Raw genomic sequence first — 72089 nt, forward strand, 5'->3', positions numbered from 1 at the left:
ACAGGTAAAGATCAAAGTGAAGATGAAGATTTGGAATCACCCAGTGAAGAAGAAAGCAAGGAAGATGTACAAGATGGCTAATCTTACAAAGAAATAATTTGGCACATACCGGAGGATGTGCAGGTCTAGAGGGGGTGGATGTCGTGCTGTAACACGTACATAGTGGGAACGCATGCTACAAGATCTATCTTGTAACTTTTTAGATACATAATTATCTTTCCTATAATGTACATATGCAAATTTAAGTATAATAATAAGCCTTCTATCTCATCCTATTATTTTTCTCAAGGGTAACCTATTATCCTTACTTTACCATCAGAAAATACTATGGAAAAAGCTCAATAGCTCCGCCTCTTTAACTTGGGGCAAAAACCATTCATTCTTTATTTCTACTATCTCATTATCATCTCACATCCTAGCTAGATCCTATATCTAAGGTAAACTCCAATATATATATATTCTATGTATTTTTTATACTTTTCTTTTATTTCTTTTTAAATAGCTACTAGGAGGGAATCAAATCCTAGTGAGACATTAGGTGGCATGATTTCAAAGATACACTTATTTTAATGCATTATTGCAAGCATGATTACAAAACTTTGTCAAAGAGCAATGTCATGCTTTCATATGGCATGAGGTGTCCTTTGGAATTAAATGAAAGTCTAGGCTAAGGGGACCACGGGAAGACTTTTGCTGCCAGAAATGGACCCTATTTTGATGAATTTTTTACACACGGTTCCAATCCGAATTGGAAAATGTTTTTAAAATAAAAATCGTAGCTAATGAGCTGAAGTTTCTGTCCATATTTTTACTTTTTTATTTGGAGCCATGGTTGAGGAGATATGATCAAAATACTGGACCCCAGTCTGCCCACATCATGCAGGGACAGCTCATTTCCAACTTTTCCAATTCCTATTCACATTGGCTCCTCTCTTCTTGTGTAAACCCTTGGGGGTTCCCTTCACCTATAAAAGGGGACCTCTTCTTCTTTGAAAATAAAACTCAAGCAATATATAAGCCATTGATGAGAGGAATTCTTGAGGAAGTGAGTAGTAATGCCTAATTGTACTTAACCCCATTAACATAAGCCCAAGCCTACACTTTCTCTTAGAGGAAGACTAGCCATTCTTGTACGCTATCCTTGGAAGATCAACTCTAATCAAAGAAGGTGTTGTACTTGGCGTATCAATCAAAGTGGAGTGCTCCCCTCTTCTTCTCTCTCCATCAATAATGGTGCCGAAGGGTTTGTCAAGTAAGATGTGTTTTACATTGATGTTTTCTTGATTTCTTGTTGTTTTCTTTTTCATCTCTAATCCGACAGATATATATATATATATGTGTATCTAATCTCATCTCCTTAACCAAACCTATCTCTCTCATTCTTAGTAATTCATCCTCTCTGTAAATTCTAGGTTCTCTTTTCTACAGGTACATCTCTCCCCGCAGTACACTTACTACCTACGGGCAAGAATAGGGCTTGGGAGGGAAACTTCTCATCTCTTTGCTTCTCTCATATCTACATGTCTCACATACTATCCTAGATGAATAACCCACATGATGATCATTTCTATCGCTTTCACTCTGTACGATCTATTAGAATTAACGTATGGATTAGCCGAGAAATACACTTTCAACAACGTATAGTGTTTCTCTTTGGCCCAGAAAGGCTTAATGAAATACTTCTATCACCGGATCCCATCATCTACCTCTCATAGACTATAACTTTTATTTTGACGTAAGCGTAGTTATCTTGCTATGAACCAAGAGGATTTGTACACATAATTAATCCCAATCACTAGACAAAATATATATATTATGGTAAGCATAAAACTACCATTCCAAAGAACAATTCGTAGGCTATTTGGTCAGTCAAGATTGAATGCATTTACTCATCTATTAACCCTTTCATATTACCCATGATACGATATGACCATAGCCTTGATGTTTTCATTTTCGTATTGTTTTGACATTCTCTTTTGTGTTCTTTCTTTGTGTGTGTGAGTGCAAGAGAGAAAGAGTGAGTCTTCTTTGATTGCACTTCTTTCCAAATCCTAGTCTTCATGGCATCTATGGTTTAACTCCTTCATATAGTTTTTGTTGAGTTCTCTCACAAACTCTCACAGCCATAAGCCCGGTGCTTTCCTGGCAAGACCGCAAATTTCTTGACAACGTGTAGTGGGAGCTGTTCAAGATTGGCGACGTGGTACGATTAGCCTCTATGGAAAGACAGGTGCCAAGAAGCTTTATAATATGGACACAAGGAAACGGTTGGAGGAGCTTTATGAAGATGAGGATGAGTCTAGTGATGAATACTATTCCACAGTGTCTGATGAGGACAGTGATAGCACCACCAGCAGTGATGAGGATGCTGATGTTGCATTTCTTTTGATGGATAAAGAAATCCAAGAGTCTGGTTTAGTTGCCTTTGCGAATGAGGTTGAAGATGAAAGTGAAGGGCCTTATGAAGTGATTGAAGGGCTGATGCAAACCAAGGTTGAATTGTCAAAGAAGCAGGAATTGATGACACAAATGATTAGTGGAGACCTCTCAACTATGGAGAAGGAGATATATTTGCACATGCTGGCTAGTTTTCCTCATCTGTTCATTACTTCATATGAAGAGATCAGAGGGTTCAAGGGAGAAGAGATGCATATAGAGCTGAAGGAAGGTGTTAAGCTAGTGCCACGAAGGCTAAGAAGGATGGGTCAAGAGCAGATGGCAGCCTTGCGGAAAGAGGTGGACAAGTTATTGAAGGCAGGGTTCATAGTCCCTGTGGAGACCATAGAATGGGTGAGTCCAGTAGTAGTCAGTCCAAAGAAGGATGGAAAGTAGAGGATTTGTGTAGATTTTACGCCCTTAAATGCAGCCACTAAGAAAAACCCATATCCTCTTCCATTCATTGATCAGATCTTGGATTCAGTGGTGGTGGCAGGTTATGAGAGGTACAGTGTGTGTGATGGTTTTTTAGGCTATTTTCAATTGAAGATTGCTCTTAAAGACCGCACAAAGACAACTTTTATTACGCCATGGGGTTGCTATTGCTATACGGTATTGCCATTTGGTTGTCAGATGGACCATCTTTCTATCAAGAGAGAGCAAATTGGGTATTGGCACCATTCATTGGTAGTTGTGTGAAAGCTTTTATGGACGACTTCTATGTCTATAGAGCAGTAGGGATGAACACCATGAGAAGCTGCAGATGGCTTTGGCTCGATATGATGAATGTGGAGGACAACTAAATCCCAAGAAATGTCATCTAGCACAACGAAGGGTGAAGTTATTGGGCCATATGGTGTCAGAAAATGGCATTCACGCTGATCTAGACAAGGTTAAGTCTATTATTATTCTTCCATCACCTACGAGTACGAAGCAATTGGCAACCTTTATACACAAGGTGAAGTACATGGCACGGTTTATTCCATTGTCTTCGCGCGCAGCTTCTTTATCCATTACAGCAAGTGGCAAAGCATGATACATTGCAATGGGATGACAAGTGTGAAGAAGTGTTTCAAGAGGTGAAAGAGGTGTTAGGGGGGTTGTCAGCCATGCAGGCTCCTGATTGGGAGAAAGTGTTTTATGTAAATCCATAAGTAGGGGATGATGCCATTGGAGCCATGCTATTGAAAAAGGGGAACCGCAGCCATTATATAAGGCGAGTGTATTGTGCAAGCCGAGTGAAGTTGGTAGCATAGAGAAAATTCGTAGAAGTAGAGCTAGTGATGGCCAGTGTAATATTTGCTCGTCGACGATTTCGTCACTACTTGCTACCACGACCTTTAATTTGTTTTCTTGACGAGTTAAGCCTTTTTGCCACAGTTAATTAATGGCACTAACATATCAAATGTGGTCAAGAAGTGGGTAATTGAGTTGCAAGAGTTTGAGTTCTCTTTTCTAGTGGAAGACAGTACAAGGGCTAGCTACCCTAGCTGATTTGTTGACGTACAAGGAGAATCCCCTTCTTGTTAAGGAAGAGGTGGTGAGAAAGGTAGTTGAAAAAGTGCCACATATCAGCAATGCTCATGTTTTGTTCTTTGATGGTTCATACAGAAAGAGCCATGATGCGGCTTCAAGGGGTATAGCACTTTATGATCGAGAGGGGAAGCTAGTATGCAAGAGAGGGTTCAAGTCGAACGCGCATAGTAACAATGAGGCTGAATATGCTACATTGGAAGATAGATTACACATTTCTTTGAAGGATGGGACTAAAAGGTTGAGCATAAAAGGTGATGCCTTGTTAGTTGTGAAGCAAGTGCTGGGTGTGTGGAAGAGCAAGAACACCTCATTGAAGGAAATGCGTTTCAGAATTAAAGGCCTGTTAAAAGATTTTGAAGCATGGAGCATCAGACACATTGAACGTGCTCTAAATGGTGAGGCACATGAAGCAGCTCAAAGCATGATTGGGGAGCTATTTGTGTTGAGGACCAATTTACCTCTTTATAATGGCCGGGAAAGTTTGGCTCAAGAAGAGGAGTTTTTGCTAACAGCAATCATTCCAAAAGAGATTTAGAAGTCTAAGAAGTATGGTTTTGTGCGTAGAGCATACAGGTACAAATTGATTGGTGATGTCTTATACATGAAAGGGGCTTATCTCGAGTTGAGACGTGTACCTTGGCGGGAGGTGGCTTTACAGAGTGTTGGAAGAGAATCATGAAGGCGCATGTGGCGGACATTTTTCTCTAAAGATCACCTTGCATAAGATCTTGCAAGAGGTGTATGTATGGCCTAGTTTGCACAAGGACATTCACCATTGGTGTAGGTCTTGCAATAGGTGTCAAGCATTTGGGAAGAGAGTGTTGAAGCCAGAGCTACGAAAAACCATTATGGCATTTGATGTGTTTGAAAAGTGGGGGATTGATGCAATAGGCTCGTTACCTATCACAAGCAGGGGCAAAAGCTATAATTTGACTGCAGTGAACTATCTCTCTAGATGGGCAGAGGCTATAGCAGTAAAATAGATCATTCCAAAGGATGTGGCAAAATTTATGTATGATGAAATATGTTGCAGGTTTGGGGTGCCACTGGACCACTCCTTATTATCCCCAATGTCATGGCCTAAATGAAAAATCCAATGGTGAGTTGGTACAAATTCTTTCAAAAGTGACAGAGCACCAAGGAAAGAATTGGGATTTGGAATTGCCTAGTGCATTATGGGCTTACCGTACTTCGGTGAAGACAGGTACAGGGTTTACTCCATTTCATTTGGTATATGGAAAGGAAGCACTATTGCCTGTGGAAGTAGAGTTGCCTGCAGTCAAGATGTTAGAAAAGTTTCCTGGGCCGCCTAGTGATGCATTCAAAGAGAGGCTCTTATATTTACAAGAGGTTCAACTCGATAGGATGAGTGCATTGAAGCATTATGGGCAGATGCAAGATAAGGCTTTGGCAAAGATAAATGAAAATGTCAAAAGTAAGGGTATCAAGAAACATGACTTGGTTTTTCCCTACAACAGTAAGCTGGAGAACACCTTTCAAAAGAAGTTTCAAATTAAGTGGGAAGGCACTTTCAAGTTAGTGGAGTGTTTTTCGAATGGTATATATCAGTTGGCTAACCTGGATGGGATTCTACATAATTCAAGGGTAAATGGATTGAGTCTTAAATTGTATCATGCCAGGTTAATGATGGTGGAGCAGGATGAGCTTTCCGTGGAGCAAGTAATGTATATGAGGGATGAGGAGACCTGTGACGCGGTGAGTCTCATATCTCTTTTTGTTGTTGCTGATCATGAATGATCTAGCAGCCTAGGGGATGGGCAAATTATGCTAGGAGTTTTTTGGAACAAGTGATTTCACATATGTATATACACATGCATGGTGCATAAATAAAGGATTGCCCATTCTCCAGAGCTAGATGGTTACGTGGAGCCCACATGTGTACAGGTAGGACAACATGTACATAGTGCATCGATTTTCATCGTCACCAATATCAATGTGTTTTCTCTATAATAATGACGAGTTGGTAGCACGTAAAATTTCTTGAGGAAGCTATCCGCGGGCCGATGACATGAGACCTCACAATAATATTATACATACCAGTGCGTGTGTCGTCTTGGTGGCGGCAATCACAATTGGGCGGCTGTGTCTGAACCCAGGAGGGATGGCCATGGTGGTCAAAACATTGATGGCGTTGTCAGGAGTTTTTTGGAAGAAGTGATTGCACATATGTATATACACATGCATGGTGCATAAAATAAAGGATTGCCCATTCTCAAGAGCCGGGTGGTTAAGTGGGGCCCACATGTGTACAGGTAGGACAGCATGTACATAGTGCATCGATTTTCATCGTCACTAGTATCAGTGTTTTTTTTCTATAATCATGAGGAGTTGGTAGCGTGCAAAACTTCTCGAGGGCCGATGACATCAGGTAAGAAGGTGCGTCAGATGGCATCCAGTGGCGTTAGGAGGTCGAATGGGGTCAATACTTGCACGTGGGTAAGCCAGGACACAGCGTGGGTGTTTTCTTGTGATGATTATGCAAAAAGGTCATCATGAGAACTATATTTGGGGGCCACTTCACGTGGTTACGGAATGCATTATTGGAAAAAGTTGAGTGGCAGGTGTGCGGATGGATGCAGCAAGGTGACAATTATGCACTACGAGGCCACTTTTTGGCATGTTCGGGGTCCGTTTGAGGTCAACTAAAAGGCCAAAGGTGCCCAAGAAATAACTCTAAGTGTGGGAACTGAAAAACCTAAGAGAAGACGTGGAGAGAAGGGGAATAACAGTTGCAAGTGAGCTGTTTTTGGACCCTGTTTTGGCGATAAACTACTCATCCGAGGTCGGATTTGAGCACTTTGACATTGTAGACTAGGGTTTTGGGCCGTTCTGGACGCGATGGCGCTTTCCATTTTTCCAAATTACTTACTATTTTTTTGTTGTTTTGGCTGTGTAAGTTTCTCCTATGAACGAAGCTTCTGCTCCAATTTGTGATTGTATCTGGCATATTTTACCCATATTGTGTGAGCTATTTGCCCCATTGGTGTTGGCCCAAGCTCAATTGTATCCAAACATCAGAAATTCTCCCCTTTTGAGCTGATGTTTTTGGGTGTGTGTGTGTGTGTGTGTCTCTGTGTGGAGTGGGAAAATGGGTAGTCTCTCTCCTCTCACTCCATCGGTGTGTTCCCTGTCTCGGCCGGGTGGGTTGTGTAAGCCGAGTGGTGCCCCATAGTGTGTATGTGTATCATCCCAAGAGTGTGTATCGCTTCATTACAGAGGCATTGTGCGTGTTTCCATCCCGCTCACAGCATGTTCGTGAAGTTGGCATTGAGGGCACAATATTGTGCGGAAGCGGTGTTTCCTCTCCCTCGCCTTCTCATTCCGGAACCAGTAATAAATGTTTCAGCCCTCTATGCGGCCATGTGCATGCAAGCGGAGAGTGATGCGGCTGATCTCAACCATTGTGGGAGTGCACACACCTACTATGAGAAACAGCGCCAGCTGCTCCACCGTTGGACTCCATTGCATATGTACCGGCGCTCTTTAGTCATACATCAGTCGCATTCTTTTAGAGACCATATCTGGGTATGTAGACCGGCTAGAAGACCCGATCATTATATCGCCACGCACCACTTGCAGTGCCTAATCCTGCACAGATATGTCATGTTATTGTCCCGTCACCGTATTGCAATCCTCTAGTCCTCGCGAATACTTACATGATCTTAGAAGTTCTAATGTTGGGTGCAATCCTCTTACACTGCACTCCTGATGTGTGTAGCGTGATCGACAAGATTTCTGTACCATGGTCGATACTCAATATTCAAGGATATCAAGCCCTTGCGCACACACACACACAGAGAGATAGATAGATAGATAGATAGAGAGAGAGAGAGAGAGAGAGAGAAAGAAAGACACGAATCAATTCTCTTGATTGCAAGCTATCAATGACTTTCTGTCACTAGGGGAGATAGTACTGAGAGAGAGGACGGAGTCGAGGTGAAGGTGGGGAGAGAGAGAGAGAGAGAGAGAGAGAGAGAGAGAGAGAGAGAGAGAGAGAGAGAGAGAGAGAGAGAGAGAGAGAGAGAGAGAGAGAGAGAGAGAGAGAGAGAGAGAGAGAGAGAGAGAGAGAGAGAGAGAGAGATTAATTGAGGGGTTCTTCAATCCTCCCATAGGCTTTCCCTGCTTGGAAGCAAAGAAAGTCCAAGATAGCAATAATACGATCTAGCTGCAAACATGGTAGAATGTGTGAATATATGCAGCAAGATAAAATCACATAACATCCAATTTGTGAGGATGCGGTAAATGACAATGAAGGCAACCACATCTCGTTGCACATACGATCGCATGGTAAACATACTCGTTCTAAGAAGAAGAGAATCCACTATCTTTATGCGAGCTTGTGTGTGTGTGCATGCACGCACATGTATGTGTGTATGAGAGAGAGAGAGAGAGAGAGAGAGAGAGAGAGAAAGAGACGAATCAATTCTCTTGAGTGCAAGCTATCAATGACTTTTTGTCACTAGGGGAGCTAGTAGTGAGAGAGAGGACAGAGTGGAGGTGAAGGTGGGGAAAGAGAGAGAGAGAGAGAGAGAGAGAGAGAGAGAGAGAGAGAGAGAGGGGAATAACGGGGCTGATGGAAACCTCTTAGTGTATTGTCATATATATTGGTGCTGCATATAGTGATATGAACTTCCTAGCGTAGTGTATTCACGCCTGTTAACGTACTGTATTCATGCGGTGCATGCAAAGAAAAACATATTGGTAGCAAATTGAGGCAACACATAGGGTCCTGTGTGTGTGTGTGTCTGAGAGAGAGAGAGACAGAGAGAGAGAGAGAGAGAGAGAGAGAGAGAGAGAGAGACTTACTTGGATTGGAGATTATAGACCTCACTTGGAAACACGCTGATCTTTTAACATCGACAATTGCTCGTTGGAGTATAGGTGTGTTTGCATTTGAGGGTGGAAATTAAGCCTCATGGGTACGCGTCAAAGAGAGAGAGAGAGAGAGAGAGAGAGAGAGAGAGAGAGAGAGAGAGAGAGAGAGAGAGAGAGAGAGAGATCATCAGACTGCTCCTACCCGCATGCACATCCATAATAGGTCACCTCAACAAATGAAGACCACGACGATTGGCTCTTTTACCATTTTTTAATATTTGCTTTATGAATTATGTGATTCAGCATTGAGGTGCGGCCTCCATTCGTTGTTGGATTGTTTGCGGAAAGTTTCCCTCCATTATATAAGTTAGATATATAGCCTTCTTGTGTTTTAGGGTTTTTCCCAAACCTCGTTAAGAATAACGCCTTTCAAATTTTCATTTTTGGAATCATGCAAAATTTGAATGCTGCCATATCTACAAATGTGGCTAGAGAACCACAAACTTTAAATTCTTTAAATAATGCTTAAAACTACATCACAAAACAAAACAATTTGCCCCTTAATGATTTTGTTCTTGTTTTAATTGATGATGTTTACGATTTTCTTTTAAAATAGTAGTAACTTAGACAAAATAAAATAACAAAAGGGTGAGCCAAAATGGCAACCCATGTAATACAAAGAGCTCCGACCTAGTGAATACCACCCATTTCTTGTCATGTTCTCTGTGTGCATCGTCTCCTCTTTTCTCCTGTCTTGCATATTGTATGCGCAAAGCACTTTTCTACACGGTATCATCAATTACAATCATGAATTGAGAACCCACTCATGCTTTTTATTCCCACGCATGGGACCCAACTTACAATAGTATTGTGCGTTTTGCTTACTCGTCCGGTACAATCAGGCAAAGATGGCACAATCTAGGAGGTCGTATAACTTGGACAAATGAAATGACAAGAAATATCAGCACTGGAGGATGACAATGGAGATCATCTTGGAGAATCACGACCCTCTCAAAGTTGCTAATGGCACATCGCAGTGCCCACCTCAAGCCAACCCAGAAGGAGATTGCTAATTAAAAAGCCCTTGACCTAAGTGCAAGGGTAGAATTACTCCTTTATATGGAGGGCACAAGAAAGCAGGTAGATACTAAATTTACAGATGATCAAGACATTCTCCAATCAATAGGTTCTTTGCTTCTTCTACTATATCAGACCCTTATTTCAGGAGTGCTCCATGACTGTCCAAGAGATTCTCTTATTGGCTGCACTACCATCATCATGGCACCACAAACTGTGCTATGCATCTCCTCATCCCAACACTTGTCCTTGCAATCCTTCAGAAAAACACAATCCACACCATTGTAACATCCTCAAATAGCCTCACCATGGCCATGTTTGATCGCACATCTCAAAAACAAACTTACCAATCCATACTGGCTCACAAAGCAAAGTCTTTTGTCAGTCAAATTGTTTTCAATCATTTACTAGCAACAATTATGGTAGGAAACCAGGTTTTTGGCTGAACAAGCCATATTGCAAGGTATGTGATGTCCATGGCCACAAGACAATTGATTGCTGGCAAAAGAACAAGAGAACTCAAAGGAATGGAAGCCATGCAAAATATGCTTAGAACTGACTTTGGATCTAATTCACCCCATGATAATAGCCCAAGCGACTACACACCTGAAGCTTCATATGACATCACAGTGCTGCCAATCTTGCTTTTGTATAGGTTCCATACAAGATTCTTATATGAATAGAGATACAATGCTAAAGCAACTACCCCCATCATTAGTGTTTGTAGAAAATTCAAAAGCTGCTATCGTACATTGTATGGGCGTGCACGTGTGCACACATAGACACACACACATACACATGTCCAGGTGTAAGAGACGATTAAGATGGGCGAGGAAAGACCCACAACCGCTCACTTTGCATTCATTTGTTATCTCCATAAGTAAGTAGAAATTCCCAAAAGATTCATAGAGATGTGATGATGCGTCATAATCACCTGGTAAAACTTTGCCGATTACAGCCTTACAACTCTCCCCCTTAAGCAAAATGCTTTGTAGAGGGTTATTAGTGACATGACATGCAGAAGAGACCTTCATGAAACAATAGTATTGACTACAACATGCTTGAAATATCAAGAGCATTAGTGCATTTGTGACATATTGGTACTCCTCTCTAGTACTTCAATTTGAATAGCTAGTCGCTGCTTACACATTGTAATTTAACACTCTTTTTGATGAAATGGGAAAATTCCACATCTTTGGGATTGACTTCAATGCCTATGGATTCCTATTTCCCATTTGATTTGGGAATATCTCATTTATTTTCGGACTTGTCTTGAGGACTTGTGTTACATTCGACAAAAAGATAGATTCTCAAGAAAACAGTGGTGTTGAGAAACACCTTTTTTTGTCCCATCCAAAATTTTATTTTCATGTTGGTGTTAATTGATACTTTATAATTAAAACATACATAGACACGGATAGCAAGGAAAACAATATATGAAAATGAAATGCTATTGAGTTTCTCCTATTAAGCTATCTTGTGCTTTCTCCACAACATTGGATGGGATTTTAATTGCTTCTGCAAGTCTTCCACCCCTTGGAATCCATGACCACACAACTGCATCAACACACTCCCAACGTTGTGGGTCAGCAAGATTGCAACACCAATTCTTTTTCCAACAATCCTCATATTGTTGTCGGATTGTGGGATTTTTTTCCTCATGTTTTGGTGCCCAATATTGAATGAAAACTTTCTTGTAGTTAAGAGATGAGTTGTCTACATCAACATCTGACTCTGCAACTCCTAGCCATATCAGATATGTTGGATCTGCGGGTATCACAAGAACAAAATCCCCTTTCCTTACATCAATTTGAGGCCTAAAACCTTCATGTGGCCTTGCACTTTGAGGACCAACATAGTGATCAATCAATTCTTCATATCCTTGAAACTCATCTGTGTCTTCCTCTATCTGTTGCATTCGATGACTCCCTGTAGTCTTTGGCCAAAATGATGTATATTCACCAATTTGTTTATTGGTTGGTTGTTCAATCTCACTAATTACTTTTTGCCAATAAATAATAATTAGCTCCATGTATTTTATAGAATCGTGCTCCTTTCCCTTTAGTAGAGTCCATCTTTTCCAGAATCCAAGATATGTCTTAATCCCTTGAATAACAAGCGGACTATCCCTCACATAGTCTGCTATAGGAACCACATCTGGACAACCTACTGGCAATTTTGGTTTCCCTTTCTTTTTTCCACAACTCAATTGTTGACTCCCTCGGCATCCAATCAGGTGATTTGGGGTGAATTTTGTACTGCATTACTGGGATTTCACCTTGCATAAAGAAACAAAATTGAAGTGGCTAAGAGTGTGCAACAAGAGCATCTTGTCCATCACACATGTACCCTTTAACAAAGGATTTGAAGTCAGGAACTTGCGTCATCAAAAATGGTGTTGAAAACTTTCACATTTTTGAAAATGTTCCATCAAATGTGGAAAAGTGTAGGCCATTCCTGTTCGTAATCTCTCTGAGAACCTCCTAAACATTGCATCTATGTCCTCAAGTGTATGACCCACCATTAAGAATCCCAAATGCACGGTTTTGAAAACACCTTTTGCTACTAGCAAGGATAAGTATGCAAATAAATATCGATTCTTATTCTCTCCTGCACAATTATTTAGCTGTAACAAAAGATTCTCAGGTAATTTTTGAAACACGAGAGTGGACATGGTATCCACAACACATTGAGAGGAGGCTGATTGCAAGTTAGAAATCTCTCCATTACATCCTTCAATAGACAACGGTGGTGTTAGTACTACTGATGCATTCCTCTCACGCTCTTTTATCATTCTATTTTGGTGGTCTAGAGCTGTCCTTGAATTCAATGCATTGAACAATGTTACATTGCTGCGTGGCATACCATCATGGCATAAATCACCTAGCCCATGGTTCTTTGTTCTTTCCAAATTCTGTAAGCATAATGCATGGGAACCATTTGTAGCATTCGGATCTGACGGCCATGGAGCATTTAGCAAGAAATGACCATACATCCCATGCCCATGCCCATGTGTTATCATACTTGTTAATGACACTTTCAATTGATATGCATTCTCATAGTCTTTTGAGTTCACTCACAATCTAGGTTTTGATGTCTTCTTTTGGTCCATTTTATCATGTATAATGCATAAGTACTTATCCTTTTGCATTTGCGAGAACTTACGCCAGGTGTAGTACACATTTCTACAGCTTTGTTGTTGCATCGTGTGAATTTTATGTTCATCCTTCAAACGTGAAATCAACTCATCATCCTTTGTTGTCTCTAGTTGAGACTACACACGACACATTTCGAGAACCCGCTTGTTTTTTACAAGGTCACATTAGCAAACTCTGTATTCCAAACCCTATTGAATGTAGTGCTAGACATTGGCTTGAGACTCATACTCTTGAGTGTTTTATTGACATCATGTAAGATGTCTATTTGCTTGTACGTGTTTGGTATTGCAAGCAAGGTTTCTCTGGTACCATCTTCCATAGTTATACTCTTATGTGGAATTTCCTATGAGTTTTCATCTACAAAAGAGCGCATCAATGCCCTTCCCATTTCTATATGGTCTCTTCCTTTGGCTGCAGTACATCCAGCATCAGTTCTCAACCCAGGCTCTGCCGAGAAAAAATTGCATGTTTGGTCGTCGGTACAGAGTATGCTACAAGCGTGGATATAAACTTCAGAAAATACATCAGAATATCCTTTACAATTACTGGCGCTTATCTCTAGGCTGATTTCGACGCTTATTTCTAAGCTATTTTTGATGCAAAGTATACCAATGCTTATACCGACGACACAAATCCGACGTCTTTTTTGAGGCCTATTTCAATGCTTTTTAATTTTTAAAACTAACTTTATCTCATTGGTATCTACACCGATTTTTGTGCGACGTGTTGTAGTGCTTCTTGGTCTCATCTGTTGGACACAACTCAGCATAGGGCATCGTCAATGTTGCAATGCTCTGTGCTTAAGGAAGAGCTATGATCTTGGTTACATGCTACTCAAATAGGTTACACATTCCAATCGGCCCAATGTTCCACTACATTGAGTCAATTGGATAGGATGTATTTTATGCATGATGATTGGTTTTTAACCTTATCTTAGAGGATATATGACTATGGAATTCCAACATGTTCTCTCAAACCATTTCCCATGGTGTTTCAAATGTTGGAGCAGCCTATGGATATATTCAAAACCCTAATGACAAAGGTCCTTTTGAGGTTCAATAGCTCATTTTTAAGGAATTCTATGCTCAAAGGTTATGTGGCTCTACTACTACTCTTGAGGTCAACATTACCAAGGATGAGGGTGAGGGTGCCTTGCTTCACTTTCCCAATAATAAGAGCCTAAGTTGGGATGTACTTGCTAGTGAATTATTTTCCAAGTACGTAGACGTTTTGCAGCCACCACTTACAACCCTTTGTCAACATATGTGTCTTCTTGCACCCTTCCAAATTTTTAAAAGATTGGGCTTATTGAATTGCTACCAAAGGTTCCTTTCCCATGTAAGTTTAAAATAAGGTGGCTTTCTTTTCGTGATATTGTTTGTTGCATGAGTTTCATAGGGGCAAAGTGATTTGATAAGGTGTTAGTATATATTATGGGATGAGATCGATGCATTGGCTTGAGGTCAAACACTTTCACTTGCATATAATGCATGCACGCGAAAATGGTAAAAAGTTTTTTTTTCACATATATGTGATGTTATGGTTTATGATCGATCAAAGTGGCACGGGTGTTTTGCATCGTGTTTATGTTGATGGAATGATGTCATATGATGTATAGAACCTCATGATCAATGTGGATGCCTCATGTGCATATATGTTGCTTTCCACCCTTCTAGGTCAAAACTAGATCTATGTGCTAGGGCGGGTGAGGTGTGGTCATAGTAAAAAACTTTCAAGAAAAAACTCGACAAATAGCATGTTCTCAAGATGCTCCAAGGGATGTGCTTGTGGTTTGACTAGACTTCAACTAGAGCACAAGGATTCAGACTAATCAACAAGTATGAGGTTTCATGCTTTTAAGGTTTCCTCATTTTATGTATGATTTAAATTGTAGGAGATATTCTAGAAATTTGCACAAGATAATTCTTGCTTCAAGAATTCTTCTTGTCCAATCAAGGTATCAGTGAATGATGATGCACCACAGGTTGCTTCTTTGCCGATTCTTGCCACAATTTTTGACATGCATGGCATGTCCATTATCTGTAAAGCACGGATTCTTTCTCTCTCATTCAATTTCGACACTCCAATAAACCGATTTGTGCCTTACCTCGGTTGTTAATTTTTGTTCTCTTCTCGCTGTGCTATCTCAAGACGGAGTAAAGCATGATTTCTGGGAGCACGGCTCCATGCATTGGAGGCATACTCATTTCCAAGCTATTGCACCCTACTAGGGAATAGGCAATATAGGTACATGAAGCATGGTGGAAAAAACATTGACATCCAGTGCTAGGGAAGAGTAATGTCAGGACACCGGCAAGGCCGGACTAGACAAGGGCAGGGCCGGGATAGGCGGTGTGGAACGGGGAGTCCAACTAGGGCAAAGGGCCAGGGGCTTGCCTATATAAAGGGTGGTTGGGCGGTGGACTCTCAAAACCCTAGTTTTCCTTGTCTTACACGTCAACTATAAAGATCCCCAAGTGTGGGAAACTAGAGATGCAATTGTTTGGTCTTGGAGACCCAGCAAAGATGGACCATTTTCTAGAATTAAGATTACAAAAAGGGATGCTCAAAAATCCAAAGGAGGCCTCATGCATGTACAACATTCAACCACACTCAGATCAAAATGTAGATGTGGTATCAAACGTGGAGTAAATTTATTTGGAGCTTCTATTGTGACTGTACAAGTCAATTTTCTAAACAAGATCTTTATTTGTATCTTCATTTGTTTTATGTAATTTGAATATCTATAAGAGTTTATGTGTAGTGGATCCTCTTGACTGTTGGTGTTTGTCAACACCACAATCCATTACGATTTGCACTATATTTACCAACCATAAATCAACACCTTTTTCTCGTATTTTCCCACTTTAAACTAGATAATTCTCAAATTACATGAATGTAGTTAATTTGGAAATTCTCATAATGTGATATTCTTACCAAACTACCTAATATGGTTTTAGCTCAATTCTCTTGTTGCAACTCTCGGTTATCCTATCCCCGCTTCTCCTAATTCTTTGTTACTCTCATATAGGCTCAATTCAACTGCTTGATTTCTTGCAATGGCCGATTTCCTACACATCCATATCTCACGAAGATTCTCCCAAGGGGATCTGTGCATGTGGGGTGGGAGAGGGGAATCCAGGCTTGGAGTCGAATAGGGCTTTGATACCACTTGTGAGGGCTATCGCCAATGCTTATGCATGCGGGGGGGGGGGAGATCTAGCCTTAAAGGGAAAAACACCACACTTGTGTAGGAGAGTGTGTGTGTCAACTTTAAGTGGTGGTCGGCTCGTATCTTACTGAACCGGCTCGATCAGTTCTATTGAGCATAGCCTTTTGTAAATATGCCAAAATTGACACAGTCATGCAAAGGGCTACCTACAGAGCTATTAATGTAGAGCTGCAAATCCGCATTTGCCTTGGACGTAGCCCGTTTTGACCACACTGTAGGTATTGTAAATGGTGCCACACATGGCTTGCAATGGACTATGCAGAGGTGTCGTGCCTACAATTCGAAATTGAGCCGATGGTCGCCGCCTTGAAACCTCCACGTGGCATTGAGGAGCGTACGACAACCTTTGCATGACTAGAAAATGTATCCATAACCGACATTTTATTCAAAAAAAAGGCTTGGTAGCACAGTTATCTATTACGGAATACTGTGTCTCGTGTGACCAACCTTAGAAATGAGCGAATGCATGCCAACTGGATATGAATATCCCGCTCTTGGCGCAATCGACATTAATTCCAAATTACATGTGCGGTTATCTCCCATGCCTGCTATTTTGTGTGTATGTTTCCTTCTAGTGACGGGCGACATGGTAGCTCCGGGCTGCTTCACCCACTCATAGACAACGAGCCTCCCAGCCAATTCTGTATTGTTGTGTCATTTGCACACACATTCGGGTGCATGCGTGGGACACATGTCTTAGCATGCACATATTTGTGTGTGTGTGTGTGTGTGTGTGTGTGTGTGTGTGTGACAGAGAGAGAGAGAGAGAGGTTTTGATTTCGGTGTCATCCCTATGCGGTCTCTCTCTCTCTCTCACACACACACACGCACACACACACGGGGGAGGGGGGAATCTGCATAGCAACATCTTCTTTGCTTACATTGGTGAGACTGAACCAATAGGACAACGGGTATTGTGTGTGTGTGTGTGTGTGTGTGTGTGTGTGTGTGTGTGTGTGTGTGTGTGAGAGAGAGAGAGAGAGAGAGAGAGAGAGAGAGAGAGAGAGAGAGGTGGTCTTTATACAATATGGCTGGAACGATGTCATTAACGTAGTAGGAATAGTGTACATGAAATGATTCTAGAGACGGATAACTTGCTCATCCCACTGATGAAAAATCTGAGCATACCATGGTATACCTTTCTTATCTTTTGCCTCATTGCAACACCAGCCTCATCATATAAATGACAATTGGACACAATCACATTTGACAACGCTAGTCGCGGAACGGACTCTATGATCCCACCTCCTGCATCCAATATTTTTGCATTTATCTTCTTAGACTTTCTCTTAGTAGACACTCCCGTCGTCGATGTTAGTTGTGCTGCCAGCTTTCCCCTCATCGCCATTGACATCACGTTCGGTGGCCAATATATTGCCGCCTGCTGTTGTCCCTTTGCCATCAATTTCTCCGTCTGTCTTTCTTTGCCACCATTCATTGGCGTCGTTGTAACCTTCGTTGTCGTAGACCACTCACTGCCGGTGATGCTGAGCTCGCCATTGGCGAATTTTCTGTTTTCTTTCTCTTTGTGGACTTTCTGTGCACATGAGCATGAGCTGCTTCAATGGTTTCTAGTTCTCCAGGCAGAGCCGTAGCTGATCTGTATCAAGGCAAATTAAGGTGGACGACATCCTCCTCTACAATTTGCGCATGCTCAACATTAATATCTCCATGGTTGATTTGGTGATGGCATCGCTGAAGAAAGTCGATAAGCTTGTACTTGGCACCGTTGCATGGTGGATTGAAAAGCATGGGCTTTTGCAAAGTGGCAAGAGTAGAGCCAAATTCTGCCTCCAGACCCTACACATATACAGGATAATTAGGGAGTTAGCCTACCAGCTATCTAATACCTACTTCTCTCCATGACATGTACTTACGTCTATTTGTTTTTCAGCGAATGCGACTTTGCAAACAAATGCACGACGTTGCGGGCCCATTTCCACCTGTCTTTCGTGAAGAAGGGCATTGAAGATCATTGCTCCTTTCAATTTAGTAAAATTTATGACAGCAAACCCTTTATGGGCTCCTTTCCTGCAGTTTTGTACTTCTGATAATTAGGACTTCTGTCAAAGGAAAATGTTTATCATTTTAGAATTTAGCAAAAAAATCACTCGACTTACTTGCTCAACGGTATGTGGACATAATTGATTTCTACATGGCTGCTCTTGGAATGGAATTTCGCAGCAAGTAGACACTGGCCTCCCTCTTGCATCAAATTGTTCTCGGCACAAAATGAATCTAAGAACTTAAGCAGGTCTTGTTGCCTGCATTAATCAGAGGTAGAAAATTTCTTTCTAAAAGCTCGACAGGGATATATTGAGAAAAACAATCATAAACAAATGCCTGTTGAGTGCGTGTGAAGGGGTTAATGTACTACACACCTCACAGATGTTGGAATCTTGCGGATGACCACAGTCGTCGGCAGCGGTTTTATGGCACTGCTGTCATTTAATGTTGCCGGCAAAGACTGACACATGTAGCACAATTAATTAGACGGCATCATTGATCATGTGTTAATTGAAAACGCACCAGAATAGAGTATAATTAACTAGCTAGGCCTGCTCATGGAGAATTTGATTAGCTCTAGTTATCTGCATACCCACCGTTAGGAAAACATGCTTAGGTAAGGTCACAGGTCATAAGCTGGAGGCGCTAGCAAGCAATATCATTAACGCACTTAATGAGTTTAGGTCATAGGTCATAAGCTGCGTACCTGCATTATCGCATGCAGCGGCGGCTACGGGGCTAGCAAGGAGTACACTGACATCCTCACATTATTGTCATTTCCATCCACTACTGGCACTTGCAGGAAGACTTCGCAGCCGCTTGCACCAGTGCGGCCCCAGCGCGTGCAATTTGCACCAGTCATGGCCATAACGCTGCCTCACGATTCTGTGCCTGAATTCAAATGTCTATGAGACCGGGTTGAGCAAGAGGTGGGAGGGCGGTGAGTGAGCGCGCGCGCGAGAGAGAGAGAGAGGGAGAGAGAGAGAGAGAGAGAGAGAGAGATCAGAGAGAGTTTCGTATGTTTGTGTACGCTAGAGACGAAGAAGAGGTAGCAGAAGAACATAACGCATGCAGACGCAAGAATATGATGCTTGTCCAGCCCTTCTTATAATATACGTCCCATGGATGAGAGTGAAAATCAATGGTGCTCTTGTGGCGGGTTTTATACTATACTTGTGAATAAGAGAGAAAAGCTCAGTAGAACATGAGTTGGACACACATTAAATATTGAAGTACATATATATCACGCAGCTATTTACTACAATCAATGTACTTCTATATATTGCATCTAGGGCCGACATGTCGATGCATGATGTCTATAGCTAAGAAAATTTAGCACACATCTGCTAGAGAGAAAGAGAGAGAGAGAGAGAGAGAGAGAGAGAAAGAGAGAGAGAGGGACGGAGATTTTAGGGAAGGACGTTGGTTTGGGGATGAGTTTGATGATGCCCTGTTTGAGTGCAGGATCCATGTTTTGGGAGTCGAAACCCTAGCGGACTGGCGACCTATCACCATGATGGGGATACTCTATAAAATACTCGCAAAAGCCATTGCTTTCAGGATTGGTCCCGAACTCAGAAAACACATTCACCTAGCTCAAACAGGTTTCATTGGAGGGAGGTCAATATTTAATAACATTTTGACGGTTCAGCTGGGCATAGAGCATGCCTTATCTTCACAACAAGACATGGTAATGTTTCAGATAGATTTTGCCAAGGCGTTTGACACAGTGCAGTGGGACTTTGTGCAACAAACCATGCAAGGTATGGGGTTTGGCCCTCGGATCAGCTGGTGTATCTCTCTGCTTGGTGAACATGCTTGCTCCAGATTGAGCATTAATGGTAGAATCTCGGAAAAAATATACATTTCCAAATCGGTAAGACAAGGATGTCCCGTTAGCCCCCTTTTCTTTGCTGTGGCCTCCCACTCTCTGTATGCATACCTGGATCAATTCGTACAACAGGGCTATTTGCAAACCCTAAAATTAGGAGGTAAAGATATCCCGGGCAAAGGGTTTGCAGATGACATCTTTCTATTTTTGAAGGCCCACAACATCAATATTCACAGATGTATGAAAAATCTAGATATGTATGCTCTTGCGGCTGGTCTTACACTGAACCTATGTAAGTCTTCTTTGATCGACATATCTGCAAGGGAATTTGACTCTCTGATTTGGTCTGGGAAAGGAATTCCTAAGGGTCATGTTTTTAGACACCTTGGCTACCTAATTGGGGTCATGGTCTCTCAGAAACACTTGCAACAGTGGGTTTTGGAGAGAGTGTTTTGCTTCTTGGCACTGTGATGAATGGCCTTTACATGTCAGGCTCAGAATCGTTCAGAGTATTCTCATGCCTTATTTGCTAATTTACTTGCCGTTGATCAACTGGTCTGATAAAATGCTTCAGAAATGCATCTCGGTCTTGGCTAAGTTTTTGTGGAACTCCTCTCGATCTTCCAATTCTTTGGTTACTTGGAGCAAAATTGCAGTACCATACTCTCAGGGAGGCTTAAACATCTTGAATCTACAGGTCCATGCTCAGGCCAGGAGGGCCTCCCTTATCAAGCATATGCTGGCTTCTGATAACGACTAGGATTTATGCTTGTGGAAGCTGGTTGACAAATCAGTTGTTTACTTCCGTGGAATCTGGAATATGACAGCCTGGGATACAGTTTTCTCAGATGCTCCTCTTAAAACAGGATATAACGTGTCAAGTATGTTAATATCTTCTTGGAAGATGATATGCTCTGCTTTGGTCCGGCAAGGTAGGGTTAGGTATACAGGGAACTCGTTGGGGGGGGGGGAGCTTGTTCTGGAGCTTTGCTTTTAAAACCCCACCAGCCAGGTTGTTGGGTAAGGTTGCACTGTCTATGCACAAAAAAGGTCTCAATCAAATTCAGCAGATGGTTGATTCTAACCTCGACTTCAAACTCTTTTCGGTTGCCAGACGCCAATATAGACTAGGGTTTGGCTTCAGAATACCTTGGCATCAGCTTTGTGCTCAGATTCACACCTTGCCTCTTAGAGATGCTCTCAATCTGGAAGAATGACATCGGGATTGGAAAATTCCTAATCAGGCAGTTAATTGGTGGACCGCTAACACCTCTGTCTTTTATGCTTTGTTGTTACCAAAACCAAATATTTTTGTAAGATGTAATTCACAATGGTCCCTTCATCAGGATGCATATTGGTAGCAAAAAACTTTTGCAGATGTATGGTTGATTCCTAACCAGTTTAAATTTAGGCTTTTTTTGTGGAGAGCTCTCACAGGTGTATTGGCCACTGCCATGAATCTAAAGAAAAAGGGTATTACCTGTGGAAAATGCATCAGATGCTCTTGTCCTGAAACCATTAGACATATATTACGGTCATGCAAGCCTGTTATGGAATGGTGGAAGTGGGCAAAATGGATGTGGTATGATGCTTGGGGGATCTCCATATCTAGGTATCAGATGACCTTTTTCAAGCTCCAAATCCCAGAAGATCGAGCACTTGAGTTTGCACTACAGTCCTTCAGAGTATGGTTCTTATGGTTTGTATAGAATATGAGAAATCAATGTACATTTGATCCGGGCCAGAGTGTCAATCATACAGTTCCCTTGTTTGTCATTAGAGATAGGATGATGGAAGATGCTCTCTCTTTAACAGATCAAGCCTTCAGAGACAAAGTGGTATGGATCATACAACAGCTGTCAATATGAAAGTAGATTGTAAATTATTGTAATATAAAGAGCAAGTTTTCCCAAAAAAAAGAGAGAGAGAGAGAGAGAGAGAGAGGGAGAGAGGTACTATACAGTACTACCCATCTGCAGTACCAATGCAACATGTTTAAGCTCTACATTGCAAGGCTCTTTCCACCTAGTACCTTATGTTTCCTACAACTATCACCATGGGCATTCAATCGCAAAAGAACTCCAGCTCATCAGCCAAGAATATTCCTATGCAAAGCTCCCACAATATCATTGATCCCTATTGGTTACACCGGTTCTTACATAATTGTTATTTTTTCCTTCAATGTCAAGATCATAAAGACCTCAAAATATGCACCTATTGAACCGGTTTTCCCACAATCATGTACTTTGTCCACAATCGGCTACTCTTGTTAGTGGTTCCAATCTGCTACTGCACTACTCTTGACAGCTGCATCCCTTATACCCAAAATTTATCTAACTACTAATTTGTAGAACCTAATCAAGCCCATCATTCTCATCCTTATCCTCATCTCATCCATCTTGACATAATGTGTCATTATCTAACCCTGCAACATAGAGAGATTCAAAGCATGATGCTCTATTCTACTATATTGCCCCGTTGAGTGCTCGATAAAATGGAAATACTTTTAATAATCATAAGATCATGAGCGATTGATGGCTACTGTGGAAATTCAGAGTACAACCTAATTTAGTGTCGAGAAATGCGGGTAGTGCCTCCTTGGATCCCTGTTGGGAACGTCAATAGCAATAGCTCTGCTCAAAAAATCCCTCATCAACAGTTAGAATCTCCCTACTTGAATAGTCATATGCATGCATCCCGTTGAAGATAGTTGCAATGCCTTTCAATCAACATCAAGTCATTTTTCCCACCCATCGCCAGCCTGTTCCTATCCCACATGTTGTCTTCCATTAGCTATCTACCTTTTGTGGAGAAATACTTGTAGCCTCACCAACTTCTCATTCACAGATTCTAATTGTGAAAAAACATTCAATGTCTGTGTGTGTGTGTGTATGAGAGAGAGAGAGGTGACATCCTTCTCTATGCCTACTTCCATTTTAAAGTTGAGAGAGAGAGAGAGAGAGGATAGTGATGGTTACGGCCAGCAAACACTCATGAGCTGAAGATTTAGGAGGATTTGAATCTCTGCCATCCCTACATCCGCTTGCATTCCAACCCACGTGCTACTGCACCACATCGGGACAGCTTGACCTCCCTTCCCAGTCATTGAGAGGATGTATAAGTATGGTGTCCGGCAAGTGCGTCTCATGCAAACTCTTACTGATTTGTAATTGCTCCTGATTTGTAGTTGCTTTTAAAAAATGCAAAATCCATCAATATTTGGTTACCTTGACATGAGACCTCACAATAATATTATACATACCAGTGTGTGTGTCGTCTTGGTGGCGGTCATCACAACTGGGCGGCTGTGTCTAAACCCAGGAGGGATGGCCATGGTCGTCAAAACATTGATGGCGTTGTCAGGAGTTTTTTGGAAGAAGTGATTGCACATATGTATATACACATGCATGGTGCATAAAATAAAGGATTGCCCATTCTCAAGAGCCGGGTGGTTACGTGGGGCCCACATGTGCACAGGTAGGACAGCATGTACATAGTGCATCGATTTTCATCGTCACAAGTATCAGTGTGTTTTTTCTATAATAATGAGAAGTTGGTAGCACGCAAAACTTCTCGAGGGCCGATGACATCAGGTAAGAAGGTGCGTCAGATGGCATCCAGTGGCGTCAGGAGGTCAAATGGGTCAATACTTGCACGTGGGTAAGCCAGGACACAACGTGGGTGTTTTCTTGTGATGATTATGCAAAAAGGTCATTATGAGAACTGTATCTGGGGGCCACTTCACATGGTTGTGGAATGCATTATTGGAAAAATTTGAGTGCCAGGTGTGCGGATGGATGCAACAGGGTGACAACTATGCATTGCGAGGCCACTTTTTGGCCTGTTCGGGGTCCATTTGAGGTCAACTAAAAGGCCAAAGGTGCCCAAGTAATAAAGCTAAGTGTGGGAAATGAAAAACCTGAGAGAAGACCATAAAAAATGTGGAGAGAAGAGGAAGAGCAGTCGCAACTGAGTTTTTGTTGTTTTTAGAGCCTGTTTTGGCGATAAACTGCTCATCCGAGGTCGGATTTGAGCACTTTCACATTGTAGACTGGGGTTTTGGGATGTTCCAAACACGATGGCCCTGTCCATTTTTCCAAATTCCTCACTCTTTTTCTGTTTTTTTGGTTGTGTAAGTTTCTCCTATGAGCGAAGCTTCTGCTCCAATTTGTGATTGTATCTGGAATATTTTACCCATATTGTGTGAGCTATTTGCCCCATTAGTGTTTTCCCAAGCTCAATTGTATCTAAACATTAAAAATTCTTCTCTTTTCAGCTGAGTTTTTTTGGGGTGTGTGTGTGTGTGTGTCTCTGTGTGGAGTGGGGAAATGGGTAGTCTCTCTCCTCTCACTCCATCGGTGTGTTCCCTATCTCGGCCAGGTGGGTTGTGTAAGCCGAGTGGTGTCCCCTAGTGTATGTGTGTATCATCCCAAGAGTGTGTATTGAGTCATTATAGAGGCGTTGTGTGTGTTTTCATCCCGCTCATATTCTTTTGGCGCCCCCACGGAGGATCTTCCTCGAGTACCTTCAACTTCGGAAGTACATATTGGAGATTACAGGTTACAGGTTACAGGGACAGGGACAGGGACAGGTACAGGTGATTCACACAAGTACAAGTAGGTGGAGTAGAGTGATACATTGGCAAGTGGGAGTCACTTGCAGTTGACGTGGGTATGCATCATTTAGCGCCTGTTTGAGCACATTGTATGGTATTGTACGTTACTTGTGGAACTGTCATTGTACGCCTTTGTGGATCCATACTTGGTTTTATTTGGCAATCCTAGCCATTTCTTACACTTCGTCCGGAAGATGGTCCTTTCTGAGACTTGACGATATGAGATTTGCATAAGCTTTCGTGAGAGGGTCGATAGCGTGAGGTTTTATTGATCTGGGGGATTCTCAAATGTGAGATCCTTTTGGTGATACAAGTAGCTGGAGCGCCCATTTCGTGACCTCGCCATAGGCTAGGTACTACTGATTCCTACTTGATGCTCGGGTTCTATTGTTGGTAGGTTATGCATACATATACAGTCTATATTTTGGGTTCTTACTGCTCTACTTCTGGGGAAGCTCTGCCAAAATTTTTCCAAGTTGTGATGGCTGGTTTTTTGGTCTTTTGAGCAATTTATGATGTTATGCTGCTGAAATTCTGGCACAATTAGAGGATAAGTTAGATGCGCCTTCTTGCTACATGGTTGGATTTAATGGATGATCAAAACCGACCTCAATTCACTCTTTTTCATTTAACACAAAGAATCCAAATAAATGTTCATGTGTCTAAGAAGGTTTTTTTCTAGCAGCGCATAGTCTTTATGTTCGAGCCAAGAAGATTAGAGAGATGCTGGAATGTCCTTTGCCTGTTGTAATTCTGATGATTAACCAAGAAAACTCATTTGATGTGTATGTGTTTGTCCTTATCTAAAGTTGAGCTCCATTGAAGTTTCTAGGGATTGAGTCAGTCAAAAGTTTTGGGTTCTTGCACGTGTATTCGAAGGGGTTCTCAAAGCATCATAACGTGGGTAGCCATGGCTTTCTCTTATCCATAATTTCATGGAAGAAGTGATGAAGATGTGGAAGACTTTTTGGAAAAGATGGAGGTTGCCTGCATTAGCAACCAAATTCATGATCTGGCGCAGATATTACGTCTTCTTCAGATTTGTTTGAAGAGTGATGCACGAGTTTTCCCCAAAGAATTTGAAGAGGAGTTGTGTGTGGCTGATCCACCTGAATAATTGAGTTGGGACAATCTAAGGCATGGATTGCAAGTGGAGTTTGTAAAGACAGAAGATCCTGACAAAGTGTGGCAAGAAGTACAAGGTTTGGTGCTAAAGGAAGGTGAGCCAGTAGATGGGTACATACGTAAGTTTTCAATGGCATGGGAGAGGATGTGCAAGGCCTTAGCACCAATAGTAACCCCACCTGACATGATGAAGAAGGACAGGTTCTTGGCTGGTCTTTGGGAGAATATACGTTGGAGAGTGGAGCTAAAGAATCCTAGAACATATGAAGATGCATTGGAGGTGGTTGGGACCAAAGAGTGGACGCTAAGGAAAATGAGCCAGCAAGGAATAGAGTCTTTGCCCATGGGGTCTGAATTTCAGCCTATGGACTCTTTACAAGGTCGCATGCCAGGGGTTCATCATGAACGAGTGGTTTTTGTTACTCCTCAGGTTATGCCAGCAGTGGTCAGTACAACGGTGCAAGACGATGGGCTCAGGCAAGACCTGAGGCAAGTGGTAGATTGAATGAATAATCTCAGCCTAAACATGCTATGTCAAGTGTGAAATAATCGAGGTCGAGGGAGGTTTGTAAATTAGCCAGGAGGTGAAGAAAGACCTAGGAATGGTGTTGGAAAAATCAATGGTAGGTTCTAGAGGCAAACGCCCACATGTTATAATTGCGGAGAGTTAGGCCACATCAGCCCGCAACGTGATAAGCCACCAAGGATAGGGGGAGACATGCATCCATTGCCAAGACAGTTGCTCACTAGGTTAGATGATTATGGCATAGAAATTAAGGGAGAAGATGGAACTAGTGGATTAACCCAGGAGGAAAAGGGAAAGACAAAAGTGATAAGTGTAGTCACCTTGGAGAAGGCATCAAAGCTAGAGGATACATTAGTGATGCCTATTGGGAAGAGGACCACAGAGGACAAGGAAGAAAGAAGTGCCCCAAGTCCTAGTAAGAAGAAGGGAAAGAGCCATGAAGGCGAGGATGTCAAGGCAAAGAGGAAAAGGAGGACTTGTCGCAAGTTTCATGTTTCAATTTTTCCACTAGGGGATGGGCAATTAAGCTATGACTTGAAGGAGGATCTGACAAGCAAGAAGGCAGATGTTACTTCTGGGTAGCTTATAGAGATGGTTCCTAAGCTAAAGCAACAGTGGAAGAGGATGGTTAACCCAATGGAGAAAGAACCAAAGAGAGGTTTAGTAAAGGCATTGGCAATAGAAGATCTACCAGACAATTGCCCAATAGTAGATGTGTGGCACAAAAGAAAAAAACATGGGACAAGGTTTAGTAAAGGCGTTGGCAATAAGTACTTATCCTTTTGCATTTGCGAGAACTTACACCAGGTGTAGTACACATTTCTACAGCTTTGTTGTTGCATCGTGTGAATTTTATGTTCATCCTTCAAACGTGAAATCAACTCATCATCCTTTTTTGTCTCTAGTTGAGACTACACACGACACATTTCGAGAACCCGCTTGTTTTTTACAAGGTCACATTAGTAGACTCTATATTCCAAATCCTATTGAATGTAGTGCTAGACATTGGCTTGAGACTCATACTCTTGAGTGTTTTATTGACATCACGTAAGATGTCTATTTTCTTGTACATGTTTGGTATTGCAAGCAAGGTTTCTCTGGTACCATCTTCCATAGTTATACTTTTATGTGGCATTTTCTATGAGTTTTCATCTACAGAAGAGCGCATCAATTGCCTTCCCATTTCTATATGGTCTCTTCCTTTTCTTATGACACCATCATTACCATGCACTGAGCATCGAACCCCATTTTCAAACTTTTCACGGTAACGATAAAATGAAGTTTTTTGAATGCCATGAATTTAGTACCCAGCTCTACTACAGACCTCATTGCCATTAAAAGAAAATACATAGTAAGTCTTTGCAGTTGTTTTGTTCTCACGCCAAGCAGTCAACATTGTACCATACACATAGTTGGTTCTATTTTGCAAACTTTGTCCCCAAAATTCATTGCACATAGCCATGACCTTATCTCTATTGGCATATTGACAACACCTCATAAAACAACAATCTATGGTTGAAACAAGTTGGACAGATGATAGGGCTGCTTGATTGGATCTCTTAGAAGGTTTCAGAGACATTCTTGGCTTCCTATTCATAAAGCAATATTTTTGTTTTTTTGAAATAGGCTCTACCAAATGAGCTGATTCAATGCATGTATCTTGTAATGCGTCACATGCGTCACTCATATTGTAACAACATTTTTCCATCCATAGTTGTCACTCTCTTGATAGTCCAACAAAAGATATTGATGCTCCATACATCAGGTTGTGCAGAAATAGTAGCCTTAAAAGCATAGGATGTTTCAACACCAATACCGATGTTATCTTCACCTAGCTCACCAAAGTTCATAGAATCAGATGGACACACATACATGACAACCCCTTCAGCTACTACATGTGTTTTTCTTTCATCCCAAAGTTCAACCCTTTTATCCTTCCAAACCTCCCTATAGCTCATTCCATCAGACCGTGCCTCGAATGCTCCCACTCCTTTGTGAGTCTCAGACATAGAAACCCCTTCGTAGTGTATCTCATCCATATTTTGTAGCAACCCAATACTCCATTTCACAATTCTGTGAAAAGCATCTCCCACTGTCAATGCATTCATTGTTGGAAATGGAATAAGTTCTTTCTTTTGAAAACACAAATCAACTGACACCGATATATTTCTTTCACCAATAAGCATGTTGAGAAATGTGTGTTTCGATTTGTCTCACAAACACTCCCAAGGGCAACCTTTTGTGTGGCTACAAACATGCATACTCTATCACCTTGATTCAAATCCATACCTGCAAGAAGAATCTTTGTTAAGAAAACCATCACAAAGTCATTTCATTGCCAATATATATGTTGGTGTTTCATTATGATTATATACATAGAGGGCAATATGTGTGGTTGTTTCATGAGGGGTATACAGAATCCTATGGACTTAGGGCCATAGGATGCTATATGTAGGTGGTTCATACTGAGTATGTATAAATCATATGGCCTTTAGTCCATATCATGTTTTATACAGGTGTTTTGTGTTGAGTAAATATACATCATATGGCCTTAGGTACATAGGGCACTATATGTAGTTGTCTCACAATGGGTATATAACATCATGTGGCCTTAGCCCTGTTGAGCTATATATGGTATCCCGGAGAGAGAGAGTGCAGGTAGACAAGAAGAGAGAGAGATGACACCATCATATGAAAACCCCAAAGTGTGTCCAATGACTACACGAGATGAGTTTATATAGAGGGGACCAGGGTGCTATATATAGAGATACTATATATAGCTCAACACCCCCACTCAAATGAAGGTCCCTAACTGTGGATGAAAAAACCCTTGGAGGATCAAGGGAAAAACCCACAGCTCTATATATACCCACCATTATATTAAAATATTTTAAATTTACATTTACAACGTTCAAAGGAGCTACATCACTCCTGTTTTACAATGTGCCCTTTCAAGGGTTTTCTTATAATCCAAGATATAGACAATTGAGCTGCTGCAAATTCTTTCTTAGAGCAACTTCAATATCCTTGATCCCCGTACATACTGCTTGATGTGATTTAAATTCTGTAAACAACATCAACTCAAGAAACATATCGAAATATGAAGGTTAGAAATAATCACATCACATTGTCCTTAGAGACGGTTCGCGACGCCGCTCTAGAGACGATAGAGAAACAAATAATGATGCAACGGGTACATATAACAATAATGTAGACATGTACGCACATCACACAAGCCAATACAAAAATGGTATGCAACACTAGTGATGTATAATCACAACTGCCAAATCCTTGACGACGACAAGGGTACAATAAGACGATAACAACCATAGCACCAATGACGATGATGGTGCAACAAGATGATAACAACAATAGTACTAATCAAGAGTAAGATAACATGCTCCCAGGTACGTATAAACTTTGTCACATTTCTCATCATTGATGCCGAGAACATCTGCACTTGAAATATGACCAAATAAACATAATACCAATGGTCAATACTAGGCAGCGAGCTCTCTGACGAAATAAAACATAATACCAATGGTAGGTACAAAGCACCGAGCTCTGAAGTACACATACATAATACCAATGATGAGTACGAGGCACCGAGCTCTCAAGTACACATACAAAGTCTCTATCGCATCCATCATCTATCACATCATCGAGGAAAGTATTAGTAAAATCATGATGTAATCGATTGACCAAATATAAGTGAAAAACTCCACCAGTGATGATGCAACAACCATATAATCAAGATAAGCTTACTCATGAATAAACCAACATGACATTCCTCGTCACCATTGAAGTCAAAGCCATGGAATCTAGGTGTTATTCTTGTGACAGTAGAGACCAGCTTACTCAAAATAACACGTGTAAATCTAATTGGGATCTTAGAATGGCTCTTATCTAGCCTTGTACGCGAGGTCTTGTGGGCCACTAATAATGGGATTGTCAACTCAAGACAACTAGATGTAAATCTCTTAAGTCTGCATGGGCACCCATCATAGCCGCAAGTCAAAGCCACAACAGAACTGTAGGCGATGGTAATCAAGTGCTTCTCGATGGCCATTAGCCCCGATGCATTGTATTTTCTTAAAATAGCATCAAAGTAAACGATAGGATTCTATTTCAAATATAACAAACATGGCAGGGCTTTTAAAAATGACAAACATGGCAAAAACGTCACCCGAATTTGGCTTTGACACATGCGCCAACTCAGTTGACTGAGAAAGTCTTGCTTTTTTTTTATGCATCCACACATGGCACCTGCACATGGTTTGCTGACCCAAAAGAATATGCCCACTAATATGTCCCGTGATAGCGAGGGCTTTGGTTTTAGCAACACCTTTAAACAGATCGCTAGCATATTTAAAGCATGCTTAGCAAAGCACAAACAAAAGCAACACTAGGGCGCACTCTTTCTGCTTGCTGCTACAAACTTGTGCTGCCATGCGTTTCAGGAGGGTCGGATCTGCTTCAGTCCTACAATGAACCTGCTTCAGGTGTCCATGAAATAGCATCAAGCATAGCTGGCTACACCTTGCTTGGAATAGGCATTAGCGTTGCCTCGGTCCTGCAACGAACCCAACTTCAATTCACTTGTCCATGAGAAAACCTCTGGATGGAGATTGTTTGGACAAACGCAAGCAGGTGAGAAGCAGAGAATTATATTTTGAACGTATCTATCTGTTGAGAATTATATAGCTAGATCAAATTAAAAAGAGAATTATATTCTGAACGTTGCATGACCAGCGCCATCGCTATTTACAAGATGGCCTGCAAGCTTTTTCATAGTCTAGGTCTAAGACTCGATGATTGAGAAAGATTGAGTCTCGATGATGACTGACGACGACTCGATGCGAAATTTTTGAGGATGCACGAAAAGTAGATAGCACCAAATCAGGCTCTAAAAATAACGTTATATAATCTTAAAATAGCATGCCAGCTAGAATTGGCTGGAGTTCCTTGTTCGTCACACCCCCGGTCGGCCATAGCCGTGATTGCAGAGACAGGATGGTTCGTTGTGATTGTAAAGGCAGCACTATCTACAGCTTTGTTTCCTGAGCTGGCGAGCAGACAGGAGGTGCTAATGCCTTAAGACATTAAGAGCAAGCTTCTCATCATGCATCTACGGCTTGTGGGTAGCCTCCCTTCATGCTTTCGGCCCTTGCACTACAACGGGCCCCAGAGCGACCCTCTGATCTCCTTCCAATGCAGCGCTCTCTAAAAGCTGCGTCAGAGCAACCTCCTCTCTCCGCATGTTAATCATATTCTGAATTTCTTTTCGTGCACACACGCGTCCTTCTTGCAGCCGCTTGCAGACACATCACCTACTTATGTTTCTCCTTATCGCTCATAATTTTCGAGCCCAAAACAGAGAAATTGTAATCTAGTTATTCCCGTCTACAAAGAACGCAAGAACAAAGCAACTATAATAAAATTCAAGAAAAAAACAATCAAGAAGAAGTCTCTGAAACTTATCTCCGTGGTTGAAGCACACGGAAGAGCTCTCCATAGCCATAGCTTGATAGAGAATGCATGTGTTGGAGCTATATATGGCTCACTCTACTCAACTTGGTCTCACCTATATATTTGTATCTTTTCCTCAATATGAATCAGTCTTTGGGAGCGTATATGGTGTGTCTCTTGTCTCGTCTCTCTCTCTCTTTCTCTCTACATCCCAACATGGTATCAGAGTAGTAACGATCATGCGCCGATTCAATTCATGGTGACAAAACAGTATGTGTATGCGATTTGCATGTAAGATTCAAAAATTGCTACAAATTTTATTTTTGAGCATTGATTCTTGTTAATTGTGGTTGTTTTGTGTTAAGAAGAATATGATTAGTGTTTTGTGTGAAGTTTATTACTAATCAATCTAATCGTTGATTACGTTTTCTTATTGATGACACCCTGAACTTCATCTCAATTTTTCTTGCTGTTCTGCTCAAAATTTGGAGAAACGGGATAAGCGCAATGGAGCATAGCGCAATGGCACTTTTCATCCAAAACTTGTTCGTCTCCTCGAGCTCTTTAATTTGAGTTCTAGGTTTGCGTCAATCGGAGTTCGCAGCAGAAAGTTATGCTGTTTTTACTGCAATTGAGCTTGATGCAGCTTTCTTCCTCCGACTTCTTCATGAGGCGTCCGCGATCGTTTTTCTTATTTTGGCGTTAACTTTTTCGAGAAGATTTAGCTTTTTTCTATTCGTATTGTGGCCGTCAATCTTGCGTCTCACGCCACTCTATTTTGAGGACTCTTTTATTATTAACGTCTCCTATACCCTGCCCTTTTTGGGTGACGTCTCTCACATCTTTGGAAGTTCCTTGAGCATCCTTCTTACGTTTATCGTTGACAGAATATAGTCCTCATATCTCTCTCATTCTCAATTGCGGCCTTCACCATATATGGTGTGCAAATTCTGCGATCTTATCTTATACGTCTTCTCGCAACAAGATATGGCTATGAATATTCTCGTCAACGGCTTTCCTTCTGGCCAGCGTTCTGTTCCTCCTTTCCAAGGTCAAGGTTTTCCAGGCTGGAAAGCAAATATGTTGTTAATTCTTGAAGGCGATGAACTCTCCGATGTTGTTCTTGGAAATCGTGTTTGTTCGTCTCAGCCTGTTGATACGGATAATGATAACGTGCTTATCACTGAAGGACCTATATTTGAAGATTGGAATGTTGCCTATACGGATTGGCAACGACGTGATAAAGTAGCTCGTCGGTATATTCTTTCTGCTCTTACTGATTCCCTTTTGCTTGATATGTACGAACTGCCTACTTCTCACGACGTATGGAAGTACCTTATTGCAAACTTTCAGAAGAAATCTGTCACAGAAATAATTTATTTAAGAGGGTTGCTTAACAAGTTACAATATGAAGTTGGTACTGCCATGACGGGACATATTGAATCTTTCAAATCTATTATTAATCAACTTGCTGCTGCCGGTGATCCTGTTCCACAAAAGCAACTAATTACACTTTTCCTTGATACGGTGAAGGACTCTTCTTATGATAACATTGTTACTATTCTCTCTAATAAAGATGGTCTTGATTTCGACCAAGCCTGCATGTCTTTAATTGAATACTCTCAACGTCAAGAACATCGTAATGCTAATCATGATACAGCTATGATTTCACACGAGGAGACTGAGTCACAACAGATGGAACAGGCTTTTTATGCTCGAAGCCGTCCATTTCAACGAGGAAACCGCAGAGGTGGCCGTCGCGGTAATATTTTCTCTCGTCTCAAATTTCCTAATAAGCAATGTTCTTACTGCAACAGAAATGGCCATACTGAAGATGATTGTTGGGCACGTCAATATGATGAAGAACACAATATTACCACAAAACAACCACGTTTATCTAGAGACTCTTCTTCTTCTTCTTGTGAATATTGTGGACGATATGATCATCCCACTCATATGTGCTATAAGCGTCGATTCGACACAGATCGGAATAGAGCATATGCTACTGAACATCGAAACAACATTGTACCAGAAACAAGCTGCGTCCTATGTTAAGTTTCTCCAGATAGAATACTTCATATACGCGATGGATCACTTTTTATTGTCGATTCTGGTGCTACAGAAAATATGACATATTAGTCTAAGTGGCTCCATAACTATCATCCACTGCCAGTTCAACGTGTTGTTTATCTTGCTGATGATATTACTTGTCAAGTAAAGGGTATTGGAGACTTATATCTTGGTACCTTATCTTCTTCCACTCGAATTTTGCGAGGAGTATTACATGTACCAGATCTTCAACGTAATCTTCTTTGAGTTGCTAGACTTGTTGATCTTGGTCTGTTTGTTGGATTTGATCATACCAAATGCCGAATTGAGAAAGATGGACAGACTATATCCACTGCTCCTCGAAATGTTAATTTGTTTGAACTCTCTCTCAACGATGCTGTAGCAAATGTTGGCACTGCTCCAGGTGATCATGATTGCAAAGTATGGCATCACCGTTTTGTTCATGCTGATTTCTCAAAACTCCTTGATCTTCAACGTCGTGATCTTGTTCACGGCATGGATCTTAAAGCCCATCCTCATATGGGAATTTGTGAATTTTGTGCTCTTGGGAAACACAATCGCAAACCCTTTCCTCTTTCAAATACAACTCATTCTCATGACATATTGGATCTTGTTCATACTGATATATGTGGACCTCTACCTTCTTCGAGATCACAATATCGCTACTTCATTACTTTCATTGATGATTTCTCAAGGTATACGACTGTATTTCTACTTAGACAAAAATCTGAAGCCTTATCTGTTTTCAAACAATTCCACAAGGCTGCGGAACTTCAAACTGGTCATCGCCTTAAGAAGCTTCGTAGTGACAATGGAGGCGAATATGTTTCTCGAGAGTTTGTGAGTTACTGTGCTGACAGTGGAATTCATCATGAACACACTATTCCATATTCGCCTCAACAGAATGGTGTTGCTGAACGAAAGAATCGCACTATTCTCAATGCTGTAAGATGTATGCTGATTCATTTTGGCTTATCTCGTGTTTTTTGGGCTGAAGCTACTTTGACAGCAGTATTTATTCAGAATCATCTTCCTACTACTGCACCCTCTGGTAAGATACCCATCACAGCATGGACAGGTGACATTCCTTCTGTATCTCATTTTCGAACCTTTGGATGTATTGCTTATATTCATGTTCCCAAAGAAACACGAACAAAGCTTGATGCTCCTGGTCTTAAAGCTATTTTTATTGGATATTCTCACACTTCCAAAGGCTACAAATTCTATGACCCTTACTCCAAGAAAGTAATAGTGAATCGTGATGCTACTTTTAACGAACAGCTTATGGGAGGCTCATGGTCCATGGATGATTCTGATGATACTAAATCATTGCTTCAAGCTTTTCCATTTCTTTCAGAAGTTGAAACTCTTCCTATAGAGCAACTTTCCTCTTCACAACCATCCATTCCGAATGTTGCCAATGATGATATTGATATTTTTGTTGATCTGCCTATTGATTTTGAACATGGCTCATGTCATGTTTATGATGACGATATTGCTGATAATGCTTTTTCTACTTCTGAAGATCCCGTTACTTATGATGAAGCTATCTCTTCACCACAAAAGGATCAATGGCAAGAGGCTATGGAAGCAGAGTACGGTTCTCTTATCTCTAAAGGTACATGGATACTAACTGAATTACCTCCTGGTCCTACAGCTATTAAATGTAAGTGTGTGTATAAGACAAAAGTAAAAGCAGATGGATCTTTTGACAAGTTCAAGGCGCGTTTAGTTGCAAAAGGTTACTCCCAAGTAGCTGGTGTTGATTATCAAGAGACTTTTTCACCAGTTGTTCGCATTACAAGTGTTCGAGTTTTATTGGCATTTGCTGTTCAATTTGATTTAGAAGCTCATCAAATGGATGTGCGAACTGCTTTTCTTAATGGTGACTTGGAAGAGGAAATTTATATGGAACAACCAGAAGGGTTTGTTATTCCAGGTAAAGAAGACCTTGTTGCTCAACTCCATAAGGCGCTATATGGTCTCAAACAAGCTTCGCGAGCCTGGTATACAAAATTTGATCTTTTTCTCACCTCTAAAGGATTCATCTCTTGCTCGTCAGACCCCAACTTATACATAAAACGCCAAGGTAGCAGTTTTGTGATTCTTGCTCTTTATGTGGATGATACCATCCTTGTTTCCAATGATTTGGGATTTCTTCAGCAAGTGAAAAAGTTATTGTCTTCTGCATTTGATATGGTGGATCTTGGTGAGATTCACTCGTGTCTTGGCATTCAAATCCAACGGACACTACAAGAGGTTGGGTGCTCTTGTGACGCTGTTAGCGACGGAAATACACTAGGTTTTTATAACCCCCGGCGTCGCTAAAACCGTCGCTAATAGCGTCGCTATATGCGTCGCTATGAGCGTCTCTATATAGCGACGCTCATAGCGACCCTTATAGCGACGTTTACACAAAAGTCTATAGCGACGCTCATAGAGACGCTACAGAGCCATAAATAGCGACGGTTATAGCAACGCACGAGAGAAATTTTTTTTGGTGACAGGGCATTGAATGCCCTGCCCACCCATCAACCATATTGTACTTGATTCACTTTTTAAAAGAAGTGCAAGGGTAGATAATAGACCCAAAATAGTCACCCACAAGATGCATTGTTTGCAAAATTGACAAGCGTAAAATTGACAATTGTACACATCATAGGAAAAATGAATTGATTGGCAAATGTAATAATGACAATTGTACAACATCATAGGCATAAAGAATTGATTGGCAAAATGAACTGCGGTGACAAATGTAATAATATACATGGTTCAAAAAGACGTATAAAATCCGTCTCATGATACATAAGCTATGAGAAACCCTAAACTAATGCTATCTAGCTACGGCTAAACTGACGTTGTCTAGTCAGACGTCTCATCGCGTCCAAGCGGCGTATCTGTCGGATTCTGCAAAAAAAGACAATAAGATAGCTTTCAGTAAGTATAAACATATAACGACATTTATAAAACAATACAAAAAATAGAAAAGAGTAAACCCTAATACTAACCATGCCGCCGCGAGAACTGAGAATGTCCATTAGGGCGTTTAAGTCCTTCCTGCCTGCGTACTCGCGCTCGTACGGTGTGGGATCACGTCCTGTCATCGACCACTGTCAAAACATACAAAGATTTCATTATGTTAGAATTAAAAAACTCATAAACCCTAAACTATCGAACATAAAGAGCAATGCGAAAACACTTACAAAATTGGCCTCAAATGATGCCCATCCACCGCTCCCCAAGTGGTGCGAGCTCCCTGCCTCTACTCACACTCTGGCTGCATCCTTTTGTTGCTTCTACTTGTCGGGATTCTCGCGCGCTGTTTCTTCGCATTATTCCAATCTTCTTTGGCCAGCCAATCTGGCCTGTTCCACCCATGCTTGATTGCTTTTTGCACTTCGGAACGCTTGTGTTTGCAGTATTCGCGCATTCAAATCTTCATCAGGTCTTCATTGAAGCGCTGATCCCGTGTTGGAACGGGAAACTCATCATGAAGTATGCTGATGACTCTGTTTTTTAAATCACTTGGTACTTTACTCCATTTGTTTAGTATGTAGTGTCTAAACAGCTGAGAGCAAAGACCACGCATGCGCGAGATCACCTTCTTGCCATCATCATCCATGATGATGCCGCCGCTGAAGTCGACGGAGTAAGGCAATCCCTCTGGCCGATGATGCGTGAACCTGGGTGTCCCGGCAGGGGTCTCTAGTGGCGTGTCGATGGGGGTACGGACGTTAGGTGTCTCCACCGGCGTCTGGGCCCCGAAGCGAGGAGTGTCGAGTGGGGTGGCTCCTGGCGGAGTAGGTAGAGGTGTGTAGCTTCTAGGAACAGTCAGCCGTGCAAAACCTGGCGTAGATGGCGATGATGTGGCTGGTGTGGGGGCGGGCAAAGAAGGGGAGGGTAAAGAGCCTCGTCGAACACGAGGCGGTGTGGAGGCATCGGTGGCGAAATCCCCACAACAACCGCCACCGCCACCACTAGAGCGCCGGTGTCTAGACGAGTGTGAAGCTCGTCTTGTCGACGTCGAAGCTTCGGAGCGCGCCGAATGCTCCGAAAGAGAGGGAGATGCGGATGGAGTAGGAACGCGCGATGATGTGCCAGAGCGATGACGCTCCACGTACCACTGTCTCTGCTGCGGTGACAAAGAAGAAAGAAACTCCTCATCATCCATACCTGCATTAAACACACGAATATTTAAACTTACTATTGAATGAATAGAGTAGACAATGACGCAAAGACCATTAAATACAATGACGTAATGACGCATATAAATACAATGACGCAATGAATTGGAGTGATAGAAGAGGCAAGTCGAAAACTCAGAATTTTCAATCAAAAGGTGCGAGCGCGAGTAGAAAAGAGCGTTATACACCATGGAAGGTACTTAGAGAGCCAGAGCTTTTACAACACGGAGCAAAATTGTTCAAATACAATATTTGTGGCTTTAAGAGATCTCTCTCTCATCCTCGCATAACTCAGCATAACTTCCTATATCTATATAGAGCTCTCCGTTTAAACACATGTCCTCTGTTTCATTTTGTAGCTCCTCTGCATGCACCCCATATAGAGTAGTAGCATCTTGATGCTCCTCTCGCACCACCGCAGCGGCTTCTGATTGAGCATCTTCTCTGATCTCCACCATTGATGCCGTTGTGATTGGCACATGGTAGCCTTCATACGTCCTTGCACTACGAGGGGCTACCTCTATGAAGTACCACCAGTTTGATGTAGACTTTGTAGGATGAAATATTACCTGCCAGAGCCACATAACTTACACGAGAGCTTTCAAGCACATAACTTGTAAAAGGGGAATGTTAAGTATTTACATACTTACTTGTTCACAATGCTCGGGTAGTACGAAAGTGTCTCTTAGGTCAGTCCATTTCTTAGTAGAATCCACCTCAAGAAAACCAGACTCTCCTCTACGCACAGTAGCGTTGAGACCCTCCATGATTATCTTGAACCATTGCACATCGAACAAGTCGACAAAAAATCCTCTGTAATCGATCCACAAAATCTCTTGTAGCGTGCCGAAGTAAGTGAGTTCCGCCACCACAGGATCTGCATCAGAGGAACGTCGTTGACTAGACTGTTCAAATTTTGCCATGATTCCACAATCTTGAGTAAAACGCTTTTTGTCGATCCGTTCCACCCTAAAATGTCGACCTTTACACCATGCTGCTGTGTATGACTTATACTACAACGAACAAAGATTATGAGTGGCCATTCAAACGTTTAGAAATAAAGTCACTAGCTAGTCGTACATTGAAAACTTACCTTGGTCGCGCAACCCCGAGAGTACTCCCACTCTTCCTCAGTCACTTCGTCACCGCATTGTTGTGCGCTTTTCAATTGGTTGTGCAACCATCTTAAGCTCATGAATGTTGGTAGGCTCTCCAGAACCGTCGGATAGTGCATCGGTGGTCGTATTCCCCGTCTCCACTCGATTCGTGCCCTTTGTCGCTCTTGCTTTGCATCCTCATATTGTGAAATCCACTTTTGCATCACTGGATTGTGAAGCATGCAAAATCGGTTGATTTTAGCCTCTAGATCTTCCATCATCTTCTTCTCAACACCGAGATTGCACATGACAATCCCAGATATGCGCTCATCATCTATGGTTCGCCATAGCGTGTCTCGAGCTTTATCAAATCCGTCTAGCCACTCTCCAATGTACACTAGGGACTCTGATACCAACCAACCTTCTGCCATGCTACCCTCCGGACGTGCCTTTTGACGCACATATCCCTTAAGCGTTTTCATGAAACGTTCTAAGAAGAACATCCATCTGGAATGAACTGTGCCAGCTATTTCCACCTCATCAACTATGTGAACAAGAAGATGCACCTAAATGGTTAGCATGGTAGTAGGAAAATGTTTCTCAAACATGCACACAAGCTCCGCAGCATTTAGTTTGGCGAATGGTATGGAGTCTACGTTGATCTCCTTTTGTGAGATCCATTGCACCAGCTTTGCAAGTTTGTAGATTGTGTTACGGACATTGAGAGACAAACATCCCTCAATGGCAACCGGTAAAATAAACTGTAAAGTATGTGCATCAATGATATTAAAGTCCACATTTTATGCAATGATATTAAAGTCCACTATGAACGTACCTGACACATTTTATGCCAATCGTGTGACTTCAAACCGGTAAGCTTTCCTTCTTTAGTAAAACACGTTCGGAGCGAGTGCATTACGCCAGTGGGGGTCCGCAAAGATCAAATGGTCTCTTTTACTTTGCGTTCTTGGGCTCCTGTGAAAATCCATGGTGCTTTAGGGAGTTTTATCGATCCATCAGACGCTGTTTGCGGCCAATATTGCTCCATACAATCCACATTTCTAAGGTCAACTCTGGCTCCCAAAGTATCTTTCTTGCCGGTCAGATGGTCCCATAGTAGATTACCCACATTCTTGAATATGTGCATTGGATCGAGCAAGTGATTGATCATGAGTCGGGGCCAGTATGGTAACTCGTACCATAGAGATAGTCTCTTCATCCCTGGAGGCAATCCGTCATCGCACATCTCCTTCTGCTCTAACCATGCTTGTGCAGACATCCTTGGTGGCTCTCTTCCCAAAAAGCCGTCGCGTAACACATGATTCTCTGGAAGATACGCTTGATGACCTTCGTAGATTTGCTTCTTCAGTGAGGGCGCCCTACGTGCATTCAGTCTAGGTCCACATGTGACACATGCTCTGTATCAGCTTGTTTGAAGCCCTGCATGTATACACATGATAATAGATCAACTATGGGAAAAAACAAGATTTACAGTGTCTGAGTGAGGAGTGTCAATAGATCACCTGAGCATTCTGTTAGCCCGGGATAGTCATGCATGGTCCACATTAGAATGCCTCTGATCAAAGCATTCCGTCGTCTTGTGTGTCAGCTCATATCCACCACCTCTATGCCAATCCACAATTGTTGTAGCTCTTCCAATAGTGGACGAAGATACACATCCATATTCTCCACTTTATATTGCCCTGGAACAATCAAGCTTAGCCATAGGTGCCCCTTCTTCGTAGTCAACCACGGGGGAATGTTGTAGTTGACGATGACAACGGGCCATACACTGTAATATGTTGATCTTTGACCAAATGGATTTACGCCATCCATAGCCAGGCCTAAGCGCAAATTTCGAGCTTCCCTGGAAAAATCCGACCATGTTCCATCTATATGTTTCCAGGCTGCGCAATCTGCAGGAATTCGTAGCACACCATCCGAAGATTTATTCTCCCCATGCCATGATGCTAGGGCGGCCATGGACTTACATTTGAAGAAATGCTTGATGCGAGGAAGCAGAGGAAAATGTCGCAAAACCTTTTGTGAAATTTTTGTCCCGTGGAGATCTACTCGATATCTTTCGGAATCACATTTCGGACACTTCTCCATGTCTATGTATTCCCCTCTGAAAAGAATGCAGTCATTAGGACAAGCGTGGATAGAATTGTAATCCATCCCCAAGTTTCGCAAAATCTTTCTTGCTTCATCTCGGGAATCTGGAATCACATTGTCAGCTGGTAGTATGTGCTCTTTAAGCAATCTACACAACATAAAAATACGATACAGTCGTGTAAAAATCTATCAGATCATTATACATTTAGAGTTTTATTAAAGTAAACTAATTGTAATAGATCACCTGAAAAGCGCTGTGACGCTAGTGTCACTCCATCCAAACTTTGCCTGCATGTTGAGAAGAACCAGGAGTGCTTTCAATCTAGACATACGTGCTCCATTATACAATGGCGTATCGGCTTCACTTTTCATATCATCATAGATAAGCCTTTCTGAATCCATGATCGTCTCGATCATTTCATCAATCTCGGGCTCAAACATTGCCTCGTTGGGAATGTGCTCTACATGATCATCCCCCGAGCTGTCAGAGGCTACATCTTGTGGCCTCACATATGCTGCTTGACCAAAGCGCCTGCGAACACGTCTATTGGGTTGCAAGATTGCTGCTCGTTGGCCAGCGTCAGAGTCCGACGAGTTATAATTGACAACAACTCGATCTATAATAGATGGATCGAACTCGCCAAATTCGCGAACGTGCTGCAAAGAAACACGTCTTGTCCGTCGCACAGCATGCTTGCATTGATTACAAGGACATAAGACCCTCGTTGAGAGATAGGTGTTTCGGTTGGACGGTCCCACATCCTCGTCACTACTCATAATGAGGATAAAAATCTTATAACCTGGACAACAAATTTAATATTATATTGGTATTCTTCGTCTTATCTCTCTCTCTCTCTCTCTCTCTCTCTCTCTCTCTCTCTCTCTCTCTCTCTCTCTCTCTACCTCACATTCTCTAGTCATGTCCAATCCCCGCACACCTCGGTCTAGAGGTGCACGGAGATCAGAACCACCAGGTTATAATCTCGTCTTTATTGGTCAATACCTATATTTGTGGGTACAAGAAATCTACAGACCCACGTCTACATGATATTGCATGTAGTGGACAAAACCCCTTTGCCTCTTCTCTAGCTGTAGCACTTCACAGCATCTTAACATCTTTTCATAGTAGATCTTTCACTGTTCGTCTAACTCTAAACCCTAAACCGTAAGTAATTCTTGCGTGGACTCGATCTAACGTAAATAAGTGTAAATCTAAATAAACATAAATCTAACTAAAAATAAACCTAAATCTAATTTAACGTAAGTCTACATCTAACCTAATCTTTAACATCTTTTGGGATAGTTTCCTACGACGTTAAAACTCTCTTCTTCTTGTGTGTGTGTGTGTGTGTGTGTGTGTGTATGTGTGTGTGTGTGTGTGTGTGTGGGTAAACCTAAATAAACCTAAATAAACCTAAGTCTAATCTAATATAACATAAATCTAAATCTAACGTAAATTATGTTATATTAAAAACTAAGAACTAAACTAACAGGGATTATAAGAACCTTAAAACTGATTTAACACATAATTTTTCACATAACTCGGCAAGAGTTGGCATTCTCATCACTAAAGATGTGAGAGTTAACTTTCGGCGGTGACGCTGCCTCATCTCCATCCACATCTGATGACAGCAATTGGCCCTTTAGACCGTTCTTGCTCTTGTTACTAACTTTGAAGTTGCTGTTGAATGACTAGAGGTTGTCTAGATGGTCATTGTGTTGGGGATGTAGTGACTCTTGCCGCTCTGAAGATCCACCTTCTTCCCTATCTTCTGAAGACATTTCACCAGTACTTTTGGATCGACGGAGTCCACCATGAGTGAAGGCAGCAATACCCTATATTCCATTGAGGGCTTTCTTCACCCGCTTCATGCAGGCATCGCAGTCTATGGAGACCTAAATCTAATCAAATATAACGTAAATCTAAATCTAGCGCAAATAAACGTAAATCTAATTAAAAATAAACCTAAATCTAATCTAATTTAACTTAAATAAACCTAAATCTAATTTAACGTAAGTCTACATCTAACCTAATCTTTAACGTCTTTTAGGATAGTTTCCTACGACGTTATAACTCTCTTCTTCTTGTGTGTGTGCGCGTGTGTGGATGTGTGTGCCAATAAAAAGAGATAAATGGTGTAACCTTTCTATCACCCATGCCAAGTATGATAGATTGGTTATGCCATTTCCCCCTTGAATAATAGGTCTTGAGTTCAACTCCTCGTCGGCTAGATCTTTAGGTCTTTTAATTTTAATTAGTTTCCTACAACGTTAAATTAGTTTCTCTCTCTTTCTCTCTCAATGTGTGTGCGTTTTTTGTTTATGCATGTTTTCTCTCTCTTTTCCTCTCTCAATGTGTGCGTTTTTTGTTTATGCATGTTCTCTCTCTCTCTTCTCCACTCTCAATGTGTGCGTTTTTTGTTTATGCATGTTCTCTCTCTCTCTTCTCCACTCTCAATGTGTGCGTTTTTTGTTTATGCATGCTCTCTCTCTCTTTTCCTCTCTCAATGTGTGTGTGCATTCTTTGTTTATGTATGTGTGTGTGCGTTTTTGTTTATGTTTGTACTCTCTCTCTCTCTCTCTCTCTCTCTCTCTCTCTCTCTCTCTCTCTCTCTCTCTCTCTCTCTCTCAAAAACACTATGTGTGTGTGTGTGTGTGTGAGAGAGAGAGAGAGAGGGAGAGAGAAAGAGGGGAAGGGAACATGAGAGTGAGGAGAGGGAAGGAGCATACCTGGCTCTCCTTCCTCTCCTCGTGTGTGTGTGTGTGTGTGTGTGTGTGTGTGTGTGTGTGTGTGGAGAAGAAAGAGAGAGAGAGAGAGAGAGAGAGAGAGGGAGAGCGTTACCTGCTCCTTGCTTGAGGGCGCCGAAAAACTCAGATCTGAGATCTGAGTTTTTGGGCGCTCTCTGTTATTTTTTTAGCCCAGCCGACGTCGCTATGAGCGTTGCAAAAAGTAAATTTGCGACGCTCATAGCGACGCCGGGAAAAAAGAAATTGAGCGTCGTTGTGTGAGCGTCGCTAATATGAATAGCCTCTTGTAGTGGGAACCGTACAAAAGGTATTTTATTCCTTCGACAGTCAAAGTTTATTGCAGATACTATGCAAAAATTTGGTATGGAATCTGCACATTCAGCCAACACACCTTGTCTTGCGAGCTCTACGAAGAACACTTCTGACAATGGCGGTCAACTTGTCACAAATCAACCTTATGCTCACTTGATTGGATGTCTTCAGTTTGTTGGCATGAACACTCGTCCTGATATTCTGTTTGCTGCTAATTATCTTGGACAACATCTTGCATGTCCTTCTCTTAAGCATTGGTTTGCTGCAAAGCGTGTGTTGAAATACTTGAAAGGCACTACAGATTTTGGTTTAGTCTATTGACGACAACTCACATCGGATTATATGCAATCTCTTTATCTTTTGGGTTACACAGATGCAGACTGGGCAAGCTCACATTTATCTATGCAATCTACTAGTGGAAATTGCTTCTTTATAAATGGTTGTTTTGTTTCTTGGACTAGCAAGAAACAACGTTGTGTTGCAGTTTCTACGACTGAGTCAGAATATGTTGCGGCATCACTTGCAGCTCGTGAGTTGATTTGGCTTCGACAAATGCTGGTTGATATTGGTCACTCTCCTCTTTCTAGCACACCCTTGCGGTGTGACAACCAAAGTGCTATTAGTCTTGCAAAAGACTATGTTCAACATAATAAGTCAAAGCACATTGCTGTCCATTATCATTATGTCAGGTATGAAGTACGCAAAGAAACCATTATGGTTGAACACTGTCCAAGTGACCAGATGATTGCAGACATTTTGACCAAAGGCCTCAACGAGTCACGTTTCATCCTCTTGCGCTCAGAGCTTGGAGTTGCTTCGACCTCACTCTTTCTAGATTAGCTTCTTTGCTATTGTAATAGCTTTGTACATATGACATTGTAATCTTTTAGGTACCATGCACTATGCACACTCCACATTTGCACTTGTGATCTCTAAGTCACTTGAATATTTGTACATAGATGCACAATTCACTTTCACATCATCATCGCTGGTTCATATTTTCACATTGTATAGGGGCTTGGGTTTTTCCCTTGAACTCCCCAAGGGTTTTTTCATCCAAAGCTAGAGACCTTTGTTTGAGTGGGGGTGTTGGAGCTATATATGGCTCACTCTACTCAACTTGGTCTCACCTATATATTTGTATCTTGTCCTCAATATGAATGAGTCTTTGGGAGCGTATATGGTGTGTCTCTTGTCTCGTCTCTCTCTCTTTCTCTCTACATCTCAACAGCATGCGGTTGGCTCTGATACTATGTTGAAACAGAGAGAGAGAGAGAGAGAGAGAGAGAGAGAGAGTGCAGGTAAACGAGAAGAGAGAGAGACAACACCATCATATGAAAACCCCAAAGTGTGTCCAATGACTACACGAGATGAGTTTATATAGAGGGGACCAGGGTGCTATATATAGAGATACTATATATAGCTCAACAATATGGCCTTAACGTCATAAGTGTAATACATGGCATCTCATGGTCTTATAGCCATATGATACTCTATATTATTGTTTTGACTTTTTAAGTGTGAAATATTAGTTTGAATTTTGTTTAAATTATCGTGTATTTAAAACTTGATAGCATGCTACAAAACCATGAACAAGTATTTTGTTATACATGGACTAAGGTCACCAAAGTCATGACAAGAGTGTTTAATAGTATTTGTCTTAACATATTATATTTTTTAATTGTTGTAATCAATGTATATGCTGCTTTAAAATCATATCAATTGGTTTTATGACAACTCATTTTTTGAGAAGCTACTTCTAGAAGCATTCGTTGAATTTTGAAAAGCATTGATGTCATACAAATCCTCTTTCAAAGAACTATATTGGAGGTTTATTCTTAAATTTTAGAGTCGAGAAATTAACATAGACTCATACAATCATGATAATTTATATAAATTAAAGGCAACTAGAGCTTAGAAATCATAAAATAACACGATCCTAGCATACAAGTTTAGTCTTTGGGAAATAGGATTTTCCCAAATTATCTAAACTGGCCGTGCTATTTTATAAAATTGAAGCATTGTATGCATCTCAAGATCGTAAGGCACCAAATCCTCATCAACAAAGTGTATCTTGTCATCGCACGTACCAAGATAAGTAATTTTTTGTTGCTACTCTCAATATTTGTATCAACTGTGAAAAATAGATAACACTTGTATGCACATCAATAGAAATCACATTTTACTTTATATCTCATAACTACATTCTCGCATCATCTTGTTGTGTGTTTGGAGATTTTGATGGAATTTTTCATCATTTGGTGAGTGTTTTGTGTTTTGCTTTGCTATTTTAAAGTGCTACGCAAACCATGTTTTCATTGTGATCATATCAACTTACACTTCAACCACATTCCTTGTTAGAAAACACTGGATGCACACCTGGCTAGAGGAGGGGCCTGGGTCTCTCTTTACTTGTATATCATCTTTCTAAAGGTGTCTGGGGTTCGGGGGTTCTACTTTTTTATCTCTTTCTAGATATTTTTGAGACACTCATTTTGGTCCCTACTGTTGTTTATGTCTCTCTTTCGTTTCCTCTATCACATCTCTCATGAGAATTGACCCACTCTTGTCCTAGATCAACTCTCAAACAAATTATCCCTTGAAAATGAATAGCTTGATCTCTCCACTCCACAAGGATTGTAGCACACCATGGTATAAATTTTATATGTTTTACATAAATGCAACAATCTCATCATCTTACACTAAATTATAAGCAGAGTAGGTAGCCACATTTGATAACATTGGTCATACCATCACCACTTTGGAGTTTCAAAATCAAATTTGAAGGTTATGAAAAGAAATTGTAATGGATTTACATTGCATGCATGTGCATGCAATAATCAATGTGCCCAAGTCAACGTCACAATTTCATTAAGTGTCTCATTATACCTTGCTGTACTTATTTTTCTTTCTATAGCAACCAATACACCATGTCAACAAACATTGAAGACACTCATCACCTTGACTTCAAGCATGGCTTGCCTTCTCTCAACCATGTGAATCCTAAGTCTAATGTTTGCATGGTAGATATTGACATGGACATAGCTAATCTAGCAGATTATGATTCATGCAAATGAAAAGAATTTATGTTTGAAAAGGCATGCAAAATTGCACTAGAAACTAGATTGATACATTAAATAATCACTACTAGCATGCTTTGTCACTAGTGATGCTGTTTTGCATCACATAAGCGAAAAAAACAACGTCGCTATCAACATTGCTATAGAACTGTCGCGATGCAAAAATGTTGTATAAGCGACATAAATTGGCCTCGCTTATGCAACACCCACCATTGCTTATGCGGCGAAAATAATAACCATTTTTTAACTCGTTTAAGCGAAGTATTGTTAGATACGTCGGTTAAGCGACACTATTCTGATTATTTTTAGCACATATTTCTCAGGCTCTTGGAAGACGTCGGCAGTGGACATGTGGCTAACGATGGAAGAAAAAACTAAAGGAAGCACTTGTTCCCACAAAGAATGTCATGTGCTTCTTTTTATGGAATTTTTGTCAAGCATATGCAATATCTGATCAAGGACAACTTCATGTTTTGGTGGCAAGCACAATAGTTTAAAGAAAGCATGCTTAGATCTCCTAACAATGTGGTTGTATCCATAATTGACTTTGCAAAGAATTACTCATTCAAAATTGTACAGAGTGAAATACAATCAATACATTGGTGGTCAAGACAAGTAACAATCCTTCTGCATATTACATATGTTAGAAATTTGGGAGGTGTCGTACAAAAGACACTGTATTTCTACATGACTGATGATAAGCAGCATGATACTTTGTGTGTGCAACATTGCTTTATGCTTCATGACATGTGAGTGAAAGGTCAAGGTCACTGTTTGCGATATCATTGGGTGTGGTCAGATGGTGTAACATCGTAATTCAAGGCATGGCAACCTTTTTGCTTTGTTGCCACGTACCATCAATTGACGTTCTTGCACATGATGTGTAACTTCTCGGCATCGGGGCGTCATGGAAAAGGGGAGCACGATGGAGGTAGTGTTGTAATCAAGAGAGCACTAACACACGAGGAGTTGAAACAATACGGGGCACCGATAAAGGGTGCGGCTGATGTTGTTAATTTTCTAAAGGAAAAATTTGAAGACACGGCTGGGTCACACAGATCTAACCCACAGAGAGTGTTTTGGATGGTTTCAAAGGATGAAGTGCAACAAGATATCTAGTGGGAATGTTGATGAATCCAAGGCTCATGTGTGACCCATTGTGTAGATGGTTATTTACCTGAGGACCCATGCGCTCTACGTCTTCGTACACTCTCATGATTTTGTGATGGATGTTTAAGTGGGAAATGGAGGAGATGCAAGAGCAAGAAATACATTGAAGAATAGAAACACATATCCATTGTATCGGTGCAAGAGGTGGAAAATGAGGATAGTGATGAAGAGGAGGGAGCCAGGGAGGATGATAGCAACATGAAAATTGTACCAATGAGATCGAACATCAACAAGCCAATGTATAAGGGCAACCCACAGACAATGTGTGAAATGTTGCCTATTGGTGGACAACTTTACAATGAAGTCAGTGAAGGCGGTGAGAACTTTTATCTTTTGACATGCACCAAAGCCATGTAACAGGAACACAAATCACAAAGAGATAAGTGAAACAACAATTTTGTTAAAGGAAGACTTGTGGTTGAAGGCTTGTACTATGACCAAGTGGATGGGAAATGTGATACATATAGAGTTCTTGATCATACACCACTAGTCATGATCTATTCTCACCTTGTAAGATCCGTACAAATTTGGATGGATCCTATGTCTAGACTCCAAAACATGTTTATGCTTTCCACTGAGGTCTATGAAAATGTATACAATAGTATGATGTATGATGATGTAGAAGAGGATGAGGTCATTTCGCCCATCCCCACCTCTGCGATTCGGGAGATTGAGTAATTTATACTAGGTCTTCTATTCAATCTTGAGTAATCTATGCTTTCCCTCCCTATCTCCACTATTTATGCGCATCACATGCTACACTATTGAGGTTAGTAATATAGCATAATTTACAAGAAATTGAAAACCAGTGAGTTAGAATCGTCTTACAATGAGACCATTGCCAAATTTGGAAATTACTAGTATAGGTAATTGTAACTTCCTAAGCTCACAATGTTCTTTTTTTCCAAAACAAGGTTAACTTTGCTATAAAGTTTATATAATTGACCTCCATGACATAGAATCACTCTACAATGAGAAGACCAGTACCAAATTTGGTACTTAGCAGTACCAGTACTTCAAGCCTCGGATTCAAATTGGCTAGTGTTATTGTAGCTTCCCTAGCCCATAATATTTTTTTCCAAAATCAGGTTTCTTTTGCAATCAGTCTGTATTGAGATGTTCAGCACCAAATTTGGCACTTTATACTACCAAATTTGGTAGTCTCTAATGCTAGTTTCAAAAGCAACAAATTTTGTATAATTACTATACCTAAATTCCCCATCCCATAATATGTTTTTTTCCAAAATAAGCTTTCTTATACAAACACCCAGTAATGAGATGACTAGTACCAAATTTGGTAGATTCTAATGCCAGTGTCAAAAGCACCAAATTTTGTATTGGTATACCTAACTTCCCTAGCCCATAATATTGTTGTTTTTTTCAAAATATCTATCTTCTACAATCACCCTATAGTGAGATGACCAACCCCCAATTTGGTACTTTACAATACCAAATTTGGTAGTTGCCAATGCTAGTATCAAAAGCACCAAATTTTGTATTGTTGTGCCTAGCTTCCCCATCCCATAATATTGTTCTTTTCCAAAATAAGTTTTCTTCTATAATCACCTTGTAGTGAGATGAGCAACACCAAATTTGGTACTTTACATTATCCAATTTACCAGTACCAAAGCCTGAAAGTTGTCAGTTACATTACCAAAAGCTTTAAATTTGATACTGGTAGTTATAATGTCCCAAGCCCACAATGGTAAATTTTCCCAAAAAAAACTCTCTTATAAAAAGTTCGTACAATGGAGCTTCATGTGTTACAATCACCCTATATTGAGAAGACCAATACTAAATTTGGTTCTTACACTACCAAATCCAAAGATTAAGACAAAATGACCAAAGAATCATACTGTAAGAAAAATGACTAAATGGACATTAGTGGATTTTCATTTTCACATAAAGAGGAATACATAGCAGACTACACCAAGAAAATTTTCTTTCTTTGTTCCACAAATCATGGGTTGATAGGGGGGATAAAGCAATAAGAGTATCTCTCTCATTGAATGAAATAATCAGCAACGAGAGGGCTAACGTCGTCTTCTACACCAAAGAGGGGGTGTTGATGGCTATATGTTGTAGGGAGTAGAAATCCAGCCCGCCAGCCAGGTTTTGACCAAGGCCATGAGGTACAAGGGATAGTAGGGATCAAGGTAAGAAGGCTCATATGGTCGAATGGCCAGACAATTCTTATAGTCATTTCTAAGAAACTTATATCTACAGTCATCTAAAAGTATGCTAGTGCTGGCATTATACGACGAGTGTTTTACCCACACTGATCTCAGTAGCTTCCGAAAAGAGGCTTATCACCAACATCCCCTGGCACACTCGAGACATCAAGGATGTTGGGTAGCCACATCTCACAATCTTCTTCACTGAACACATATGTAAGAGTACGGGAAAGTTAAGCATAATTATGATAGTACACATGGGTTATCAGTATGAGGCAATAAGAGGGTCAAATGTATACCTTTGACCACTCGTTTACTTACTACAACAAGGCCATATCATAATATCTGCTTGCGTGGACAACTTTACAAGCACATCCTCTACATCCGTCCTGAGATTTCACACCATAACTCTCGACCTAGACGATATACAAATAGTCTCACCTTCTTTGGTAGGTACAAAAATTACATCTCCGATGGTGGTTGGTTTTATCTCTTTAAGAGCACAACATTCACATCAAATACAATCAGCCACCTGCCTATAGACATAACATCTTTTGGCATCTTTTGTGAGAAAATTTTTCCTTTAGCCACCATGGATCAATTTCTACAGTGCCAATAACATTTCGATTCAATTAGCACACAACAAACATCCTAAAAAAACTTACTTACAGGGTATCAAAGGGTCAAAGTCTAACCACAAGAGAGCACAATATAGTAAGGAAAATGTAAACTATACTTAAAACATATGGTAATAGATGGAGACCAAAATATAGTCTTAGCACATTACATCAAGACACAGGCTGTCAATTACAAGAGTAGGCATAAGAAAAATTTTGCAATCACGGGACTTGTTTGCAATTCCATGGATGCACTTTCTTCCTAATGCAGAAAAAGTTCAACAAGGTGAAATCACCTAGAGATGTTACCTAGATTCAAAACCACTAAGACTACCAAGCAAAATACCAAGGCAGTAACTAGGCACTAGTACAAAAAGTAGCTAGAGACAATACCAAAAATAGTAGAAGGGAGGAGTTAAAAACCACCCAAGAGACTCTATGGAAAGGTACCAAGACTAAACGATTGGCACTATGCCAAGGAAGTACCAAGGCAGTCCAATCCTACAACGATAAGGTCCAAGGCACTACCAAAACAAAGAAAAGGACCAAAACTACCTACAAAAATTGTACCTAAGAGACCAAGGGTATTGTATGCACCAACGAGATCAAGAACGTACAAAGGCATCATCTAGTCAAAGCTAGATTTGGTACTATAATAGGGAAGCACCAAGGTAGTACCATCCTAGATGTCTAAGTACCTAGCCACCTCGAAGACAAAGTAAACATACCAAAGCTAGCTAGAAGGAATACCAAATACGGTTGGATGCAATACCTATAAATACCAAAGAAACCATGGAAAAGTACCCGAGATAGCCCTACAATCATTAAAAGTATCAAACAGTATTGTATACACCAAAGAGTATATAGGGAGATCCAAAGCAGTCCTAGAGAAAGCTATGATTGGTGGTTTATCAAGGAAGCCTCAAGGCACTACCAAGACAAAGTAAACTACCCCAAGTTAGGTATAAATTGTACCACAATTAGCTTGGGTAGTGTTTATAAATACCAAGGAGACCATGGAAAGGTACCAAAGCCAATCCTACATTAGCCAATAGTGCCAAAGAGTATTGTATGCACCCAATACCAAGGATGTTGATGTACAAGGGAAACCTTTAACTATATGCACAATCCAAAATTTCAAGACGTATTACCAAAATGCATTACACAACTACCAATGAAGAATCAAATGTACCTAAATGCCCTATTGTAAAACATAGGAGTCCCTAGTCAAATAGACAAGGTAGGACCAAGGGATCATTTACCATACTTGCTCCTCTGTGCTCAAGCTCCATTTGGATGTCCTAAGTAACCCCTAAGTGTTGTAGCATGCATTGGTTTGCTACAAAATCATCATTCACCTCTTCATCATTAATTGAAATTTGGTTTTGGAGCTCTTGCAATCGCACTGTATACTGTTTCGATGGAGCTCTTGCAATCCCACTATATACAATTTTGATGGAGCTCTTGCAATCGCACTGTATACAGTTTGATGGAGCTCTTGCAATCGCACTGTATACAGTTTCGATGGAGCTCTTGCAATCGCACTATATACAGTTTTGATGCAGCTCTTGCAATCGCACTGTATATGTCACGGAAACGGAATAATAGAGATAGATAGAGAAAGAGATATTTGTATTGATGAATCTTTGTAGAGTTTTGATACAACAGAGGAGCAAAATATATGGGCGCACTCCGTTGTACGGAGCTCGAACCTCCCGACCACCCACGAGCTTCAGCTTCAGTTCGCTTGCATGCAGCGTCTCACTCGTACTCGCACTCGCACTCGCACTCACACTCTCACTCGCACTCGCACTCGCACTCGCAGAAGAAGAGATCGGTGAATGATCCCCAAACGCACCACCCGTCGTGCTTTTATCCTTCTTTTCCTCGAAAAGCCTGCACGATTTTCGTACCAAGTATGTTGAGAGAGAAGGAGAGAACACAAAAGTAGAACCCCAAAGTGTGTAGAATACACACATGAGATGATGTATATATAGAGGGGACCTGGGTGCCATATATAGAGAAGCCATATATTGAGTAGCTTCATATATAAGCTCAACACCCCCGCTCAAATAAGGGTCCCTAAATGTGGATGAAAAAACCCTTGGGGGATCAAGGGAAAAACCCACAGCTCTATATACACCCACCGTTATATTATAAAAATCATTGAATATACAAATGTTTACGAGGAGCTACATCACTCCTTTTACAATGAGTGTTTTATGAGGAGTTACATTACTCCTATCAAATACAATAATGAATACAAAGGTTCAATAAAGAGGTATAAAAGCTATCGATTAGCTTGTAATCAAAAGTGTCTCCGTGAATCTGCTGTGTAGCTTGTCATCTCTGATCCGACATATATATATATATATATATATATATATATGTATGTATGTATCTAATTTCTTTTGTAGATACTATGGGTGAGCTTGATGCTATAATGGGGTCTAATTTGCATCTTAAAAATGAAGTTGTGGAAGTTTTCTCTATGGAAATGTATCAAGTAATAGAAGCCTTTAAAGAAAGCCAAACAGTTGGCCCAGAAGTCCATGTTGAAACTAAATACAAGAGTGTAGCAAAGAAGGTGAAACCAATAGCTTCACCCTTACCACCCAACAACAGGGAAAAGATTGAGCATGCTTCTTTACAACCAAGTTTGAGGAATCCTAAAAAGATTGGGCATACCTTCACAAAGGAGTCTTTCCAAGACTTGCACATTGGTCGCGAGGAGTTTCTAACACAGGAGGAGACAAAGTGCTTCAAAGAAATGCTTTCAAAGCATGGTAAGGCTTTTGCATTTGAGCCACATGAGATAGGATGTGTTGATCCTTCTATTGTAGCTCCTATGGTAATTTTCACAATACCTCATGTGCCTTGGAATTTGCGGCCTATTCCGGTTTCAAAGGCTCATTTGCCAAAGTTAGTAGAGCTATTGAATGAGAAAATCAAAATGGGAATCTTGGAGCCTTCTTGTGCTCCATACTCAAACAGGTGGTTCACAGTTCCGAAGAAGAATGGTTCTCTACGCTTCATCCAAGATATGCAACCAGTGAAGAAGGTGACAATTAGAAATGTAGGTACAGGTCCAATTGTGGATGAGTTTGCAAAGGCATTTGCAGGGAGGGCAATCTACTCAATGGGGGATCTCTACTCAGGGTATGATCAATTTCAGATTGCAATCAAAAGCAGAGACTTGACAACCATGAGTACACCTTTGGGTTTGGTAAGGATGTGTACCTTGCCACAGGGAACAACCAACTCGGTTGCACATATGATGAATGGGATGAATAAAGTCTTACGTGACTTTATTCCTCAAATCACAATGCCTTTCATTGATGATTTGCCTATCAAAGGATGTGAAGAAAGTGACAAAGATGAAGCTTTGGATCTCAAGGGATGTCGCAAGTTTGTGTCAAATCACATAAATGATTGTGATAAAATTTTGTCTAGGTTGGAAGAAGTGAATCTTACATTGTCAGGGAAAAAGTCTATGTTTGGTGTCAATGAAGTGCTTATTGTGGGGCACATGTGCGGGCCATATGGTAGGAAACCTTGTCCAACAAAGGTAGATGCCATCCAAAGAATGAAAGAAACGTGCACTAGCATAACTGAGGTTAGAAGGTTTCTGGGAGCATGTGTCTTCTATGTTATTTGGATTCCACATTATACATATATAGCTGATCCTCTTTATCAACTGCTTAGAAAGAATCAGAAGTTTAAATGGACAGAAGCACATGTAAAATCCATGAAAAAGCTAAAGGAGTTGCTTCAGTCAGCAACAACTTTGAGAAAGGTAGACTATGAGTGTCAAAGGCCAGTAATTGTGACAGTAGACACCAGTCCTACAGGGATTGGATGGGCAATAGGGCAAGATGACAAAGAAGGACACAGGTATGTGGTAAGATTTGGAGCAAAGGTGCTAAGTGCTCGTCAAAGAAACTATCCACATATAAAGAGAGAGTTATGGGGTATGGTTACAGCCTTGAAAAGTGGGAAAGAGTACCTAATTAGTGCATGTGTGGTTGTAGAAACAGATTGTCTACCACTTCTTGGGATGATTACAAGCTGCTCAACTCCAGACATTGCTATGTTGCGGTGGAATTCCTACATTAAGTCCTTAAATCCTGAGTTTAAGCACATTGTAGGTAAAGACAATACAATGGCAGATATGATATCAAGGGCGAGGTATGAAGATGAGTCACAAATGATTGACGAGGGAGACGATGTAGGCACAAAGTTCTATTCTATCTCTCATGTCAAAGGTAACAATGTCTGCATGACTAATCTACTTGAATCATTCTTGAAAGAGCTGTTGAGAGAGAAGCAGAGAACACAGAAGTAGAACCCCAAAGTGTGTAGAATACACACATGAGATGATGTATATATAGAGGGGACCTGGGTGCCATATATAGAGAAGCCATATATTGAGTAGCTTCACATATAAGCTCAACACCCCCGCTCAAATAAGGGTCCCTAACTGTGGATGAAAAAACCCTTGGGGGATCAAGGGAAAAACCCACAGCTTTATATACACCCACCGTTATATTATAAAAATCATTGAATATACAAATGTTTACGAGGAGCTACATCACTCCTTTTACAATGAATGTTTTATGAGGAGTTACATTACTCCTATCCTATCAATACAATAATGAATACAAAGGTTCAATAAAGAGGTGTAAAAGCTATCGATTAGCTTGTAATCAAAAGTGTCTCCGTGAATCTACTGTGTAGCTTGTCATCAATATTGCATCACCAAACATGTCTTCATGTTGTCATCAATATGGCATCACCAAACATATCTTCATAAATCTTTTATTGTCACCAAGTTTGTCTTCATAAAATCAATTCTTTGATCAATCCTACATAGATCATAGACTCCAAAAAAAACATGTCATGAAAATTATTAGCATCGTTAATGAAATAATTACGTTGACAATGCCATAAGAGATGGTTCGCGACGCCACTCTTTTGACGACATATATACGCACGACAACATATGGTACATAAAGTATAAACGTAAAAGTACAAAATGTGTGATTACGTGATACAAATGATATGTGTATATACTACATAAAACAACATTTATCAATGTAGTAATCAATGAATACCATCAAAGTATTAACAAAATATCATCATTATATCAATAAAAATGAATAAATGATCATGGTATCAACGAAAAGCATCATGATATCACCGAGAATAATCATTGTATCAACGAAACAACATCATGGCATCACCGAGAATAACCATGGTATCAATGAAACATCATCATGGCATCACCGAGAATAACCATGGTATCAACGAAACAATATCATGGTATCACCAAAAATAACCATGGTATCAACAAAACATCATCATGGTATCAACAAAAATCACCATGGAATCAACGAAATATCATCATGGAATCACCGAGAATAACCATGGTATCAACGAAATATCATCATGGCACCACCGAGAATAACCATGGTATCAATGACATATCATCATGGTATCAACGAAAATCACCATGACCAAAGTATTAACAAAACATCATCATGGTACCATCAAAATCACTATGGTATCAATGAGAAATTATCAATAAAACGACGTAAACTATATCTCTAAAAGAATAATTATACGAGAATCAATGAACGAGTATATCATATAACAAAAGATCATGTACTAACAGTAGCTCGATAGAATTTGGACGATCATCAACGGCTCGACTGAATCGGAACGATGTGTAACTGGCTTCTGCAGCAAAGTTACGTCAGTAACAAATATATGATTGATGAAGAAAAATATAATTGAGAAGTTTTCAATTATGAGAAAAATCAAAAGCAAAAAGTAAAATTTTGATTTTCAAACATATTCGCAGTCCGAGACGATAACCCAAAATCGGTGCAGAATTTAGAGAAACTTTCTTCTGCAAAGTTATAGACCACATCGATTCCAATCCCCATCGCGGGTAGTTTCTTCTGCAAAGTTGTAGAACACATCGATTCCGGTCTCTCACGCGGGTAGTTTCTGCAAAATCGTTTTCAACAAGCAGAAAAATAAAAAACAAAAAACGGAAATTGCTTTTCGAGTATGTACGCAGTCCGCGAACGATAACTCAAAATCGGTGCAGAATTTGAAAACACTTCCTTCTCCAAAGTTGTAGACCACATCGATTTCGGTCTCTCCAGCGGGTAGTTTCTGCAAAATCGTTTTCAATTAGCGAAAAAATCAAAAAACAAAAAGCAAAAGTTACTTTTCAGGTATATACGCAGTCCGCGAACGATAACTCAAAATCCGTGCAGAATTTGAAAACACTTCCTTCTGCAAAGTTGTAGACCACATCGATTTCGGTCTCTCACATGAGTAGTTTCTGCAAAATCATTTTCAATTAGCAGAAAAATCAAAAACAAAAAGCGGAAGTTGCTTTTCAGGTATGTACGCAGTCCGCGTACGATAACTCAAAATCAGTGCAGAATTTGAAAACACTTCCTTCTGCAAAGTTGTAGACCACATCGATTCCGGTCTCTTAAGAAGGTAGTCTCTGCAAAATCGTTTCTAATTAGCAGAAAAATCCAAAACAAAATGCGGAAGTTTCTTTTCAGGTATGTACGCAATCCGCGAACGATAACTCAAAATCGGTGCAGAATTTGAAAAAAATTCTTTCTGCAAAGTTGTAGACCACATCGATTCCGGTCTCTCTCACGGGTAGTTTCTGCAAAATCGTTTCCAATTAGCAAAAAAATGAAAAACAAAACGCAAAAGCTGTTTTTCAGGTATGTACGCAGTCCGTGAACGATAACTCAAAATCGGTGCAGAATTTGAAGAAACTTCTTTCTGCAAAGTTGTAGACCACATCGATTCCGATCGCTACAGAGGGTAGTTTCTGCAAAATCGGTTTTGATCAGGAGAAAAATCGAAAACAAAACCGTACTGCTCTGATACCATGTTGAGAGAGAAGGAGAGAACACAGAAGTAGAACCCCAAAGTGTGGAGAATACACACATGAGATGATGTATATATAGAGGGGACCTGGGTGCCATATATAGAGAAGCCATATATTGAGTAGCTTCATATATAAGCTCAACACCCCCGCTCAAATAAGGGTCCCTAACTGTGGATGAAAAAACCCTTGGGGGATCAAGGGAAAAACCCATAGCTCTATATACACCCACCGTTATATTATAAAAATCATTGAATATACAAATGTTTACGAGGAGCTACATCATATATAAGCTCAACAAAAACGTACTGCTCTGATACCATGTTGAGAGAGAAGGAGAGAACACAGAAGTAGAACCCCAAAGTGTGTAGAATACACACATGAGATGATGTATATATAGAGGGGACCTGGGTGCCATATATAGAGAAGCCATATATTGAGTAGCTTCATATATAAGCTCAACAAAGTATACCTGCGAGAATAATATAAGAACGTGATCGCTAAGCGATCCGTAAAGGTTAGATTTCTATCATGACACTTTGCACAGATCCTGTTTCACACATTGATTTCTGCATCGCCTACAAAATAGTCAAAAGAACATACTCGTGCAATCAATTCAACATGATAATCAAAGTAAAAAATAATAATTATATACCTTCATAATCTCAATTGCCATACTCTACCATGAAGAAACAATCCACTTCTTGGTTGATAGCAGGGAGAACTGTATGATGTTGTATGTCTGTCTGTCCTTGTGTACACTAACTACACTGCTGCTGCCTTCTGTTTGTTTTCATCATAACTTTTACAAACGAACTCAGAACAGAGAAATCCACATACTCCAAACGACGGGAATAGGTCTGGTCTACAAGGCATCACGAACAGAATTGCAAAAAAAACATCTTTTTGGCTAAAAACGCAACTTTTAGGTCGCAACTCATAAAACCTCTATTTCTGGGTCTCCACTACTTTTACAACTTATTTTAAGCCTACCCATGCATTTTAAGCTAAAACACATAAATATAAAACATTGATATTAATAAAAATCTCAATTTTTCTGTTCATAGACAGACTATCTGTTATTCATTAATCTTTATCAAAACCGTCTTTAGTGTATTATTTAAAAAAAAGAATATATGTTCTCTCTTAATATCTCAACTCATTCGTATAAGCTCTATTTAATAGACTATTCAACAATCTTTCAAATCGTGCTAACAAAAGATATGCCCTGCTACATTCTTTTCAACTTTAAGAACTTCAAAGACTAGTCCTATTACATTCTTCCCTTATCAAAATTAACTCTGTCCTCAGAGTTGGTCTAAAGAGAGAAAAATTCTCTTTGCAAAACACTAAGATCAACCCATGATGCATCCTCTACTGGATAGTTCTGCCACTTAACCAAAACTTCCGCAATGTCTCTATTTCTCAGATGTTTAAAACGCCTATCTAGTACTAAGTCATTGTCACGAGAACCGAATAATAGAGATCGATAGCAAAAGATAGAGAAAGAGATCTTTGTATTGATGAATCTTTGTAGAGTTTTGATACAATAGAGGAGAAAAATATATGGGCGCACTCCGTTGTACGGAGCTCAAACCTCCTGACCACCCCCGAGCTTCAGTTCACTTGCATGCAGCGTCTCACTCGCACTCTCACTCTCACTCGCACTCGCACTCGCACTCGCAGAAGAAGAGATCGGTGAATGATCCCCAAACGCACCACCCGTCGTGCTTTTATCCTTCTTTTCCTCGAAAAGCCTGCACGATTTTCGTACCAAGTATACCTGCGAGAATAATATAAGAACGTGATCGCTAAGCGATCCGTAAAGGTTAGATTTCTATCATGACACTTTGCACAGATCCTGTTTCACACATTGATTTCTGCATCGCCTACAAAATAGTCAAAAGAACATACTCGTGCAACCAATTCAACATGATAATCAAAGTAAAAAAAATAATTATATACCTTTATAATCTCAATTGCCATACTCTACCATGAAGAAACAATCCACTTCTTGGTTAATAGCAGGGAGAACTGTATGATGTTGTATGTCTGTCTGTCCCTGTGTACACTACACTGTTGCTGCCTTCTGTTTGTTTTCATCATAACTTTTACAAACAAACTCAGAACAGAGCAATCCAAGTACTCAAAACGACGGGAATAGGTCTGGTCTACAAGGCATCGTGAACAAAATTATGAAAAACGTCTTTCTTTGGCTGAAAACGCAACGTTTAGGTCGCGACTCATAAAACCTCTATTTTTGGGTCTCCACTACTTTTTCAACTTATTTTAAGCCTACCCATGCATTTTAAGCTAAAACACATAAATATAAAACATTGATATTAATAAAAATCTCAATTTTACTATTCATAGACAGACTATCTGTTATTCATTGATCTTTGTCAAATACATCTTTAGTGTATTATTTAAAAAAAGAATATATGTTCTCTCTTAATATCTTAAACTCATTCATATAAGCTCTATTTAATAGACTATTCAACAATCTTTCAAATTGTACTAAACGAAAGATATGTCCTACTCCATTCTTTTCGACTTTTAGAACTTCAAAAATTAGTCCTATTACATTTTCCCCTTATCAAAATTAACTCTGTCCTCAAAGTTGAAAAGAGAGGAAAATTCTCTTTGCAAAACACTAAGATCAATCCATGATGCATCCTCTACTGGATAGTTCTGCCCCTTAACCAAAACTTCCACAATGTCTCTATTTCTCAGATGTATAACACGCCTATCTAGCACTAAGTCTGGTTCTACAGTCAATATTCCGTCATCTTGCAACTTAGAGTTGTCTTGTAAAACATGATGCACATTACGGATATACTTTTTCAATAATCTCACATCAAATACAAGATGCACTTTAACATGAGAAGGCAATTCCAATTTGTAATATAATGAACCAATACGCTTCAAAATATTAAAAGGCCCAACAAATCATGGAGACAATCTTTTATCCTTACTAAGAACCAAATGAGACTTCTCACGAATAACCTTTAAGAAAATCATATCACCAGTTTCATACTCCACAACACGACGTTTCTTGTCATAATACAATTTATGTCTCTTTTGGGCTTCTCTAATATTCCCCCTGATTTTGGCCAACTCGTTATCCATCAAGCATCTCACGTGACAGTTCTACCTTATTCCTTGAGCTAAGAAAATTTATAGGTGTAGGACAGTTATAGCCATACATTGCCTCAAACAGAGTCATCCTAATAGATGAATGATATGAAATGTTGTATACAAATTCAACCAAAGGCAAATATTCATTCCAATTAGATTGGTTTTCATTGACATACATTCGTAACATATCTTCTAAAATACGATTCACTCTCTCCGTTTCCCCATCGGTTTGAGGATTAAAAGTAGTAGACATGCGTAACTGGGTACCTATAGAGTCAAAAGTCGCTCTCCATAAATGAGAAGTGAACCTAGAATCTCTGTCAGACACTATGCTCTTGGGCATGCCATGCAAACGAAATATCTCTTTCATAAACAAGTGTGCAATGGTCAATGCAGTATCAGTTATTTTTACAGGAAAGAAGTGAGCTTGTGTTGTGAGTCTATCTACCACCAGAAAGATCAAATCATACCCTCCACGAGTAGTAGGAAGTCTAATGATAAAGTCTATGGATATACACTCCCACTTCTATAAAGGAATGTCTAAGGGTTGAAGGTCACCAGGCATCCTCTTATGCTCAATCTTAACTTGTTGACATTGAAAGCACTCACACACATAATTCTTAACGTCCAATTTCATACGCGGCCAAAAGAATGAGGTTTTAATCTTTTCATATGTCTTATTTAATCCAGGATGACCAGAAAAAGGTGAATTATGACACTCATGCAGACTTTGACTCTTAAAAGAAGAATTTGCAGGAATACACAAACGGTCATAACAATACAGATTTCCCTTATACAAGTGATATATGTTTTCATACATCTCACCAATATTCTCATGCAAGAATTTCAAAATAGACATATAAAAGGAATCATTTTCAACTTAAGCATGTATCTCATGAATCAAATTGGATCGCACAACAGTCAACAAATTACACATGGGCCTACGACTCAATGCATCTGCAACTTTATTTTCTTTCTCACACAAATACTTCAAATCAAAGTCATACTCAGCGAGCAATTCAATCCATCTTCTTTGTCTGTTATTTAACAATGGCTGAGTGAAAATATACTTCAAGTTTTGATGATCAGTACGCAATTCAAATTTTACACCAAGCAAGAGATGACGCCAATGCTTCAATGCATGAACAACAGCAAGCAATTCTAGATCATGTGTTGCATAGTTCAATTCATGTCGTCTTAATTTCCTAAACTCATATGCAACCACTCTTCCTTCTTGTGTCAAAACACGACCTAATTGTTCACCACTAGCGTCACAGGACACAACAAATGGTTTGCCCATCTTAGAAACTTTTAAAACACAATTTTCCGCTATTTTAGCCTTCAAGGTCTCAAAAGCAGTCTCACAGCTAGAATTCCACACAAAACCCTTGTCTTTCTTGGTCAATTCGGTCAAAGGACATGCTATCTTAGAGAAATCTTTAATGTGTGCTCTCTCATATTGTGCTAGACCCATAAAGCTTCTTACATCTCTTACTAACATAGTCTTAGCTTTATCAAGATCAATGTGAATCCCCTCTTTAGAAATCACTCTTCCCAAATACACAATCTGATCCTTTGCAAAAGAATACTTACTTGCTTTGGCATACAATTTATGTTCACGCAAAACCTCAAATGTTTTCTTTAAGTGCAATGCATGATCTTCTTCATTCGTAGAATACACAAAAATATTATCCAAGAATACCAGAATGAAGTCCTCAAGATACGGGTGAAAAATATTATTCATTAAGCACATGAAAGTTGCTGGTGCATTAGTTAAACCAAAAGCAAGAACTGTAAATTCATAATGCCCATAACGTGTACGAAAAGCAGTCTTTGGAATGTCCTCGACCTTAATGCGGATTTGATGATAGCCAGAACGAAGGTCGACCTTTGAAAATATTGTGGCACCACTCAATTGGTTAAACAATTCATCTATGTGAGGAAGAGGATATTTGTTCTTAATGGCCTCTTTGTTTAATCCCGTATAGTCAATGCATAACCTATATGTACCATCCTTTTTCTTTTGGAATAACACAGGACTACCCCAAGGAGATACACTAGGTTTAATGAAACCCTCATCAAGTTGTATCTTGAGTTCTTTAAGCTCATCAATATTGAACCTGTATGGAGCTCTTGAATAAGGTGTTGCTCTTGGATATAGATCTATGGCATGGTCTACCGCTCTAGGCGAAGGTATACCAGGAAGATCATCCGGAAACACATCCTTAATTCATGTAAGAGATCCTCTACAAATTCTAGATTTGTCTCTTTCTCTTTATCTTTAGATTCTTGTTTAATCTCATTAGCAAACACAAGCAACGTCTCACACCCTTATCTAAGTCACCTTATCAATTCCATGGCCAAAACTAGATTTAGAATCTCTTTGTTTCCACGAAGAGTGTGACTTATCATCATCAAATGATTAAAGATATATTTTTCTTTCTTAACAATCAATCAAAACATGATTTTCAATCATTTAATTGATACCAATGATAATATCATGCATATCAATGTTTATGATATAGAAATTATCTTTATGCTTCCGACTCTTCAGAGACAAAAAAAAACAAATTTTTTACTAACTCTTTCGTGAAACTATTATTACCATTGGTTAAGTCCACAATTCTGTTGACTTCTCGGTTTAATTTCAAGTTTAATTTCTCAATCAATTTAGACAATAAGAAGCAATGAATACTATCCAAATCAATTAAGAAATTTAAATTTGAATCTCAACTTTTACGCATAAATTCGATCACAGAAGCTTTCAAAGGACATATCAAAAACATAAAACATCACAAAGAAGGGGTAGATGACTTACCTTTATCGTACGCATCGCCAAAAGTCTCCAATTGAGCCATCTTGGTATGTATTGTCTTATCAGTCACCTTGCTCGAGCATTCGAAAGTCTCGTGGTCGTGTTCTCGATATTGAAAGTATCATCCAAATCTTTGAGTTCTTCAATCCACGCTTCTAAATCTTTGCATATCTTTCTTATGCCATCAAACTCTTTAAGCTTAGCCTTCGTTAAGAATGATTTGATTGTCGCTTTTTCCATATGGTCATCGTTTCCTTTTCGCGTTGACAACCTCTACGTCCATCACCACCGTTCCCACCATCACCATTGCCAGGTGCCCCATCGCCGCCACGATGATTATTGTTTCTTGGTGGAGTAGCATGGTTTTCGCCTTCATGTTGGCCATCAAGTCTACATAGATATCAAGCTCTCGTGCTGCTTTGCCCCGCAGAGCCTCAGCACGCTCCCGATTTGCAATTTTCAGATCTTCTCATAGTCGACGAATCAGGTCTTCTTGCTCCTTCATCCTCCTCTCGTATCCTTCCATGTCCAGAATCAACCGCTTGCTCTGATACCAATTGTCACGAGAACCGAATAATAGAGATCGATAGCAAAAGATAGAGAAAGAGATCTTTGTATTGATGAATCTTTGTAGAGTTTTGATACAACAGAGGAGCAAAATATATGGGCGCACTCCGTTGTACGGAGCTCGAACCTCCAACAATCAATCAAAACAGGGGGAATATTAGAAAATCTCAAAAGAGACATAAACTGTATTATGACAAGAAACATCGTGTTGTGGAGTATGAAACTGGTGATATGGTTTTTTAAAGGTTATTCCTGAGAAGTCTCATTTGATTCTTGGAAATGATAGAAGATTGTCTCCACGATTTGTTGGGCCATTTAAAATTTTGAAGCGCATTGGTTCATTAGCTTACAAATTGGAATTGCCTTCTCATGTTAAAGTGCATCATGTATTCTCTGTGAGTTTATTGAAAAAGTATGTTCCTAATGTGCATCATGTTTTAGAGGACAACTCTAAGTTGAAAGATGACGGACCATTGACTGTAGAACCAGACTTAGTACTAGATAGGCGTTTTAAACATCTGAGAAATAGAGACATTGTGGAAGTTTTGGTTAAGTGGGAGAACTATCCAGTAGAGGATGCATCATGGGTTGATCTTAGTGTTTTTCAAAGAGAATCTTTCTCTCTTTAGACCAACTCTAAGGATAGAGTTAACTTTGATAAGGGGAGAATGTAATAGGACTAGTCTTTGAAGTTCTTAAAGTTGAAAAGAATGTAGCAGGGCATATCTTTCAAATCGTGCTAAACTACGGGCAGCCGGGCACACGGGCCTTTAACCCAACAATCTCCCACTTAAAGGCAGTGTGCCTTTAAAGTGGCCAAAGTACAGCAAAAGAAGTCAAGCTATACCCATCAGCGATCTACAATGTGCAAACCGCTGTGAGGCTAACGACTTCGTGAGTAGATCAGCAGGGTTATCGTTAGTGTGTACCTTGACAAGCTCTATGCGCTTGTCCTCTAGCACCTCTCGTATGAACTGATACCTCACCTCAATGTGCTTTGTCTTCGCATGGAAGACAGGATTCCGTGCCAACGCTATGGCACTCTGGCTATCACAATGTAGAATCGGAGCATCACAAGCCATACCAAGATCTCCCACTAGTCGTGAGAGCCATACGGCCTCCTTGGCAGCCTCAGTGGCAGCCATATATTCAGCCTCTGTAGTGCTCAAAGCAACGCATGGCTGTAAACGTGATGTCCACGAAACCGGTCCACCTGCAACTGTGAACACATAGCCGCTAGTAGACTTCCTCGAGTCCACTGACCCTACATAGTCTGAATCTGTATATCCGCAAACAGACATATCCTTCTCACCATAACATAGGGACAACTCTGAAGTCCCTCTCAAGTATCTGAGAATACCTCTCACTGCATCCCAATGACGCTTGCCCGGGTTAGACATGTACCTGCTAACCACACCAACTGCATGAGCAAGATCTGGACGCGTAGCCACCATGGCATACATCAAGGAACCAACAGCTGACGCATAGGGAATCTGAGACATCTCTGTAGTCTCCAAATCTGTCTGAGGGCAGTCATCATGGCTGAGTTTTACATATGGAGGCAACGGGGTACTAATGGCCTTCCCCCCTTCCATATGAAAACGCTCAAGCACCCTGTCAATGTACTCTTTCTGACTAAGAAAGAGCATCTTGCGAGAACGATCACGAGTGATCCGCATACCCAAAATATGACTGGCATCCCCAAGATACTTCATGGAAAAGGTCTCATGTAGCCTATGTTTCAAGGCATCCACATCAGAAATACACTTCCCTGCGATCAGCATGTCATCCACATACAAAACCAAAACAATAAGACTACCATCTGTAGCCTTTCGAGTATAGAGGCATGGGTCCTCATAACTGCGTACATAGCCCAATGAACTCATGAATGCATCAAACTTACGATACCATTCACGAGATGATTGCTTCAGCCCATACAAGGTCTTAAGAAGCCGGCATACCATCTTCTTTGAACCATGAATAACAAACCCACTTGGTTGCTCCATGTACAAATCCTCGTGCAAGTCCGAATGTAAGAAAGCTGTCTTTACATCCATTTGCTTCAATTCCATGTCTTCTATAGCTACCAAAGCAAACAACATACGCAAAGTAGACATCTTCACCACTGGGGAGAAGATCTCGTCAAAATCAATGCCCTTCTGTTGCTTGAATCCTTTAGCCACAAGCCTTGCTTTGTACCTAGGCTTTGCATCCATTGAACACAGTTTAATCTTGTAAACCCACTTGCATGGTAGTGCCTTCTTACCCTTTGGCAAAGGAGTAAGCTCCCACGTTTCATTTTGGATCAACGAATCCATCTCTGACTGCATAGCCTGCTCCCACTTCAGCTTGTCAACACTAGACATGGCCTCATCATAACATGATGGCTCCCCGCAATCAGTCAACAATACATAATCCATAGAAGGCACAAAACGCTGAGGCTGTCTTGCACGCTGCTCTGAACGCCTCAAAGACTGTGCAGGAGGTGCATCTGGCTGTCCCACATCTACATGATCTCCCAACAAGGGCTGATCTCCCACTTGAGGGTCAAAGGGCTGCCCACGAGCAGCCATGGGACCATCATACCGATGTCCATCCTCCTCAAATATCACACGCCGAACCTCAACCGTTCGCGGTGATGCTCTATACATAGAGTCCTCATGAAAAACAACATCATGGCTGCGCACAATCTTCCTGTCAATAGGATCCCACAATCGATAACCCATCTCACCAGAGCTACCATAACCCAAGAAGATACATCTCTTGCTCTTTGGATCCAATTTGCTGCGTTTTGCCTTAGGTACATGTACATAAGCTTCACAGCCAAAAACACGAAGGTGACCATACGAAGGTGGCAAACCTGTCCATACCTCTTCAGGCACTTTGAAGCCCAAAGGAACACTAGGTGAACGATTTATCAAATGCACAGAAGTGGCAACAGCTTCAGCCCAAAATCCATTTGACAAACCAGCCATAGAAAGCATACTACGGACTTTTTCCTGTATAGTCCTGTTCATGCGCTCTGCCACACCATTTTGAGGAGGTGTATAGGGAGCACTAAGCTCGCGCCGTATACCCTTCTCAACACATAATGTTGTGAAAGCATGAGACATAAATTCACCCCCATTGTCCGTACGTAAGCACTTCAACTTACAACCTGATTGGTTCTCAACAAGAGCCAACCATTGCTTAAATATATCAAACACCATATCCTTCTTACGAATGGGGTATGCCCATACCTTCCTGCTAGCATCATCAATGAACGTAACAAAGTACATAGCACCTCCAAGAGAAGCATTGGGCATCGGCCCACATACATCACTATGCACCAAAGCTAGCTTTTCCAAAGATCTGTGTGGAACACTTTTCTTATGAGAAGACCGAGCATGTCGACCATAAAGGCAATGCTCACAAAACTCAAAACCACCAAAATCTGAAACGGGAATGTAATCCGCACGTGCCAACAACTTCAAACCTTTTAGTGACATATGCCCCAAACGCTGATGCCATAAAGAAGCAGGAGGTTGCTCAGTGATCCCCACAATGTGATCAGCCACACTAGCTACACAAAGGGAATACAACGTATTCCTCTTAGCACCTTTAACCAAAACAAGGCTGCCCTTAGTGATCTTCCAACCTCCATCACCAAAAGATACATTGAAACCAAGTGAATCCAACTGACCCACACTAATCAAGCTTTTTGCAAGAGCCGGCACATGACGCACACGCTGCAAGACAAACGTAGTAGAGTTTGGCATAGCCAAATGAATATCCCCAATGCCATGAATCTGCATAGAACGCCCATCGGCAATCTTGACAGTACCTGTGCTCGAAGCATCATAGTCATGAAACCACGACCTATGAGGCGTAACGTGAAAAGAAGCACCACTGTCAATGACCCAATCCATAGGCATACTACGCTCATGAGTGAGAAGAAAATCATCATCAAAATAGGATGCAAGCAACACATCACCAAGCTCTTCGCTAGTAGCACTAGTCGGAGCTCATACATGGTCATCTTGAGAGCTACACTCTCCCTGTGTTGCATTTAACTCCTCAATCTTGACATTGGATTTAGGCTTGTCCTTAGCATCATGGTCTTTCTTCTTACCATCTCCATTTTCCCTTTTCCACTTGTAGCAATCCTTTTTGAAATGGCCTTTTCTACCACAATGGAAACATTCCACATCCTTTTTACTTGTGCCTGCACGGGACCTGCTTTTAGATTTACCCCTGTTGGACTTATACTTGTCCATAGTCCTGCCTCTGACAACCATTGCACTAGAAGACTTATTACCTGCATTATTCTTTCGATTAATCTCTTCCGTGAGAAGACTAGACTCCACATTAGTACTTGTCAACTCATTCGCAGGAACCGAGTTACTTATGGCTGTCCTAAATGTGTCCCATGACTCAGGCAACGTGACAAGTAAAAACATAGCTTTTACATTTTCCTCAAACGTAATTTACTGCGTAGCAAGTTGGCTGAAAATTGTATTGAACTCATTCAAATGCGCATTCATGGAAGCACCTTCCTCCATTCGCAAATCAATAAGCTTTTTAATCCAATACACCATAGAAGAAGCCGAATGCTTATCATACATATCGCAAATCCGCTGCCATAGCTCATAAGGTCCACCCTGTGCATCTTTCACATTGTAATAAACAGACTTTGAAAGGGAAAGCCTAATGGTAGACCTGCACATCTCATCCAACTCCTCCCAATCATCCCTCTCCATGTTCTCTGGCTTAACTCCCTGCAACTTTAGAGGTCGAATCTGTTTCTTCTGCACCAAGACATCCCAAATCTGATCTTTCCAATATGAGAAGTTAGCACCATCCAACTTCTCAATATTGAAAACTGTGTCCTCTTTAGTGCCCATTACAACAAGAATGCAACAATGAGAAACCTGTAACCAACCAACAAACTGCCACAACAAAGTAGTGTTGCAAATCTGACAACACCTGCTGCTCAATCAAAGAGCAAACGCATAGAGTATAAATCAGCCCATAATATGGTCAAAAAATGTACGTAGAAATCCACAAACAAATGCATAAACCCGTGACACCTGTAACTCAACCGGCCTAGGCAAACTGTGCCACAAAATGCATCAACAATGAGCTGTCATAGAGGCATAAACATACTCCATGTCTAAATAACCACAATAGAGACATAAGCTGACCAAGCTTACACAAATCCGTGAGCATAAATGGATCCAAGTGAGCATATAACCAATGCACAAGCTCAGCGAAGTCCAATCTCTACTGTCAACCAAGTACCTGTCCGTACTCAAACCGCAACACTGCTAGCAAGAGCAAACCCACTCTATGTATAAGTGAACCAAGTCTCCACAATATCATGCATAAAGAGTGTCTGTCAAACTGCCATATCCACATCCATCAACATACATAGATGATGTAAACCTGTAGCTCAAGAACACGCATAAACAGACTGCCCAGAAGAGTAGAAGCTCCCACTCAAACCACAACCATATGCATGGCTGTACCACAGTCAAAATACATGTTTTGTAACCACAGAAGAAACCTGTATCCAAAGGTCCCTGTAACCTCTAACCTGTACCCGTACCTGTACCTGTTACCTATACCCGTACCTGTACCTGTACCTGCACCTGTACTTGTACCTGTAGTCGAAGAAGACAATGTCGCCAAACTCCCACTCTATCTATGTGTATGAGGCCACTCCAAGAAGAGGCTACACACTCTAAAATGAGCTGTGGGCTCACGTAAGTGGAAGACACTACAACAATGGCACCTGTAATGGCTATGGAAGCTCTGGCAGCAGAAAACTACCAAAGAGAGATGAAAAACGTAGCTCCTAGTCTGTAGCTCGGATGGGATTTCTAATGGCACGAATGGCTCCGAAAGGGGGGTTAAACCCCAGGACACCTGCTGAAAATACTCGCAGAGTGCTGAACCTTCCAATGCCAAGCTCAGAAAAACCTTCTGCTCTTTGGAAATGCACGCGTGCGCGAAACCGAAAAATGGCAATGAAACCGCAGCAAGTTTCAACACACTCAACAATGATGATGAAGCTCTCAATGCTCTCACTACCAAGATCTGATACCACTTGTTGGGATCGGAGAGCACACACACAGAGAGCCAACACGAAGAAGGAGATAGACACACTGTGTGGCGGGGCGGTACTCACACTACAATGTGTAGTTATGAGTATAGTTATTATAAATGAGTAAATGAATGGCTGTACATGGGCCGCTGAACAACAGGCAGCCGGGCATACGGGCCTTTAACCCAACACCGACCACCCCCGAGCTTCAGTTCGCTTGCATGCACCGTCTCACTCGCACTCGCACTCGCACTCGCACTCACACTCTCACTCTCACTCTCACTCTCACTCTCACTCTCACTCTCACTCTCACTCGCACTCGCACTCGCACTCGCAGAAGAAGAGATTGGTGAATGATCCCCAAACGCACCACCCATCGTGCTTTTATTCTTCTTTTCCTCGAAAAGCCTGCACGATTTTCGTACCAAGTATACCTGCGAGAATAATATAAGAACGTGATCGCTAAGCGATCCGTAAAGGTTAGATTTCTATCATGACACTTTGCACAGATCCTGTTTCACACATTGATTTCTGCATCGCCTACAAAATAGCCAAAAGAACATACTCGTGCAACCAATTCAACATGATAATCAAAGTAAAAAAACATAATTATATACCTTCATAATCTCAATTGCCATACTCTACCATGAAGAAACAATCCACTTCTTGGTTGATAGCAGGGAGAACTGTATGATGTTGTATGTCTGTCTGTCCCTGTGTACACTACACTGTTGCTGCCTTTTGTTTGTTTTCATCATAACTTTTACAAACAAACTCAGAACAGAGCAATCCACGTACTCAAAACGACGGGAATAGGTCTGGTCTACAAGGCAGCGTGAACAGAATTGCAAAAAACGTCTTTGTTTGGCTAAAAACGCAACTTTTAGGTCGCGACTCATAAAACCTCTATTTTTGGGTCTCCACTACTTTTAAAACTTATTTTAAGCCCACCCATGCATTTTAAGCTAAAACACATAAATATAAAACATTGATATTAATAAAAATCTCAATTTTTTTGTTCATAGACAGACTATCTGTTATTCATTAATCTTTATCAAATCAGTCTTTAGTGTATTATTTAAAAAAAAGAATATATGTTCTCTCTTAATATCTCAACTCATTCGTATAAGCTCTATTTAATAGA

General features: G+C 40.7%; 1 protein-coding gene across 1 annotated transcript; it reads right to left on the reverse strand.

Annotated features, from left to right (window-relative positions):
- Positions 1-17912: 17912 nt before the first annotated feature.
- LOC147431057 (uncharacterized) lies at positions 17913-18751 on the reverse strand. Its single transcript, XM_086493052.1, has 4 exons — positions 18657-18751; positions 18396-18539; positions 18153-18306; positions 17913-18062 (listed from the first exon to the last, which is right to left on the reverse strand). Exons 1-4 carry the CDS (start codon positions 18749-18751, stop codon positions 17913-17915), a joined length of 543 nt encoding a protein of 180 aa, XP_086349178.1.
- Positions 18752-72089: the final 53338 nt, after the last annotated feature.

Source organism: Adiantum capillus-veneris, chromosome 21 (genome assembly GCF_014529385.1).
Source record: "Adiantum capillus-veneris isolate H3 chromosome 21, ASM1452938v2, whole genome shotgun sequence".
In the NCBI taxonomy this organism is placed as follows: Eukaryota; Viridiplantae; Streptophyta; class Polypodiopsida; order Polypodiales; family Pteridaceae; genus Adiantum; species Adiantum capillus-veneris.

What these genes read in the sequence shown, in the direction of transcription:
- LOC147431057 (XM_086493052.1), bottom strand. Translation starts at nt 18,751, where the DNA reads ATGTGTCAGTCTTTGCCGGCAACATTAAATGACAGCAGTGCCATAAAA. An exon ending in AAGATTCCAACATCTGTGAG is followed by an intron (nt 18,540 to 18,656) that starts GTGTGTAGTACA and finishes TGATTAATGCAG; the next exon opens with GCAACAAGACCTGCTTAAGT. An exon ending in GTCCACATACCGTTGAGCAA is followed by an intron (nt 18,307 to 18,395) that starts GTAAGTCGAGTG and finishes ACAAAACTGCAG; the next exon opens with GAAAGGAGCCCATAAAGGGT.